At 46.9% G+C, this 72089-nt stretch overlaps 1 protein-coding gene across 3 annotated transcripts; it reads right to left on the reverse strand.

Annotated features, from left to right (window-relative positions):
- Positions 1-4849: 4849 nt before the first annotated feature.
- On the reverse strand, positions 4850-40668 carry LOC142258799 (uncharacterized). Of its 3 annotated transcripts, none has more exons than XM_075331394.1 (4): positions 40343-40668; positions 40138-40261; positions 8791-8904; positions 4850-7037 (listed from the first exon to the last, which is right to left on the reverse strand). In XM_075331394.1, exons 1-4 carry the CDS (start codon positions 40595-40597, stop codon positions 5785-5787), a joined length of 1746 nt encoding a protein of 581 aa, XP_075187509.1. In that variant the 5' UTR covers positions 40598-40668; the 3' UTR covers positions 4850-5784. The 3 variants fall into 3 exon arrangements, with proteins under 3 accessions (XP_075187509.1, XP_075187508.1, XP_075187510.1); XM_075331393.1 differs by having other exon boundaries at positions 4850-7040; XM_075331395.1 differs by lacking the exons at positions 40138-40261; positions 40343-40668 and adding exons at positions 8988-9372; positions 9502-9649 and having other exon boundaries at positions 4850-7040.
- Between the last annotated feature and the right edge of the window lie 31421 nt (positions 40669-72089).

The raw sequence follows: 72089 nt of genomic DNA on the forward strand, positions 1-72089 counted from the left end.
CATATTAGCTCTGGTCCTGTTCGCAACAATAGAAGAGGCCCTATTCAGGGTACGGTCGGGGTATCCTCTCCTACTAAGTCTCTCTCTAATGCGGTTAGCTTCACCACGATAAGAAGCCTCAGATGAACATAAACGTTTCGCTCGCAAGAGTTCACCCACAGGTAGATTCTGTAGGGTGTGGGGCATGTGACAGCTACTCGCATGGAGAGAGGTATTGCCACAAATGGGCTTTCTATACAAAACAGAATGAATCAAGCCAGTCAAGGGGTCTCCAGAGAGCAGAATATCCAAAAAGGGGGCTGAGTTCATATATAAATTCAACGTGAACTTCAAATTAAGAGAGTTGCTATTAAAATATGCATTAACGGCTTCCATGGCCTCCTGGGAGGTCCCAAAATCTCCTGTCTGACATATCAAAACTTGATCATCAATATATCTTGCATACCATATAATGGTATGCAACAATGGATTATCACTTATGTGGATGTACTGCTCCTCCCAGTAGGCCATGTAAATATTAGCCAATGCACATGAAAAACTCGCCCCCATGGGACAACCGGCTATCTGGAGATAAAATGTACCATTAAACTGAAAACAATTGTGGGTCAGCAAAAACCCCGTTGTCATCAAAATGAATTCCTTGAGGACGTCATCAAATAAGCTATATTTGTTCAGGTGGAAATATAAAGCTTGCAAGGCTTCCTTATGCGGTATGCTAGGGTATGAGACAACATCACTCATTATCCAGAAGGAACCGCTTGTCCAAGACATCTTTTCCAAGTCCTGTAATAGACTCTTCGTATCCCTAATGTGACCAACAGTACGCTTCATAAGGGGTTGAATATAATGATCCAGCCAGTCACTCAAATTGCTGGTCAAAGACCCTGTGCTAGCTACTATGGGCCTCAATGGGGGAGGAAAAGTGCCTTTATGGACCTTGGGAAGGCCTTGAAAAATGGGACATACAGGGGAGTCAACAAAGAGATATTCATGAACCTTTGCATTAAACACTCCCCATTGGAAACCTTGCAACAAGAGAACCCGCAGTTTAGAGGAAACATCCGACGTAGGATCACCAGGTAGTTTTCTATAAGTGGAGTTATCACTCAAAATGGTATTAATTTCCCTTTCATACAATTTGCTGTCTAGCACAACCACTGACCCCCCTTTGTCAGCACCCCGGACAACAATATGATTATTGTTTTTCAGGTCCTTAAGTGCTTTTCTCTCGGAAGGTGACAAATTATCCTGAGTCCGGGGTTTCTCCAGAAGTATTTTCCTGACCTCCGATTCAATAAGGTCCTGGAACGTGTCCATCACAGGAACCCTGGAAGCAACAGGATAAAAACTCGGGTTCTTGGTGACAAAAGGGGAAGGTTCAGATATACTTGTACAGGTGTTGCTCAATTCCTGTAAGGGTACCTTCACACTTAGCGATGCAGCAGCGATCCGACCAGCGATCTGACCTGGTCAGGATCGCTGCTGCATCGCTACATGGTCGCTGGTGAGCTGTCAAACAGGCAGATCTCACCAGCGACCAGTGAACAGCCCCCAGCCAGCAGCGACGTGCAAGCGACGCTGCGCTTGCACGGAGCCGCCGTCTGGAAGCTGCGGAGACTGGTAACTAAGGTAAACATCGGGTATGGTTACCCGATGTTTACATTAGTTACCAGTGTGAGCAGGGAGCAGGGAGCCGCGCACACTGAGCGCTGGCTCCTTGCTCTCCTAGCTACAGTACACATCGGGTTAATTAACCCGATGTGTAATGCAGCTACATGTGCAGAGAGCAGGGAGCCGCGCACACTGCTTAGCGCTGGCTCCTTGCTCTCCTAGCTGCTGTACACATCGGGTTAATTAACCCGATGTGTACAGCAGCTACATGTGCAGAGAGCCGGAGCCGGCACTAGCAGCGTGAGAGCTGCAGAGGCTGGAAACTAAGGTAAATATCGGGTAACCACCTTGGTTACCCGATGTTTATCTTGGATACAGCTTACCTCAGCTGTCAGACGCCGGCTCCTGCTCCCTGCTCGCTTCATTTGTCGCTCTCTTGCTGTCACACACAGCGATCTGTGTGTCACAGCAGGAGAGCGGCTTTGAAGAAAACGAACCAGGGCTGTGTGTAACGAGCAGCGATCTCGCAGCAGGGGCCAGATCGCTGCTCATTGTCACACACAGCGAGATCGCTAATGAGGTCACTGCTGCGTCACAAAAAGCGTGACTCAGCAGCGATCTCGGCAGCGAGCTCGCTGTGTGTGAAGCACCCCTTAGTGCGTGACAGCAATCTGTTCTCTAAAATCCCAGGACAATGGGACATGGGTAGAATCGATGGTCGGAGGATCAGATGGATTAGGACTGTCATTATTATCTGCATCAGTGTTAGAAAAATGTCTTTTTATTGTGAGATTCCTCACAAACCTATTTACATCCCTTAGAGTCTGGAAAAGGTCAGCCCTGTTATTAGGGGCAAAATTAAGGCCTTTCTGGAGGATATCAATCTGGGCTGGATTTAATATGCAGGCAGACAAATTAAGTACTGGGATCTCCAAAGAACCATGATGTGTTAGTTCCTCCAGTACCGGTGTTTCCTGGAGCGGAGAAAATATCTCCTTTCTCCCCCGCCTGTGTTTTCTGCCGCCCCTACGTGATCTATATTTCTTGTTGGTAAGTTTTTTGAGGGGTGTGGAGTGTGAATCCCCCTACTACCAGACTTATAAGAACTAGTGCTGCCATCAGCTGAGTCATTGTCAGAGGAAGTAAAATACACTGTCCTCCCACTTTGCGGTTGCTGGTCGCGTTTTTTGAGGATGGATTTCGCTTTGGTGGAGGCATGCCAGGTATATATTTGTTTTAGCTCATAGTCTTTAATGTCCCTGCGATATTTGTTTTGTTTAAGGTCCATAATATCTGACTCCACTTTTTCGATGGTGCTCTTGAGCCTCATATTAAGTTTGTCGAAATCAGATGGATCGTAATTCTCCACTAAATAAGTGTGTATTTTTTTGATTTCAGTATCCAATCCCTCAATGCGTTTTTGTTCCTCTGCGATAAACAGACCCATCAGCTTTAATGAGCAAGTAGAAAGCACCAAGTTCCAATCCTCCATAAACTGCTCAGAAAAAATATGGGTGGGGGATTTTTTGATCCTCAAACCCCTAGGGATCATATTTTTCTCGATATATTTATTAAGGGTCATCGAATCCCACCATGTTTTGAGTCGCTGAACAGACAGTTTCTCCAAATCCCAAAAGGTATATGTTTGTTCACCAAGTGGGTTATTAGCCTGCGTACGGCGTGATGCGGTTTGTTCAGAAAAAACGTCCTCAAGTCTTTTCTTTCGCTCCTCATTGTCAAGAAAACCCAAAGTGTCCTATTGGTGAATGAAAATATGTATATGGAATTTACTATAACGTTATGATAGATGAAAAAATTGCGTATCACTCAAAGGCCTCCACGAATAAATATTTGATGGAAGAATCGCTACAATATATATAGCTCCGCAATTCAGGAATGGTAAAAATCAACCTGTGTATGTATATTTTACCGCAGTCACTCTAAGGGCAACAGGGAGCACGAAAAAAGAGGGAGCCAGTAAACCAAATCAGATGAAGGAAAGAAAAATTCTTCAGCTCACCTGTTGCCCGGACTGCTGGACCTTGCGGGTGCCTAGGATCCGTCGGTGAGTCCCAACCGGTTAGTGGATGAAGGAAATAGGGAAAATGATCCGGCACTGATTCTCCTTTTAAGATAAAATCTCCAAAGTCTTTATTAGAAATATTAAAAACATCGTGAAGGCCGAGTATGAATCTTTACATGGAAACTTTACGCGTTTCGGGCTACACCATAAAAACAACTAGAGTCCTTAATCATAAGTATTCCATGTATAACAGAACGTTACTAAAATAGACTAGCCCCCGGAATGGGCGGAGGGGAGGGGCGGGAGGTTGTAATTGCATGAGAAAACAGGTGGACATCACCATGTATGCAGATAGAACAAGACAAAACAAAACAAATCAAATCAAACACCGCAATAAATGGTTATAATCCATGGTGAATGATAAATAATAAGTGATAGATGGTAACCCCCAAAGCATTCATTCTCCTATCAATGATAATAATAATTGAGTTTAAGGAGCTGGCTTAGGATTAGAGTGAAGCTGTAAACACAAGTCCATGTGTGTAGGAATAGCAGAGATGGGGAAAAAAAAATAATTCTTTTTTTGTATGTTTTTTTATATATATTCTGAAGTTGCCAACAGTACCTGTGTGTCACATTTATGGAGGTAACTCCTCCAAAAAATATGCTTGGTATAATCAATATGTGCCTTTTTTCTTGATGGCAAAAAAGACCATAAGGATGTATGTACACATTGATTATATGGGGGAAAAAAAAAAAAAAAGGGGGGGGGGAGAGGCACATATAAAAATCGAGTAAGGGAGCACATGCTGTATTAATCCCTGAATTATAACTTCTATGACAGGCACACATATATTATGTCAAATGATAATCAGTGAATCCACACACATGGGCATGAGAGCACCCTGCTAAATATCAGAAAATGGGATGGATGTTCTCCTATGTCTACCGATTTAAAAAATGAATCGCAAATCGGAGCGATAATTGAAGCCACCTGGGTATCTTGTATTCAGCTTCAAAATCCATTTAGCCTCCGTCAAAAGCAATATTTCTAATAAAGACTTTGGAGATTTTATCTTAAAAGGAGAATCAGTGCCGGATCATTTTCCCTATTTCCTTCATCCACTAACCGGTTGGGACTCACCGACGGATCCTAGGCACCCGCAAAGTCCAGCAGTCCGGGCAACAGGTGAGCTGAAGAATTTTTCATTCCCCTGTGCTACCTATGAACCCCTATGGATTGCACACATTCCCCTGTGCTACCTATGGCCCCCTGTGGATTGCATACGTTCCCCTGTGCTGCCTATGGCCCCCTATGGATTGCATACGTTCTCCTGTGCTGCCAATGGCCCCCTATGGATTGCACACAGTCCCCTGTGCTGCCTATGGCCCCCTATGGATTGCACACATTCCCCTTTGCTGCCTATGGCCCCCTATGGATTGCATACGTTCCCCTGTGCTGCCTATGGCCCCCTATGGATTGCACACGTTCCCCTGTGTTAGATATCGCCCCCATGCTGCTGCCCATAGTAAAATAAAACACTCTTTCCTTACCTCCTCCAGCGCTGATCTCCCTCCTGTCTCCCTCCGTGCTTCTGTTCCTCCACTTCCTGGTTCTTGATGCTGGTCATGTGATCGGCACAGCAGAGTGAGATCATCGCTGAGTGCCTGATCACAGTGGAAGCAGGGACATCGGGGAGAAACGCTGGAGGGGGTAAGTAAAGCTTTTTATTTTAGGATGAGCAGCAGCATGGGGGCCATATCTAACACAGGGGGTTGCAGGCTCATATAATATACACCGCTCCCCCAGCCCGTCACTGCGGTGCGGTTTCAGCATTACGGTGATGGACAGCGGCTGTGCATATTATATGAGCGGGAGCAGGAGATCTAACACTGCCGCCCGCAGCGTTCACCTGCCCCCAGCAGCGCTCCAGAGCGGACCCTGCAGTGTAATGTATATATATATATATATATATATATATATATATATATATATATATATATATATATATATATATATATATATACCCCCCGTATATTCGGCTCATAAGACGCACCCCCTACTTTCCCCCAAAATTTGGGGGAACAAAAGTGCGTCTTATAAAGCAAAAAATACGGTACATTTTTCACCTTCAGAACATAAAAATGCTTTATTTTGTGTGATTTTTTTGATGGTAAACAAGATGTGATTTCATATTAAAACATTTACCACATTCTGGGCATGAAAATGGCTTCTCCCGTGTGTGAATTTTTTGATGTGACACAAGATGTGATCTCTGAATAAAACATTTCCCACATTCGGAACATGAAAATGGCTTCTCCCCTGTGTGAATTTTTTTATGTGTCACAAGATGTGATATCTGAATAAAACATTTCCCACATTCGGAACATGAAAATGGCTTCTCCCCTGTGTGAGACCTTTGATGCCCAACAAGATGTGATTTCCGAATAAAACATTTCCCACACTCTGAACATGAATATGGCTTATCCCCAATGTGAGACCTTTGATGCCCAACAAGTTCTTGTTTTCGAATAAAACATTTCCCACACTCTGAACATGAAAATGACTTCTCCCCTGTGTGAATTTTCTGATGTGTAACAAGGACTGATTTCTGAATAAAACATTTCCCACACTCTGAACATGAAAATGGCTTCTCCCCTGTGTGAGATCTTTGATGCACAACAAGATGTGATCTATGATTAAAACATTTCCCACACTCTGAACATGAAAATGGCTTCTCCCCTGTGTGAGATCTTTGATGCCCAACAAATTCTGATTTCCAATTAAAACATTTCCCACACTCTGAACACAAAAATGGCTTCACCCCTGTGTGATTTGTCTGATGTCTAACAAGATTTGATTTATGATTAAAACATTTCCCACACTCTGAACATGAAAATGGCTTCTCCCCTGTGTGAGATCTTTGATGCCCAACAAATTCTGATTTCCAATTAAAACATTTCCCACACTCTGAACACAAAAATGGCTTCACCCCTGTGTGATTTGTCTGATGTCTAACAAGATTTGATTTATGATTAAAACATTTCCCACACTCTGAACATGAAAATGGCTTCTCCCCTGTGTGAGATCTTTGATGCTCAACAAAGTCTGATTTCCGAATAAAACATTTCCCACATTCTGAACATGAAAATGGTTTCTCCCTTGTGGGAGCTGTTTCATGTTCCACATCCCTTCTGTAACTTATATTTTGCTTACAATTCTGTGAAAAATCTGAATTTTGGACTTGTTTGAAAAGATCAGTTGTTAAAGCTTTCCGAGAAAGCACTGGAGGTATATCTGGAACAACAGCATGCTCTTCATATGTATCATGTGTGATACTTTCATCATCTGTTATAAATTCTGAAGATATCAGATTTCCATCTGAACTCCCAATAGAGTCATCTGCTAAAAATAAACACAATGTTATTATTTTATAATGATATTATCTTGAAAATACATTTATTTTTTTAAACCATAACATCAGAAATTAAATTAGGAACAAATGTGTTCTGAATCTGTTGTCTAATTTTGACATCTAAAGGAGGCTTTACACGCTACGATTTTACTACAGCGATCTCGTTGGGGTCACGGAATTTGTGATGCACATCCGGCCGCTGTAGCGATCTTGTTGTGTGTGACTTCTATGAGCGATTTTGAAACGTTGCAAAAACGTTCAAAATCGCTCATCGGTGACATTTCCCCCTATTCCCAATTATCGTTGCTGATACTTTGTCGATGTATTTCGTCGTTCATGCGGCAGTACACATCGCTACGTGTGACACCGCAGGAATGAGGAACCTCACCTTACCTGCGTCCCGCCAGCAATGAGGAAGGAAAGAGGTGGGCGGGATGTTCGTCCCGCTCATCTCCGCCCCTCCGCTTTGATTGGGCGGCCGCTTAGTGACGTTGCTGTGACGTCGAACGAACTGCCCCCTCAGAAAGGAGGCGGTACGCCGGTCACAGCGACGCCGCTATGCAGGTATGTGTGACGGGCGTGCGCTATTTTGTGCGCGAAGGGCAGCGATATGCCCGTGTCGCACAAGCGATGGGAGCGGGCACGCATGCTAGTGATCTCGCTAGCGAGATCGCAGCGTGCAAAGCCCGCTTAAGAGTTACATCTTCGTTAATTCGGATCTCCCATTCCTAGGGCACCCTAAGCTATTCCTAACCTCTGGATTACCCCTGAAGATGGAGATGCCGGAGTCCCATGCCTTACTATTTTCCTGATCAGATCTAATCTGTTATCCCCCGGGGAAGAAAGGGGCAGGAGTATGATGGAAATACAGATTAAGACAGATGGGATAAATTGCAAACTCACAGAAATAAACAGTGACAGACTAAGGAGAAAAGCAAGAGGAGGAACGTGGCAACAAAAAGACAACAAGAGTTAACACCACAACAGCTCACAGCAATAATGCACAACAACCACCCGTAAGTCTGGATAACAACACCTCACCAGACCAGTATAGGTAAACTATAGCTGGCATTAATGAAATAGTCCAGCCAGCATATACAGAAGGGGAGCGAACGATACTCTACAGCATGTGATCAAAGACATTGTCAAAAATGTCCATAAGCAGTCCTATAACTGGCATACAAATACTGGGGCCGCTAGGAGAATTGGGGCCCTATGAAACTGCTCAGTCTCCACATCCTTTCCCCTAATGCCAGTCTTGTATGCCAGCCTGTTGTCTGTTCAGTTCATTTAGACTTCTGTAATTAAGAGGCCTTTGGTTACATCATGTCAAATTACTTTGCAGTCATCAAAGGTCCTTAAACAATCAACCTTAGAATACAACATATGGGGTCCCTAAGAGACTGGGGTCCCTGAGAAACTGTGAATTTGACTCTTCCCAACGCTGGCCCTGACTGTAACTAGGGCTTATTTTTGGAGTAGGGTTTATATTTCAAACATTCTCCAAAAATCCCATAAAATCATACTATTTTCAGTGTAGGTCTTATTTTCAGGTAAACCGGGTATTCATGAACCCTCTGCAGGTCTTTAAGTTGCCTTCATAACAACATAGAGAAGGCACTAGAAGCAAACAGCAGAAGAAGCAGAAGCAAAGAAAATACAGCTGAAAAAACCCAGAGCAGAAAGTCTAAAAATGTAAACAAAATTAGTGCAGAAAGTACATGAGTAGATATCTCTTACTGGATAGAGCTGGAGGAAACACATCCTGAGGAACATCGGGATCTTCTTGTTTACAGTGCTGTGGGAGAAGAGGACGGGGACATCTCTCTGGTGTTGTCCTCTTACTGGATAGACCTGGAGGAGACACATACAGGGACTGAATTCATTCCTTACATACAGATAATTATAGGCCGTGTGTATTTAGTCCTGTCTATTACCTGGTGATGTGAGGGGCTGGGGATCCTCCATCATGACGTCCTTGTACAGATCTTTGTGTCCTTCTAAATACTCCCACTCCTCCATGGAGAAATAGACGGTGACGTCCTGACACCTTATAGGAACCTGACACATACAATGATACCGTCACCCCCGATCCCTTCATAGCGTTACTGTATAATGTCCCAGCATTCCCAGCAGTGTCACCTCTCCAGTCAGCAGCTCAATCATCTTGTAGGTGAGTTCTAAGATCTTCTGGTCATTGATGTCCTCATGTATCGGGGGGTGAGGTGGAGGCCCCGTGATTGGGCTCAGGCGTCTTCCCCATCCCTCAGACACAGGGGCCTGACAGCGCTCACTAGAGGTCTTCTTCACTACTGTGTAAGCCTGGTTATGGAGAGACACAGTAATAAACCTCACTCCAGACATTTCCAGAGTCCTCACCTCTCCAGTTCTGTCCATCTGTTATTCCCATAGATAAGAATGATGTAATGTGACGTCATCAGAATCTCTCACCTCTCCAGTAAGCCGGAAGAGGATCTCTAGGGTGAGGTGTAATATCCTCTCCGCCATCTTGTCCCTGGCCATATCCATCCTTGATGGGGCAATCAGGAGAATTCTCTTATATAGAAGATCTCCACTGAGAGGATCCGATATTGTAGGGATCTGAAAGAAGATGACAATGTAACATCATAAAGAATCCGGTGTAATAATACAATTACTGGAGATAACCGGTCACTAGATAGGGATGATTGCCGCGCTGCCATGAGTCGTCCAGAGTAATTCTGCTGCTTCATTACAGTGAATGGATCCTTTGGGGGTTTCATATGAATCATGTCATTTGAAGAATTACATGTAAGCCTGTCATGCTAATAGGTTGAGGAGAAGGGTGTAGCCTCACTGCGCCCTGAACCAGGCTTATCCGGAGGGGCATGATTAAGTGCCTACTCAGTCATCACCAGAGCCTCTGAGGTTGGACTTTGCTGACAGTAGGCACCAGTTACCAATACAGGGCAGTCCCTGGTTGTTGTGTTCCACCAAGAGGCTGAGCGGTGTATCATGAGAAAGATGGGGTGGGAACCACTGCCTCTAGGGAAGAACAGGAAGGATAAACCCTGTGACTTACCCTGAGCAACCCTGAGATCCCCGATGTCCCAAGACAGGTTTTTTCCTCTTGTGCTGCAATCACGTGTCTATCCCTGTCTTATCCTAATCGCAACCGTGTCTAGTGAGCAGGGCAGGAGGAACAATAGTCCTGCTTTATGATAATGACACAAAAGGAAAACGACAGACAAAGGAAAAAGAAACTGCATTCCCAAACAACAAGTGGTAAAAAAGGGGCATGGAAAAAGGAATGAATAAAAAAGGGAGATGATCAATAGGAAGATACTGTATACACTTTATCCTGGGTTATTCATGTGGTTGCTAAATGGGTAATATTCTATAAAATGATTTTGCTCCATGTATGAATCCTATTGATATTTAGGTGTATTTGACCTCTGTGTATTTAATGTAATGGCCGCTAATGTTCCATATTCTAGTTTCCAGCTGAGTTCTACGCCTGCATTAACCCTATGTTCCATTGTGAACTGCAGACATCATCTTTTTACGATCGTTAGGTGGAGTTTGTCTTTGATTTATTGCTGGTTTTGTGTATTCGTGGCTTGTAGCCCTATTGTTATATGTTCCTATGTGCTAGAATATGCGCATAAAGGCCACTTTATACACAGAGATAAATCTTTGGCAGATCTGTGGTTGCAGTGAAATTGTGGACAATCAGTGCCAGATTTGTGGCTGTGTACAAATGGAACAATATGTCCATGATTTCACTGCAACCACAGATCTGCCAAAGATTTCTCTCTGTGTGTAAAGTGGCTTTAGGCTGGGTTCACACATAGCGACAACGACGTCGCTGTTACGTCACCATTTTCTGTGACGTAACAGCGACCTTGTATGTCGCTGTTATGATCGCTGCTTAGCTGTCAAACACAGCGACGCAGCAGCGATCATAACGTCGCTACATGTGCAGAGAGCAGGGAGCCGCGCACACTGCTTAGCGCTGGCTCCCTGCTCTCCTAGCTACAGTACACATCGGGTTAATTAACCCGATGTGTCCTGCAGCTGCATGTGCAGAGAGCAGGAGCCGGCAGCACAGGCAGCGTGAGAGTGGCGGAGGCTGGTAACGAGGGTAAATATCGGGTAACCACCTTGGTTACCCGATGTTTACCATGGTTACAGCTTACCGCACCTGCCAGATGCCGGCTCCTGCTCCCTGCTCGCTTCATTTCGTCGCTCTCTCGCTGTCACACACAGCGATGTGTGCATCACAGCGGGAGAGCAACAATAAAAAAAAATCAACCAGGGCTGTGTGTAACGAGCAGCAATCTCACAGCAGGGGCCAGATCGCTGCTCAGTGTCACACACAACGAGATCGCTAATGAGGTCACTGCTTCGTCACAAAAACCGTGACTCAGCAGCAATCTCGCTATGTGAGAAGTACCCCTTAACTATTTGGGAATGGATATCAATATGGCTGCTGACAGAGAACTATCATATCACTGGTGGCTTTGGTACTTTATTTCTGAACCCTCTGCGCTAGCGCTGACTTCCGTGTTCCAGCATGAACCGCATGTTGCTGTATCACATGACCGCTATGAGTTTGTTCTATCTGCGGTGAACGTGAGGTCCGCACACCTCAGCCACCTAGTGTTGTATACGTTTTTTTTTTTCTTCTCTGCTTGGACACTATGCAACAATGGGGTTAATTAGATTATTACTTCACACGCTACAGCTGTGTTCAGGAACGGCGGGCTATTTAAGGCTGATCTGGGATGCACCTCCATTACACTCCTATAGACTGCTGTGGATCATACTACCAGGATTCTCTGCACCACCGCTGATCTTATATATGGGACTGTACTATGGATATGCATCTATCGAGCATCTTTAATTGGCAAGTACATATTATCACTGCTTTGTCAGTTGCTTTATGGTATATGGTCACAGTGTTTTGGGGAATTTTTGTATATACTATGTGCAGGGCCGTATTTACCATTAGGCACCCGTGGTCCCGTGCCTAGGGTGGCAGGATGCAGGGGGCGGCACCTTCTAGCAGTAAAAAAAAAAATTTTTTTTTTTACACATTCATTAAATCCGCTGTATTTTCGGAGGGGGGAGGGGGGAGAGGCGCACCTTTATTTATTTGTATCCGCGTCAATTAAGACGCAAATGCAGACAAACTGCGGCAGCCGGGCACAGAGAGCTGATTGACCCCGGAACTTCCGGGATCACAGGCACGCCAATCAGCTCCTTCCTCTGTGCTGCGTCCAATGCTGTGTGGATTTTACATGCAGAGCTCACAGCAGGACGCCGCAGAGGACGCCGCGATGGAAGCCGGTGTCAGAAGAGGATACTCACGTGAGCCAGGAAGATGATGGCGGGCCCTGGAGCAGGTAAGTGCTCGCAGAGCTGAAGATTCATAAGGAGCGTGGGGGTGTCTCTAATGCAGACTGGAGATCTGCGTATGGGGTGGGAGGAGAGAGGCTGATACTGGGGGAGACTTGGGGGAAGAGAAGCTGATACTGGGGGAGGCTGGGAGGAGAGAGTATGATGCTAGGGGAGGCTGGGAGGGGGGAGGCTGATGTTGTGGAAGGCTGGGATGGGGGGAGGCTGACGCTGGGGGAGGCTGGGAGGAGGGAGGCTGATGCTGAGGGAGGCTGATGCTGGGGGAGGCTGGGAGGAGAGAGGCTGATGCTGGGGGAGGCTGGGAGGAGAGAGGCTGATGCTTGGGGAGGCTGGGATGAGAGAGGCTGATGCTGGGGGAGGCTGATGCTGGGGGAGGCTGATGCTGGGGGAGGCTGGGAGGAGAGAGGCTGATGCTGAGGGAGGCTGATGCTGGGGGAGGCTGGGAGGAGAGAGGGGGAAGCTGGGAGGAGAGAGGCTGATGCTGGGGGAGGCTGATGCTGGGAGAGTTTGGGAGGAGAGAGGCTGATGCTGGGGGAGGCTGGGAGGAGAGAGGCTGGTGCTGGGGGAGGCTGGGAGGAGAGAGGCTGATGCTGGGGGAGGCTGGGAGGAGTGAAGCTGATGCTGAGGGAGGCTGATGCTGGGGGAGGCTGGGAGGAGAGAGGCTGATGCTGGGGGAGGCTGGGAGGGGGAGGCTGATGCTGGGGGAGGCTGGGAGGAGAGAGGCTGATGCTGGGGGACGCTGGGAGAAGAGAGGCTGATGCTGGGGGAGGCTGATGCTGGGGGAGGCTGGGAGGAAAGAGGCTGATGCTGGGGGAGGCTGATACTGGGAGAGGCTGTGAGGGGGGAGGCTGGGAGGGGGGAGGCTGATGCTGGGGGAGGCTGGGAGGGTGGAGGCTGATGCTGGGGGAGGCTGGGAGGAGAGAGGCTGATGCTGGGGGAGGCTGGGATGAGAGCGGCTGATGCTGGGGGAGGCTGGGAGGAGAGAGGCTGATGCTGGGGGAGGCTGATGCTGGGGGAGGCTGGGAGGAGAGAGGGGGAAGCTGGGAGGAGAGAGGCTGATGCTGGGGGAGGCTGATGCTGGGAGAGTTTGGGAGGAGAGAGGCTGGTGCTGGGGGAGGCTGGGAGGGGGAGGCTGGGAGGAGAGAGGCTGATGCTGGGGGAGGCTGGGAGGAGGGAGGCTGATGCTGAGGGAGGCTGATGCTGGGGGAGGCTGGGAGGAGAGAGGCTGATGCTGGGGGAGGCTGATGCTGGGGGAGGCTGATGCTGGGGGAGGCTGATGCTGGGGGAGGCTGGGAGGAGAGAGGCTGATGCTGGGGGAGGCTGATACTGGGAGAGGCTGTGAGGGGGGAGGCTGGGAGGGGGGAGGCTGGGAGGGGGGAGGCTGATGCTGGGGGAGGCTGGGAGGAGAGAGGCTGATGCTGGGGGAGGCTGGGATGAGAGAGGCTGATGCTGGGGGAGGCTGGGAGGAGAGAGGCTGATGCTGGGGGAGGCTGATGCTGGGGGAGGCTGATGGTGGGGGAGGCTGGGAGGAGAGAGGCTGATGCTGAGGGAGGCTGATGCTGGGGGAGGCTGGGAGGAGAGAGGGGGAAGCTGGGAGAAGAGAGGCTGATGCTGGGGGAGGCTGATGCTGGGAGAGTTTGGGAGGAGAGAGGCTGGTGCTGGGGGAGGCTGATGCTGGGGGAGGCTGGGAGGAGGGAGGCTGATGCTGAGGGAGGCTGGGAGGGGGGAGGCTGGGAGGAGAGAGGCTGGGAGAAGGGAGGCTGATGCTGAGGGAGGCTGATGCTGGGGGAGGCTGGGAGGAGAGAGGCTGATGCTGGGGGAGGCTGGGAGGGGGAGGCTGATGCTGGGGGAGGCTGGGAGGAGAGAGGCTGATGCTGAGGGAGGCTGATGCTGGGGGAGGCTGGGAGGAGAGAGGCTGATGCTGGGGGAGGCTGATGCTGGGGGAGGCTGGGAGGAGAGAGGCTGATGCTGGGGGAGGCTGGGAGAAGAGAGGCTGATGCTGGGGTAGGCTGATGCTGGGGGAGGCTGGGAGGAGAGAGGCTGATGCTGAGGGAGGCTGATGCTGGGGGAGGCTGGGAGGAGAGAGGCTGATGCTGGGGGAGGCTGGGAGGAGAGAGGCTGATGCTGGGGGAGGCTGGGAGGAGAGAGGCTGATGCTGGGGGAGGCTGGGAGGAGAGAGGCTGATGCTGGGGGAGGCTGATACTGGGAGAGGCTGTGAGGGGGGAGGCTGGGAGGGGGGAGGCTGATGCTGGGGGAGGCTGGGAGGGTGGAGGCTGATGCTGGGGGAGGCTGGGAGGGTGGAGGCTGATGCTGGGGGAGGCTGGGAGGAGTGAGGCTGATGCTGAGGGAGGCTGGGAGAAGAGAGGCTGATGCTGGGGGCAGAGAGGCTGATGCTGGGGGCAGAGAGGCTGATGCTGGGGGAAGCTGGGGGAGAGAGGCTGATGCTGGGGGAGAGAGGCTGATGCTGGGGGGAGAGAGGCTGAAGCTGGGGGACGCTGGGGGGAGAGAGGCTGAAGCTGGGGGACGCTGGGGGGAGAGAGGTTGATGCTGGGGGAGGCTGATACTGGGAGAGGCTGTAAGGGGGGAGGCTGGGAGGGGGGAGGCTGATGCTGGGGGAGGCTGGGAGGGTGGAGGCTGATGCTGGGGGGGCTGATGCTGGGGGAGGCTGGGAGGAGTGAGGCTGATGCTGGGGGCAGAGAGGCTGATGCTGGGGGCAGAGAGGCTGATGCTGGGGGCAGAGAGGCTGATGCTGGGGGCAGAGAGGCTGATGCTGGGGGAAGCTGGGGGAGAGAGGCTGATGCTGGGGGAAGCTGGGGGAGAGAGGCTGATGCTGAGGGAAGCTAGGGGAGAGAGGCTGATGCTGGGGGAGGCTGGGGGGAGAGGCTGAAGCTGGGGGACGCTGGGGGGGAGAGAGGTTGATGCTGGGGGGGCTGGGGGGAGAGAGGCTGATGCTGGGGGAGAGGCTGCTGGTGAAGGCGGGGGAGAGTGGCTGCTGCTGGGGGAATGGGAGAGAGGGGCCAATCCTAGAGACAGAGGACAAGGGTTGAGGGATAGTGCAATGACAAAATCGATGGCGGGGGAGTGTAAGGACTCAGAATGAGAGGGGGGCAGCATTGGGAGCTCATTATGGAGAAGGGGCAGCATGTGTGGGCTCAGTATGGAGTGGAGCAATGTAGGGGAGTCAATATCAAGAGTGGGGTAGTGTGTGTGTGTGTGTGTGGGGGAGGGGTGTCTCAGCATAAGCGTTAGTGTGGTGGTCTTAGTATGATGAATGGGGCAGCATGGAGGTGTCATTATGAAAAAGAGGAAGGCAGCATTAGGAGCTCATGGAGAGGGGCAGCATGCATGGGACATTGTGAGGAGGAAACAGCATGCATGGGAAACTGTGAGGAGGGAGCAGCATGCATGGGCCATTGGGAGGAGGGGCAACATGCATGGGCCATTGTGAGGGGGGACAGCATGCATGGGACATTGTGAGGAGGGAGCAGCATGCATGGGACATTGTGAGGAGGGAGCAGCATGCATGGGACACTGTGAGGAGGGGGCAGAATGCATGGGACATTGTGAGGAGGGGGCAGCATGCATGGGACACTGTGAGGAGGGGGCAGCATGCATGGGACACTGTGAGGAGGGGGCAGCATGCATGGGACACTGTGAGGAAGGGGCAGCATGCATGGGACATTGTGAGGAGGGGGCAGCATGCATGGGACATTGTGAGGAGGGGGCAGCATGCATGGGATATTGTGAGGAGGGGGCAGCATGCATGGGACATTGTGAGGAGGGGGAAGCAAGCATGGGACATTGTGAGGAGGGGGCAGTATGCATGGGACATTGTGAGGAGGGGGCAGCATGCATGGGACATTGTGAGGAGGGGGCAGCATGATGTGAGGACAATGTGCAGATCATATTTCATAATTGAGGAAGGTGTGGTGGGTATAATTTATAAGGGAGGGCAGTGTGTAGTTTATTAGGGGCAGTGTCACAGTCACAGTATATAAGTGGGGACGGTGTGGTGGGAATATTTTATACTCATGCTATGCTTTGATGTGCCCGTGGTGATCCCCATTGGGGGGGGGTTAGTGCCCTTCGTTTCTCATTGATACTTTTTCAAGTGTTTTACAGAGTAGATCTGCCTTAAACAGATGTCGTGTGCGAAAACTCAGTGTTACGTTGTCACTAAGGGGCGCGACCACTTAAAGTGCCTAGGGCAGCACGGAGGCAAAATACAGCCCTGACTATGTACATCATGCAATATGGCTGTATGGTCTCTGATAGACTGCACTTGTCTTTGTAGCCTCCTGATGAAGCATTCACTTGGGGAAACGCGTTGAGGCGGAGACATACCTCATTCATCTTAGATGGCCACTGTTTACAAACGGAATAACCTGGATACGTGACATCTGTAATATATGATCTTCGGAGGAACAATGGACTGTATATTTATTATACCTATTTATGCTGCTCTATACTCTGTATAAATTGTACTGCAATGGCTTCATCTTACAGTCAGCAAGTTAAGTCCTGCTCTGGGATATAGGATTGTCCTTTTCCTTGTATACGTTACAGTGCCTCTACTTTGCATTGTATCAGTTTGTTATATTTTGCACTATCTTACCTTGTCCCTGATATTCAGGGGCAAGGAATTGATATTCTAACCCATTTACTGGGACAAATTAATTTTCACTATTTGCATTTCTCTTACCATAGTGTGATTACCACTTATTGGTTTTATATTTAATAAATATTTGTTATGGGAAAGAAATATTTTTGTTATACTGAACAATATATATTTCCCTAGATCTTGAGTCATTTCTGACAATAGGAAGACACCAAAGAAAACTTCCAGGCAGCAATCTCCAGGATCAAATTCAAAGCAATTTCTCTTTCCATGGCTCTAACCTCCATGCCAGCACCATGGAAAAGCAAGTTATCCCTGGCAACTACTGAGGTAAAGTGGTGAGAACTTATACCAGGGGAGTACAAAAATCAGAACAGCTGAGACAACACAGGATGGTAAACCAAGAAAGACACAAGGGTCCGCTTAACCCTAGCACTAGTGCTGGCTTGCGTGGTGATCTTCTGACCCATGGGATAGGGGCCACCTCTCTCTGTCTGATAACCTGGTGTCAAAACCCTGATGTAAGTGTTCAGTGTAGAGAATGGGATAAATGTGATCCAAAAGTCACACACAGATGGAGATGTCACATCTATGATCAGCTCTAATCCTGCTGTGGCGCCTCTTCAGGTGCCACAGGGTACTGCACCTCAATTAGAGTGTAGTACTTATACCGGGTCCAAGCAGGGTCGGTATCGGTTCCACCAACACACACACACACAGTTACAGTGGGTTGCCCTACCCAATGGGGACCGGGCCAGAATCGGGTCACAGTAGGGGGTTACTACAGAGGTTGGGTTAACAGGATGCCACCGCACCAGAGGCTCCCCGATCCACTGGAGCTGGACCCAGGGTCAGGGAGAAGCAACCACCACAGGGAGTCAGGAGCACACAGTGGGAAGAGCAGGTTGACCTAGTGAGAGTAGTGAACCAGCCGGTGGCAGCGGCTGGGGGCAACAGCTTGGAACACACAACACAACTACAAAGGAGAGAACAGCTCTTGACACGGAGCTAAGCGGACGTGCCACGAGGCAGCGCTGTGGGCCAAGGCGTTTGAACACGGTCGATGGGGAGAAGCAGGCAGCTGCTTCCACAGGACCGGTGCTGTCAGGGTACAGAATCCTAGAGCAGATAGACAACGTGAAATATATCAACTCTGCAAGGGTTGCGGGAACGGCTAGAAGAGTCACCGGACCTACCCCATCGAGTCTTTAGCCAAACAGCATATAGGATCCGGGGCTGAGGTCTTGGACCAGCCCCACATCGGAACTGCGCTATCAGAATACAGAACGGGACACTTTACTGACACTGGGAGCCCCAAGTGCTTCACGCCAAGGCGATCCAATACTTAGTGCATCAAAGGAGAAAAGGATCATAGACTGACACACACCGGATCGGTATTGGCTGGAGTCCATGGCAGAGAACGGTACTCTGGGGCAGTGCCTGAACAACCAGTCAGTAAAAGACCTGGAACCGCAGCCCCTGTCTCTGCCCCTCCTTTAAAAAGGTGTGGCGCCAACGTGGACCACCACCACCCCTGTCCGTTCTCAGTCATACTCCCAGGGATAACCCCGCTCCGCCTGTTGGGAGTGACACTATCCCAGCTGCGACCTTCACCATCAGCCCCGGAGAGCAGCACCCGTAGCGACGGCCCATCCATGGTTGCTTACTACAGGTGGCATCACAATCTAAAAAGACTTTCCTCACCGTCTTTACCGCACTCTCACTCAGTCCTACCATCCCATCCATCGCCTTCCCTCCCTTCCTGTACGTCTCGGGGTCACAAAACTGGGCAAAGCTGGCCCGTGACGACGCAGAGGATCTGCACCCTCGACTTGGGCGACATGTCGGGCGAAAACCCCTCGACCCCGGGGTGTTACACTGCCATCTCCAACACTCTCATTACACAAGTATAAAACATAATACTGGTGGATAAAACAAGACTGAGCACAAGACCTTCACAGCCGTCTACACATCATAGGGAGATTTCATGGCACCTTCTCTCCATCTACCTGATGATCCTGAGGAACATCGGGATCTTCTTGTTTACAGTCCTGTGGGAGAAGAGGACGGGGACATCTCTCTGGTGTTGTCCTCTTACTGGATAGAACTGGAGGAGACACATACAGGGACTGAATTCATTCCTTACATACAGATAATTATAGGCCGTGTGGATTTAGTCCTGTCTATTACCTGGTGATGTGAGGGGCTGGGGAACCTCCATCATGACATCCTTGTACAGATTTTTGTGTCCTTCTAAATACTCCCACTCCTCCATGGAGAAATAGACGGTGACGTCCTGACACCTTATAGGAACCTGACACATATAATGATACCGTCACCCCCGATCCCTTCATAGCGTTACTGTATAATGTCCCAGCATTCCCAGCAGTGTCACCTCTCCAGTCAGCAGCTCAATCATCTTGTAGGTGAGTTCTAGGATCTTCTGGTCATTGATGTCCTCATGTATCGGGGGGTGAGGTGGAGGCCCTGTGATTGGGCTCAGGGGTCTTCCCCATCCCTCAGACACAGGGGCCTGACAGCGCTCACTAGAGGTCTTCTTCACTACTGTGTAATCCTGGTTATGGAGAGACACAGTAATAAATCTCACTCCAGACATTTCCAGAGTCCTCACCTCTCCAGTTCTGTCCATCTGTTATTCCCATAGATAAGAATGATGTAATGTGACGTCATCAGAATCTCTCACCTCTCCAGTAAGCCGGAAGAGGATCTCTAGGGTGAGGTGTAATATCCTCTCCGCCATCTTGTCCCTGTCCATATCCATCCTTCACGGGGCAATCAGGAGAATTCTCTTATATAGAATAAAACCACTGAGAGGATACAATAGTATAAGGACCTGAATGGGGAGAAGATGAGCCGATATGTAACATTAATCGAGATAATAATGAAGGGACGATATCATTTGGGCAGTAGAAAAAAATTTCAACATGAAATGAAGTTGCACCTAAAATGGTATCAATGAAAACGTCAGTTCATCAAGCAAAAAACAAGTCGTCACTCAACTCCAATGTTGGAAAATGGAGACAGAAACCGATTTTTTTATGTTTTGTTTTTTTTACAAAAGTCTGATTTTTATTTACTTCTAGAGATGAACAAACCTGAAGTTTGACGCGTCGTTCGGTACAAACTCAGACTTTCCAAAATAAAGTTCAGGTTTGGAGTTCGGGGGCTTTACGTATGGAAACCGCTCTCGTGTGATCAGATGTATTGTGCACCTAGAAATAAAACTGAAAAAACCCGCCCTCCCCCGGAAGTGATCTGTTTATGGCTTCATGTGGGCGGAGACCTGAACTGCCAATCAGTGACTTCAAATAAACTTCAGGTCAAGTCTAAAGGCCCTGTCACACACAGAGACAAATCTTTGGCAGATCTGTGGTTGCAGTGAAATCATGGACATATTGTTCCATTTGTACACAGCCACAAACCTGGCACTGATTGTCCACAATTTCACTGCAACCACAGATCTGCAGCAGATTTATCTCTGTGTGTGACAGGGCCTTAAGTCCAGAACCAATCTATACAAATGTTCAGCTGGACCAGCAGAAGCCGAACGTCCACGGGTCCACTCATCTCTAGTCACCACTTCCATAATAAGAAATGTAGATGGTTTATTACTGCCTCTGCCTTCTCTGTCACTGTATACACAGCTCTGCAGTGTAATGCAGCAGGAATGGTGAGGGACCTGACAGTGACACAGATCTCTGTGTGAGAGCCCATCCACCATCAGTACTTGCCAACTGTAATTGTTTGGGGTCTGGTAAGTGCGATTATTTTTTTGGGGGGGGATATTTGCTTTCTTTTGGTGGTGTCTGCTTTCTTTGATAAAGAATACAGCAGGAGTTTTAACTTTTTTTTAGATGTTTGGACAATTCATTATGAACCACAACCACGGTGTATTTTTGGAGTAGGGCTTATATTTTAAGTATACTCAAAAATCCTACGACTGCTTATTTTCAGGGTATGTCTTATTTTCAAGGAAACAGGGTAGAAAGAGCTGACGGTGCCTCCTCCCCCATATACAGAGGATATGGTCACCGCTGAGTCATTATATCAGCCCCAGTTACAAGGGAAGGAAGATGAAAATAAAAATACGGAACTGACCCCCCCCGCCCCCTTCCAAATGTGTGACATATAGGAAAATGCCACTGTCAATGCATATCTCTGTTATTAGCCCCGACCAGGTAAAAAACAGCCATATATACAAAATAAGAAGTGTTACTAAATAGCTATGAAATATGTAAATGTGATCATAGACATATATTGAGACGGCGTCCAGCTTTCAGTCATAGGGGTGGCACCGATGCGGTTTTAGTCACTGCTCAGTATACCGCACTCTCGGCACTGACTGACAGCAGGTTCCAATGCTCAGCGGCTGTCAGTCAGTGGGGGGGGCAGGGTATATATGTGGTAATAGCAGACATTTCCCTTATTTTCAAACTGGTATCGCTCGACATCAGACACAATGCTGAAGTTGGTTTCTTATTCATCCAGTTTCTTATTCGAGGCTGAAGTTGGTTTATTTATTTTTTTCTGTTTTTATTTTTTTGTTTTTTTTTTTTACAGGTTTAACAACAAACATAAAAATATCACAATAATAAAATACAATACAGTGCGGAGCCCTGATGTGAATACACTTAAAAGCAGCAAAAAAAAAGTATCAAACTGGCACAAAATGAGCATCAAAGTGATATCAAAGCTCTTTATCCACAAGGGTAACAGGAAAAAATGCAGCATACAATTTATTGTGCAGTTTTTCCTGAGTACACAGATACCTCATATGTGCTGGAAATCGAATGTTTGGGTGCACGGCAGGGCTCGGAAAGGAAGGAGCGCCATTTGACTGTAAAATTGGCTGGATTCATTAGCGAATGCCATGTCGCGTTTGGAGCTCCTGAGGTGCCTAAACAGTGGAGCTCCATCAAAAGTGATCACATTTTGGAAACTAGACCCCTCAAGGATTTTATCCAGGGATATAGTGAGCATTTTGAACCCACAAGTACCTTATAAAATTTAATAAACTTAGGTCGTCATATTGAAAATTTTCTTTTTTTTTCCACAAAAATGTTGCTTTAGCACCAAATTTCCACTTTTTCAAGCGGCAACACCAAAATGTGGACCCACAGTTTGTTATCCAATTTCTTATGAGCGCAGTGATACCCCACATGTGGCTAAAAACCTGTGTTTGGACAAACGGGAGGGCTCATAACAGAAGGAGCACCATGTGAATTTTGGAAAAATTAAAAAGAATTGCGGGCACTATGTCACATTTTCAGGACCCCTAAATTACCTATAAAGCAGAAACCCCCCCACAAGTGACCCCATTTTGAAAACTAGACCCTCAAGGATTTCATTCGGGGGTATAGTGAGCATTTTGAACCCACAGGTACTTCACAAAAATGTTGCTGTAGTGCCAAATTTCTCACTTTTAGGCTATGTGTCCACGACCAGGTGACACTGTGTCTAGACGCAATGTCAGCCTTCCTGCAGAGATGCGAGTATTGTCCACTGGAGAACGCAGCTGCCCGGGCCCACGATCCAGGTTCAGGCTGCTGAGGACTTTAGCTCTATTTTCCCTTTGGACGAAACTCTCGTCTCCACAGCATAAATTGACATCCTGAGGCTCAGGAAGCCGCGCTGCAGGTCAGTTTATGCTAAGGAATAAAACAAGCAAAGTGGGCAGGAGATTTCCAAAAATCCTTCCATTGCGCTTGTACTGCACAGCGCAGCATTTTGGAGGCAGCGAAAAGACTCTGTGCCCAAAACGCGGCAAACACTGATCGTGGACACATAGCCTAAAAAGCGAGGATGGATGGATAGACAAACACATATATAATGTCCCACCCCCAGCATAAGCTAAGCTGGCACCCTTTAGTGACTTTCATGTGGCAGTGAAGGGTGTTTACCTTATATTTAACCAAAAAAATAAATAATTAAAAAAAAACCTATGTGGGTTCCCCCATTTTTGATAGCCAGCTACGGTAAAGCAGATGGCTGAAGCCTGCAGATCACAGTTGGCAGCTTCACCTTGGCTGGTAATCCAAAACAGAGGGCACCCCACGCTGTTTTTTTTTTTAAATTATTAATAAATAATTAAACAAAAAACAAAAAAAACATGGGTTCCCCCCAAATTGGATCACCAGCCAAGGTGAAGCTGACAGTTGGCGTCTGGTATTCTCAGGGTGGGAAGGGCCATGGTTATTTGGCCCTTCCCAGCCTAAAAATAGTAGGCTGCAGCTGTCCCAGCGGTGGCACATCCATTAGATGTACCAATCCTGGCACTTCACTCTGGTTCATCCCGTTGCCCTGGTGCGGTGGCAAACAGGGTAATAAATGGGGTTGATACCAGCTATGTAATGTCACCAGGCATCAAGCCCTGGGGTTAGAACCGCTCTGCGCATGCGGACGATATTTTTTAGAGGATGAGTAGGGATCGCGAGGACAGAGCAGCAGCTGGTATCAGGAGACCGGGGGAGGAGCGGGGAGTGACAGGGGGTGACTTAGCTGGACCTGGAGAGGACGTTTCTGTCACATCTGACATGTCACATGTGACAGAAATCAGAGGAGGAGGATGAATGCAGCGTGCGGCCACCATCTTAGGTGATCAGTATGGGGAGGGGGTATGGGGGGCACTTTGGCCAGATGGGGGGGGGAAGCGGGGGAGGGGATTTATCTCCCATCTGACATGTCTGATCAAGCAGTGCTGGCTCCCCCCTTTCTAATATGAAAATGTGCCTGGTCAAGAACCGGAGTAAACTGGTCTGGAACTGGACATAAAGGGGTTAATGATAATGATGAGGACCCCAAAATAATAGAGACCCTGCACCTACCTCCACCTGCAGAGCCGCACACTAGATATATAATACCCTGCACCTACCTCCACCTGCAGAGCCGCACACTAGATATATAATAACCTGCACCTACCTCCACCTGCAGAGCCGCACACTAGATATATAATACCCTGCACCTACCTCCACCTGCAGAGCCGCACACTAGATATATAATACCCTGCACCTACCTCCACCTGCAGAGCCGCACACTAGATATATAATACCCTGCACCTACCTCCACCTGCAGAGCCGCACACTAGATATATAATACCCTGCACCTACCTCCACCTGCAGAGCCGCACACTAGATATATAATACCCTGCACCTACCTCCACCTGCAGAGCCGCACACTAGATATATAATACCCTGCACCTACCTCCACCTGCAGAGCCGCACACTAGATATATAATACCCTGCACCTACCTCCACCTGCAGAGCCGCACACTAGATATATAATACCCCGCACCTACCTCCACCTGCAGAGCCGCACACTAGATATATAATACCCCGCACCTACCTCCACCTGCAGAGCCGCACACTAGATATATAATACCCTGCACCTACCTCCTCCTGCAGAGCCGCACACTAGATATATAATACCCTGCACCTACCTCCACCTGCAGAGCCGCACACTAGATATATAATACCCTGCACCTACCTCCACCTGCAGAGCCGCACACTAGATATATAATACCCCGCACCTACCTCCACCTGCAGAGCCGCACACTAGATATATAATACCCTGCACCTACCTCCTCCTGCAGAGCCGCACACTAGATATATAATACCCTGCACCTACCTCCACCTGCAGAGCCGCACACTAGATATATAATACCCTGCACCTACCTCCTCCTGCAGAGCCGCACACTAGATATATGGCTGCTCTGTGCTTCCAGGACCTGTGATGATGTCACATGGAGGGGAGGAGTCAGGGTCACATGATCAGCTCCTCAGTGTATGCAGGACTCTGCTGTGCTGGTTGTCATGGTGCTGGATGAGGGGAAGTTTATGTGTGGGGTCAGGAGGGGTTTACAGTGTGGATGTAGCAGAGCCGTGTGTGTACGAGGTGTACGGAGCGGAGCCGCGTGTGTACGAGGTGTACGGAGCGGAGCCGCGTGTGTACGAGGTGTACGGAGCGGAGCCGTGTGTGTACGAGGTGTACGGAGCGGAGCAGTGTGTGTACGAGGTGTACGGAGCGGAGCCGTGTGTGTACGAGGTGTACGGAGCGGAGCCGTGTGTGTACGAGGTGCACGGAGCGGAGCCGTGCGTGTACGAGGTGTACGGAGCGGAGCCGTGCGTGTACGAGGTGTACGGAGCGGAGCCGTGCGTGTACGAGGTGTGCGGAGCGAAGCCGTGCGTGTACGAGGTGTGCGGAGCGGAGCCGTGCGTGTACGAGGTGTACGGAGCGGAGCCGTGCGTGTACGAGGTGTGCGGAGCGGAGCCGTGCGTGTACGAGGTGTACGGAGCGGAGCCGTGCGTGTACGAGGTGTACGGAGCGGAGCCGTGCGTGTACGAGGTGTACGGAGCGGAGCCGTGCGTGTACGAGGTGTACGGAGCGGAGCCGTGCGTGTACGAGGTGTACGGAGCGGAGCCGTGCGTGTACGAGGTGTACGGAGCGGAGCCGTGCGTGTACGAGGTGTACGGAGCGGAGCCGTGCGTGTACGAGGTGTACGGAGCGGAGCCGTGCGTGTACGAGGTGTACGGAGCAGAGCCGTGCGTGTACGAGGTGTACGGAGCAGAGCCGTGCGTGTACGAGGTGTACGGAGCAGAGCCGTGCGTGTACGAGGAGTACGGAGCAGAGCCGTGCGTGTACGAGGTGTACGGAGCAGAGCCGTGCGTGTACGAGGTGTACGGAGCAGAGCCGTACGTGTACGAGGTGTACGGAGCTGAGCCGTACGTGTACGAGGTGTACGGATCGGAGCCGCGCGTGCACGAGGTGTATGGAGCAGAGCCGTATGTGTATGGAGCAGAGCCGTGTGTGTAAGAGGTGTACGGAGCGCAGCCGTGTGTGTACAAGGTGTACGGAGCGGAGCCGTATGTGTACGAGGTGTACGGAGCAGAGCCGTGTGTGTACGAGGTGTACGGAGCGGAGTCCCGTGTGTACGAGGTGTACGGAGCAGAGCCGTGTGTGTACGTGGTGTACGGAGCGGAGCCGTGTGTGTACGAGGTGTACGGAGCGGAGCCGTGTGTGTACGGAGCGGAGCCGTGCGTGTACGAGGTGTACGGAGCGGAGCCGTGCGTGTACGTGGTGTACGGAGCGGAGCCGTGCGTGTACGGGGTGTACGGAGTGGAGCCGTGCGTGTACGAGGTGTACGGAGCGGAGCCGTGCGTGTACGAGGTGTACGGAGCAGAGCTGTGTGTGTATGAGGTGTACGGAGCGGAGCAGTGCGTGTACGAGATGTATGGAGCGGAGCCGTGCGTGTACGAGGTGTACGGAGTGGAGCTGCGTGTGTACGAGGTGTACGGAGCAGAGCCGTGTGTGTACGGAGCAGAGCCGTGTGTGTACGAGGTGTACGGAGCGGAGCCGTGTGTGTACGAGGTGTACGGAGTGGAGTCCCGTGTGTACGAGGTGTACGGAGTGGAGTCCCGTGTGTACGAGGTGTACGGATCGGAGCCGTGTGTGTACGATGTGTACGGAGCGGAGCCGCGTGTGTACGAGGTGTACGGAGCCGAGCCGTGTGTGTATGTGGTGTACGGAGCGGAGCCGTGTGTGTACGTGGTGTACGGAGCGGAGCCGTGTGTGTACGAGGTGTACGGAGCGGAGCCGTACGTGTACGAGGTGTACAGAGCTGAGCCGTGCGTGTACGAGGTGTACGGATCGGAGCCGCGCGTGCACGAGGTGTATGGAGCAGAGCCGTGTGTGTATGGAGCAGAGCCGTGTGTGTACGAGGTGTACGGAGCGGAGCCGAGTGTGTACGAGGTGTACGGAGCGGAGTCGCACGTGTACGAGGTGTACGGAGCGGAGCCACATGTACGAGGTGTACGGAGCGGAGCCGCGTGTGTACAAGGTGTACGGAGCGGAGCCGCGTGTGTACGAGGTGTACGGAGCGGAGCCGCGTGTACGAGGTGTACGGAGCAGAGCCGAATGTGTACAATGTCTGATGTGTTCCCAGTTTTATTTGCATCTATACAGTGCCTACAAGTAGTATTCAACCCCCTGCAGATTTAGCAGGTTTGATAAGATGCAAATAAGTTAGAGCCTGCAAACTTCAAACAAGAGCAGGATTTATTAACAGATGCATGAATCTTACAAACCAACAAGTTATGTTGCTCAGTTAAATTTTAATACATTTTCAACATAAAAGTGTGGGTCAATTATTATTCAACCCCTAGGTTTAATATTTTGTGGAATAACCCTTGTTTGCAATTACAGCTAATAATCGTCTTTTATAAGACCTGATCAGGCCGGCACAGGTCTCTGGAGTTATCTTGGCCCACTCCTCCATGCAGATCTTCTCCAAGTTATCTAGGTTCTTTGGGTGTCTCATGTGGACTTTAATCTTGAGCTCCTTCCACAAGTTTTCAATTGGGTTAAGGTCAGGAGACTGACTAGGCCACTGCAACACCTTGATTTTTTCCCTCTTGAACCAGGCCTTGGTTTTCTTGGCTGTGTGCTTTGGGTCGTTGTCTTGTTGGAAGATGAAATGACGACCCATCTTAAGATCCTTGATGGAGGAGCGGAGGTTCTTGGCCAAAATCTCCAGGTAGGTCGTGCTATCCATCTTCCCATGGATGCGGACCAGATGGCCAGGCCCCTTGGCTGAGAAACAGCCCCACAGCATGATGCTGCCACCACCATGCTTGACTGTAGGGATGGTATCCTTGGGGTCGTATGCAGTGCCATCCAGTCTCCAAACGTCACGTATGTGGTTGGCACCAAAGATCTCGATCTTGGTCTCATCAGACCAGAGAACCTTGAACCAGTCTGTCTCAGAGTCCTCCAAGTGATCATGAGCAAACTGTAGACGAGCCTTGACATGACGCTTTGAAAGTAAAGGTACCTCACGGGCTCGTCTGGAACGGAGACCATTGCGGTGGAGTACGTTACTTATGGTATTGACTGAAACCAATGTCCCCACTGCCATGAGATCTTCCCGGAGCTCCTTCCTTGTTGTCCTTGGGTTAGCCTTGACTCTTTGAACAAGCCTGGCCTCGGCACGGGTGGAAACTTTCAAAGGCTGTCCAGGCCGTGGAAATCTAACAGTAGTTCCATAAGTCTTCCACTTCCGGGTGATGCTCCCAACAGTGGAGACAGGTAGGCCCAACTCCTTGGAAAGGGTTTTGTACCCCTTGCCAGCCTTGTGACCCTGCACGATCTTGTCTCTGATGGCCTTGGAATGCTCCTTTGTCTTTCCCATGCTGACCAAGTATGAGTGCTGTTCACAAGTTTGGGGAGGGTCTTAATTAGTCAGAAAAGGCTGGAAAAAGAGATAATTAATCCAAACATGTGAAGCTCATTGTTCTTCGTGCCTGAAATACTTCTTAATACTTTAGGGGAACCAAACAGAATTCTTGTGGTTTGAGGGGTTGAATAATAAATGACCCTCTGAATAAACTTTTCACAATTTAAAAAAAAAAAATAAAAAAAGAAATAACATTCTTTTTTGCTGCAGTGCATTTCACACTTCCAGGCTGATCTACAGTCCAAATGTCACAATGCCAAGTTAATTCAGAATGTGTAAACCTGCTAAAACTGCAGGGGGTTGAATACTACTTGTAGGCTCTGTAAATATATAATAATAATAATAATTTTATTCATTTATATAGCGCTATTAATTCTATAGCGCTTGACATACATTGGCAACACTGTCCCCATTGGGGCTCACAATCTAAAGTCCCTATCTGTATGTCTTTGGAGTGTGGGAGGAAACCCACGCAAACACAGAGAGAACATACAAACTCCTTGCAGATGGTGTCCTTGGTGGGATTTGAACCCAAGACCCCAGCGCTGCAAGACTGCAGTGCTAACCACTGAGCCACCGTGCCGCCCTAAATATATAACAATGTGAAATGTTTGATGCACATGGAATATTGCTTTTTATTAGATTTTTAGAAAAGACGTCTATTAGTAATTATATATATATATATATATATATATATATATATATCTTTTGTGTTTACTTGTTCAATTTATCAAATATATATTTTCTCCCCATGGAATTTTTCTTAGTGGTCGATAAATTATAATTTGAGTAAAACATTTCTCACCTTCTAGGTATGATAATGGCTTCTACCCTGGTGAGTTTTGTGATGTTTAAAAAGATTGCATTTTTGTGCAAAAAATTTCCCACATTCTGAACATGAAAAAGGCTTCTCCCCTGTGTGAGTTCTCTGATGTTTAACCCCTTAAGGACGAAGCCAGTTTTGTCCTTAATGCCCAGGCCATTTTTTTGCAATTCTGACCAGTGTCACTTTATGAGGTCATAACTCTGGAACGCTTCAACGGATCCCGGTGATTCTGACATTGTTTTTTCGTGACATATTGTACTTCATGATAGTTATAAATTTAGAACGATATTTTTTGCTTTTATTTGTGAAAAAATCGGAAATTTGATGAAAATTTTGAAAATTTTGCAATTTTCAAACTTTTAATTTTTATGCCCTTAACCCAGAGAGTTATGTCACACAAAACAGTTAATAAATAACATTTCCCACATGTCTACTTTACATTAGCACAATTTCTGAAACAAAATGTTTTGGGGTTAGGAAGTTAGAAGGGGTCAAAGTTCATCTGCAATTTCCCATTTTTTCAACAAAATTCACAAAACCATTTTTTTAGGGACCACATCACATTTGAAGTGACTTTGAGAGGCCTAAGTGACAGAAAATACCTAAAAGTGACACCATTCTCAAAACAGCACCCATCAAAGTACTCAAAACCATATCCAAGAAGTTTATTAACCCTTCAGGTGCTTCACAGGAACTAAAGCAAAGTGGAATGAAAAAAGCAAAAAATAAAACTTTACCTAAAATGTTGCTCTACCCCAAATTTATTCACTTTTAGAAGAAATAACACAACAAAATGAACCCCAAAACTTGTTACCCACTTTCTTATGAACGCGCCAATACCCCACATGTGGTCAGAAACCTTTGTTTGGACAAATGGGAGGGCTCGGAACAGAAGGAGCAATATTTTAATTTTGGAAAGCAAATTTGGCTGAAATAGATTGCGGGCACCATGTTGCATTTACATGTCCGCTAAGGTACCTAAACAGCAGAAACCCCTCACAAGTGACACCATTTTGGAAACTAGACCCCTTAAGGCTTCTATCTAGGGGTATAGTGAGCATTTTGGATCCACAAGTATTTCACAGATTTTGATAACGTTACGTTGTCACATTGAAAATTTTCATTTTTTTCTCAAAAATGTTGCTTTAGCATCAATTTTTTCACTTTTTCAAGAGGTAATTCCAAAAATTTGACCCCAATGTTTGTTACCCACTTTTTTATGAGCGCGGTGATACCTCACTTGTGGTCTGAAACCTTTGTTTGGAGAAATGGGAGGGCTTGGAACGGAAGGAGCAATATTTGAATTTTGGAAAGGAAATTTGGCTGAAAAAGATTGCGGGCACCATGTCGCATTTGGAGGACCCCTAAGGTACGTAAACAGCAAAAAAACACCACAAGTGACCCCATATTGGAAACTAGGCCCCTCAAGGAATTTATCTTGATGTTTGGTGAGTACCCTGAACCTCCAGGTGCTTTACAGAAGTTTATAACGTTGAGCCATGAAAATAAAAAAATAAAATTTTACCACAAAATTGTTACTTCAACCAGGTAGCTTTTTTTTTCACAAGGGTAACAGGAAAAAAATCACCATGAAATTTATTGCGCAATTTCTCCTGAGTTTGTTGATATCTTGTATGTGGTGGAAATCAACTGTTTGGGCACACTACAGGGCTCAGAAGAGAAGGAGTGCAATTTGACTGCAAAATTGGCTGGAATCAATAGCGGACGCCATGTTGCATTAGGAGAGCCCCTGAGGTGCCTAAGCAGTGGAGGTCCCCCACAAGTGACCCCATTCTGGAAATAAGACCCCTCAAGGCTTTAATCTAGGTGTATATTGAGCATTTTGAATCCACGAATACTTCACAGAATTTGATAAGCTTAGGTTGCCATATTGAAATTTTCATTTTTTTCACAAAAATGTTGATTTAGCGACACATTTTTCACTTTTTCAAGAGGCAACAACAAAACGTGTACCCCACAGGTTGTTATCTAATTTCTTGTGAGCGCAGGGATACCCCACATATGGCCAAAAACCTTTGTTTGGATAAATGGGAGGGCTTGGAATGGAAGGAGCACCATTTGAATTTTGGAAAAGTTGAAGTAAATTGCGCGCACCATGTCAAATTAGCAGGGCCCCTTGGGTACCTATACATCAGAAACCCCCCACAAGTGACCACATTTTGGAAACTGGACCCCTCAAGTATTTTATTCAGGAGTATAGTAAACATTTTGAATCCACAGGTACTTCACAAAAATGTTGCTGTAGCAACAAATTTCTCACTGTTAAGGGGGCTTTACACGCTGCGACATCGCTAATGCGGAGTCGTTAGGGTCACGGAATTGGTGACGCACATCCGGCCACATTAGCGATGTTGCTGCATGTGACACCGATGAGCGATTTTGCATCGTTGCAAAAACATGCAAAATCGCTCATCGGTGACATGGGGGTCCATTCTCGATTATCGTTACTGCAGCAGTAACGATGTAGTTCGTCGCTCCTGCGGCCGCACACATCGCTATGTGTGACGCCGCAGGAACGAGGAAGCTCTCCTTACCTGCCTCCCGGCCGCTATGAGGAAGGAAGGAGGTGGGCGGGATGTTCCGGCCACTCATCTCCGCCCCTCCGCTTCTATTGGGCGGCCGCTCAGTGACGTCACTGTGACGCCACACGGACCGCCCCCTTAGAAAGGAGGCGGTTCGCCGGTCACAGCGACGTCGCCGGGCAGGTAAGTATGTGTGATGCGTCTGCGCGATGTTGTGCGGCACGGGCAGCGATTTGCCCGTGTCGCACAACAGATGGGGGCGGGTACCCACGCTAGCGATATCGGGACCGATATCGCAGCGTGTAAAGTAGCCTTTAGGCTATGTGGCCATGATCCAGCGACACGGCGTCTAGTACCCAGTGTCAGCCTCCTGCAGAAATGTGAGTGTTGTCCACGGGAGAACGCAGCTGCCCATGCCCACGATTTGGGTTCAGGCTGCTGTGGACTTTAGTTCTATTCTACCTGCAAAGAACACTCATCTCCGCAGCATAAATTGACATGCTGAGGCTCGGGAATCTGCGCCACAGGTCGATTTATGCTGCGGAGAAAAGAAACACAGTGGGCACGGGATTTCTAAAAATCCTGCCACTGTGCTTCTACTGCACAACGCAGCGTTATGGACGCAGGGAAAACACTCTGCACCCAAAACGTTGCAAACCCTGATTGTGGGCACACAGTGTAAAATGCTACAATGGATGAATGGATAGATGTCAAACATATATAACGTCCCACCCCCTGCATATTCTAAGCTGGCGCCCTTTAGTGCCTTTCATGTGACACTAAAGGATGCCTAGCCTTGTTTTTAGCCCAAAAAAAAAAATAATTAAAATAAATGACGTGGGGTCCCCCCTATTTTTGATAGCCAGCTAGGGTAAAGCAGACAGCTGTAGCCTGCAAACCACAGCTGACAGCTTCATCTTGTCTGGTGATCAATTTGGAGGGCTCCCCAAGCTGTTTTTTTTTTTTTAATTATTTATAAATAAATAATTAAAAAAAAAAAACAAACGTGGGGTCCCCCCAAATTAGATCACCAGCCAAGGTGAAGCTGACAGCTGGGGTCTGGTATTTTCAGGATGGGAAGAGCCATGGTTATTGGACTCTTCCCAGCCTAAAAATAGCAGGCCGCAGCCGCCCCAGAAGTGGCGCATCCATTAGATGCGCCAATTCTGGCGCTTCGCCCCAGCTCATCCCGCGCCCTGGTGCGTTGGCTAACGGGGTAATGAATGGGGTTGATACAGGTGTGTAATGTCACCTGGCATCAAGCCCAGCAATTAGTTATGTCACGGCGTCTATCAGATACCTGACATAACTAATTGACAGTAATAAGAAAAAAAATTGACAACAAAAAAAATTTATTTGAAAAAACACTCCCCAAAACATTCCCTGATTGACCAATTTATTGAAAAGAAAAAAAAAAAATCCACTATAATCCATTTGGATGTCCCACGTCGACTCTGGACCTTCTAGAATATGGGGGACACGTTCAGGGAACGTATCCCCCATTTTCTAGGAGGGCAGACCCTCCATTTGAGAAGAGTGGGTGCAAAGAATCTGCACCCACCCTCCCTGGGTCACAGCTGCACAGTGCCGAGCAGCAGCCAGCGTCCTGAACACAGGAAGCTGTCAGCCGCGCGCTGCACATATGACCGGAGTCTGCTGAGAAGGAGCCGGAGGAGGGGGCCGCGGGGGATCAGCGCTCCGGTATGTATGACACCGGGGAACACCAGGGGGGGGTAGGGGGGGACCCGGCAGGGCCTAGGGAGCAGGTTTCTGTCGTATGTGTTATGGCACATACGACAGAAACCATAGGAACACTGTAAATGCGGCCGGCGCGCTGCTGTGCTCTCCGATGCGCGCGGCCATCTTGGATTTTTGGGAGGGGGTTGGGGGTCGGGGGGGGCAGTTTGGGGATACCGAGGGGACCGGAGGGAACCGGGAAAAAGATTTATCTCCCATCTGGCATGTTTGATCATGCCAGATGGGAGATAAATCATTTTTTACCGGAGCGGTCATTTACTATAACTTGATGATCGGTATACGGTGTATACCGGTCATCACGTGACTGGGGACCGGAAAAACCGGCCCGAATCATGATCTCCAGGGTCTCAGCTACCCCCGGCAGCTGAGACCCCGGAAATTTTCTGACTCTGGGGGGCGCTAGACCCTTTTTTCCGACCGCCGTTTTAAAACAGCAGAAAGGAATAAGTACCCTTTTTTAGTGCCGTTTTAAAACGTAACGCGGTCGTAATGGGGTTAACAAGACACGATCTTTGTCTAAAACATTTCCCACATTCTGAACATGAATATGGCTTCTGTCCTGTGTGAGATCTTTGATGTGTAACCAGATGTGATTTATGTGCAAAACATATCCCACATTCTGAACATGAAAAAGGCTTCTGCCCTGTGTGAGTTCTATAATGTATAACAAGATTTGATTTAAGTGCAAAACATCTTCCACATTCTGAACAAGAAAAATGCTTCTCCCCTGTGTGAGTTCTCTGATGTGCAACAAGATTGGATTTAAGAGCAAAATATCTTCCACATTCTGAACATGAAAAAGGCTTCTCCCCTGTGTGAGTTCTCTGATGTTCAAAACATGTTGATTTACGTGTAAAACATTTCCTACATTCTGAACATGAAAAAGGCTTCTCCTTTGTATGAGTTTTCTGGTAACTAACAAACTCTGAAGAAAATCTTCTCTCCCCTGTGTTAAATTTTTTAGGGATAGGGATTTTTTGATATTCTGAAGTTGAAAACTGCTTCTTTGCTGTAAGAACATTTTGATTTTTAATGCCTCTTTTGTGACATTTAATTTTCTTAATAGTCTGTGATGAATCAGAAGGTAGGACTTGTTTAAAAGAAACTGATGATAGATCTTTGCTGTGAAGGGATGATGGTATATCTGGAATAGTGGCATTCACTTCAGTTATATCTTGTGTGATATCAAGGTCATGTGATTGAAAAATTGAAGATGTCAGTTGTGCCTCTATTCTCCTGGTACACTCATCTGCCAAGAATAAAAAATATTTGTAATATATACAAATTTAAGGATATCATTGATAAAATAGCTTGTAACACATTTACCGGCGTCCCCCACACGGTCCTGCACCCTTTCCCTGCTGGGGACTCCAGCACACTTACCCTCCTGGTCACTCAGTGGTGACTTCTTTGACCCTGGTCACTGCTGCCATCTCCCAGGGCCTGCACACACCATGCAGAACTCTTGGGAGAGTGCTTAGGGCGCGAGCACCTATTCTTATAAGGCTAACGTGCCCTAACCAGGCAGTGTCTCTCAACCTATGGCTGAGAGGAACTGGGTATTAAAGGCATCCTCCCCCTATGGGAGGTGCCAGGGCAACATGGTCTATCCTTAGAGACGTGTTGCTAGTTCTCAGGTCTGTTTCCTGAGTGTTATATTGTGGGTGTGAATATGTGTCTGTATCCTAGTATCTGATGTGCTTAGCAGACCTGCTGCATCTGTCTATACCAGTTGTGCTTGCCAGACCTGCAGTGCCTGTCAGTATATCCTAACCCCGACTCCTGAGGACAGCTGTCGCCGTCCCGTGACTCCCTGGAGTAGCACCAAGTGGCTACCTTCCAGCACAAGCCTAGCCTCGCCATCAGAGGCTCTAATAAAGATGAGGTAGTTCCTTAGCTACGCCCCTCCTGGTTAAGCCAGTGCTGCGGCCTAGTGGGTCCACTCCCGCAAGTGTGACATAGCTAAAAAAACCCTGCAAGTTATGTAAATCGTAAACAAAAACTGTTTACAATCTAACAGTAGACCTCAGAGCAGGAACCAGTAGACCATGATGTTCAACCCTCTTTGTTCATTTTGCCTCCCGTATATTTTATTAAGCCATCAAATAATGTTTTGTAGGCCAGGTTATACCAAACTGCTACTCCGACAGTGGAAAAATGGAGGGTTTCCACAATGGTTGTAGCTGAAAGACTCTTGATTATAAAGAGATATGGCTTCTGTCATTTAGACTAAAGCAGAATACGGTAAATGCTATTTAATGATTATATTTTATGGCATTACTATTTGTTTTAGGAGCATTGAAATGCAATGTTTGATCACTTCTAATTCTTTTATATTTTTGGCGAATTTCAGGTTTGTTTGTTGTTTTTTTAATAAATGCAAAACAAATTATTCTAACAGTACAAGTAAGATAAAGTACAAATATCAGAAACACTGAGGTCAGATTAAAAATAACCCGTCACCAGATTTGGCCCCTATAAGCTGCAGCCACTACCAAAAGGCTCCTAAATTCAGCATTCTAGAATACTGTATACAGTTAGGTCCAGAAATATTTGGACAGTGACACAAGTTTTGTTATTTTAGCTGTTTACAAAAACATGTTCAGAAATACAATTATATATATAATATGGGCTGAAAGTGCACACTCCCAGCTGCAATATGAGAGTTTTCACATCCAAATCGGAGAAAGGGTTTAGGAATCATAGCTCTGTAATGCATAGCCTCCTCTTTTTCAAGGGACCAAAAGTAATTGGACAAGGGACTCTAAGGGCTGCAATTAACTCTGAAGGCGTCTCCCTCGTTAACCTGTAATCAATGAAGTAGTTAAAAGGTCTGGGGTTGATTACAGGTGTGTGGTTTTGCATTTGAAAGCTGTTGCTGTGACCAGACAACATGCGGTCTAAGGAACTCTCAATTGAGGTGAAGCAGAACATCCTGAGGCTGAAAAAAAGAAAAAATCCATCAGAGAGATAGCAGACATGCTTGGAGTAGCAAAATCAACAGTCGGGTACATTCTGAGAATAAACGAATTGACTGGTGAGCTTGGGAACTCAAAAAGGCCTGGGCGTCCACGGATGACAACAGTGGTGGATGATCGCCGCATACCTTCTTTGGTGAAGAAGAACCCGTTCACAACATCATCTGAAGTCCAGAACACTCTCAGTGAAGTAGGTGTATCTGTCTCTAAGTCAACAGTAAAGAGAAGACTCCATGAAAGTAAATACAAAGGGTTCACATCTAGATGCAAACCATTCATCAATTCCAAAAATAGACAGGCCAGAGTTAAATTTGCTAAAAAACACCTCATGAAGCCGGCTCAGTTCTGGAAAAGTATTCTATGGACAGATGAGACAAAGATCAACCTGTACCAGAATGATGGGAAGAAAAAAGTTTGGAGAAGAAAGGGAACGGCACATGATCCAAGGCACACCACATCCTCTGTAAAACATGGTGGAGGCAACGTGATGGCATGGGCATGCATGGCTTTCAATGGCACTGGGTCACTTGTGTTTATTGATGACATAACAGCAGACAAGAGTAGCCGGATGAATTCTGAAGTGTACCGGGATATACTTTCAGCCCAGGTTCAGCCAAATGCCGCAAAGTTGATCGGACGGCACTTCATAGTACAGATGGACAATGACCCCAAGCATACAGCCAAAGCTACCCAGGAGTTCATGAGTGCAAAAAAGTGGAACATTCTGCAATGGCCAAGTCAATCACCAGATCTTAACCCAATTGAGCATGCATTTCACTTGCTCAAATCCAGACTTAAGACGGAAAGACCCACAAACAAGCAAGACCTGAAGGCTGCGGCTGTAAAGGCCTGGCAAAGCATTAAGAAGGAGGAAACCTAGCGTTTGGTGATGTCCATGGGTTCCAGACTTAAGGCATTGATTGCCTCCAAAGGATTCGCAACAAAATATTGAAAATAAAAATATTTTGTTTGGGTTTGGTTTATTTGTCCAATTACTTTTGACCTCCTAAAATGTGGTGTTTGTAAAGAAATGTGACAATTCCTACAATTTCTATCAGATATTTTTGTTCAAACCTTCAAATTAAACGTTACAATCTGCACTTGAATTCTGTTTTAGAGGTTTCATTTCAAATCCAATGTGGTGGCATGCAGAGCCCAACTCGCGAAAATTGTGTCACTGTCCAAATATTTCTGGACCTAACTGTATAAGAGTCTAGGCTGCTCTGTATAACATAAAAAAACAGAGTCCTCAATGGTTGATACCTTTTAATGGCTAACTGAAAAGATGGTTATACTGAGCCTGATGAAGACACCTGAGTAGTCTCAAAAGCTTGCTATTATTACCATCTTTTCAGTTAGCCATTAAAAGGTATCAACCACTGAGGACTCTCAGTTCTTTTAAAACAATTTATTTACGTCTACTGGCTAACACGGTACAAAGATATATTTTACCTGTAACATAAAAAAAAGCACTTTTATAATACTCACCTAGGGGCGGTTCGGTCTAATGGGTGTCGCTGGTCTCCGGTCCAGCACCTTCTGCCCAGCTTGATGTGGACAACGCGTCCTACATCATCCACACAGGCCGGTATTGCAGTCCTTGCGGATGGCAGATCAAAGTATTGTAGTGCGCATGCACGGGCAGTCTTAAACCTTTCCTTTCGCCTGCGCATGCCATTACTTTGACCTGCCATTAGCAGGGCAGATCAAACTGCACCTGCACAGGACTGAAATGCCGGCCTGTGTGGATGACGCAGGACACATCATCCCTACGGGCCTGCAAACAAAGAGAACGCTCATCTTAGTAGAGAGGAGGCACCGGACTGCAGAGCAGCAACACCCATCGGACCAGACCACCCCGTAGGTGAGTATAATAAGTGTTTTTTACGTTATACAGAATGGCCTGGGCTCTTATATACAATATTCTAGAATCATGTATATAAGGCTCACTGGTGGTGGCCGCAGCTTATAGTGACCAAATCTGGTGACAGGTTCCCTTTAAGTATTACAAAGTTGTTATCATGTAAAGTGACAGATGTCAGATTGGAGAAATGGGGCCTGGATAGGAGCAGAAAACTGGCTGCAGTGGAAAGCCATGAAATAAGAGCGGCATTGGTACTAAGTACTATAGAGAACTATAGAACTGTGACTATAGATAATAACACATCAACTAAAATGACCGCCCTCCACCCGACAGCCTTCACCGTCAGTGATTTAGTAACTAGAGGTGACACATCTGGAGTAATTATAGTATGTGGCTCGGGGGCTCTCGGCAATCCAAACTATTGTAGGGGCCAATATCTTATGTCAGGTGAGTTTCTTGAAGAAATATTAGACATTTACTTTCTGCCTCTCGGACTCCACAATGGACGGCTCCAGTACAAGGTCTTATATAATGGACATTTGTACAATTCAGAGAAAATATCTTTCAGGATCTTGAAGGTAAAAATATCAGAACTTTTTGTGTTAATTACTTTCCTTTTTTTCTAATTACATTTTGGAATTGATGTAGGTGGGCTGCCCGGCCTCCATGTACCCACTGTGGGGTAATTCTAACCTCCCTCATATGTTACAGTTACCCTGTGCCCAACTTTGGATATAAACGCCCCTATCAGCACATTCATCAGAAGGGAGAGAAGGAAAATCTATCAATAAGAGGCCGAGATTCTAGGAAGATGGAGTCATTGCTCTCAGTGGTAGAAACAATAAGAATCTTGTAGTTATGATACTTATTAATGGAGAGAGGTCTACTGAGGTCTCATCAACTACAAGATTATTATTTTGTTTCTCCCACTGAGAGCAATCAATCTTTATTCACCTGGAGAACACGGCACCAAACTAAGAATCTAGGAGGTCACCAGCATCATTACCCTCCGCTTTCTCTTAGGGGTCCACCATACAGATTAGATATTTCTTCCCATGATTTTCTAAGTTGTCTGCGCATTCTACGTATGCTATAATTTGGCTTTACAGATTAGAGATCTGGGCAGCTAAGGCTCAATGTCTTCTAATTTCAGAGGATAGGAAAGATCCTACCTGTAAAATCTGGCTGATACAGATCTCAATGCAACAGAAGGGCGTCCAATGCCCAAAATAAAGGGAACAGTTTTGGGTGGAGGAGCATGTGGGGGTCTAGCATCAGAATGGTGACCATTTGATATGGCCGGACTACAACCCTGATAAAGCAGCCACAGCCGGTGACTGAGAAGAATCTGTGACTTCTCTGCATTTAGTGGTCACTACTCACCTGGGCGGTTATCTGTAGGAATCTCCTCTTTACTCCGCTCATCACCCCTCACATATGTCTCTGTAGTATTAATATGGGGCAGATCTTCCCCCTGAAACAAATATTGTAAAAGTCACAGACAGATGGAGAAGTCACATCTATGATCAGCTCTAATCCTGCCATCTCCACCGCTCTCATTACACAAGTATAACACATATAATACTGGAGGATAAAACAAGACTGAGCACAAGACCTTCACAGCCGTCTACACATCATAGGGAGATTTCATGGCACCTTCTCTCCATCTACCTGATGATCCTGAGGAACATCGGGGGCTTCTTGCTTACAGTCCTGTGGAAGAAGAGGACGGGGACATCTCTCTGGTGTTGTCCTCTTACTGGATAGAGCTGGAGGAGACACATACAGGGACTGAATTCATTCCTTACATACAGATAATTATAGGCAGTGTGTATGTAGTCCTGTCTATTACCTGGTGATGTGAGGGGCTGGGGAACCTCCATCATGACGTCCTTGTACAGATCTTTGTGTCCTTTTAAATACTCCCACTCCTCCATGGAGAAATAGACGGTGACGTCCTGACACCTTATAGGAACCTGACACATACAATGATACCGTCACCCCCGATTCCTTCATAGCGTTACTGTATAATGTCCCAGCATTCCCAGCAGTGTCACCTCTCCAGTCAGCAGCTCAATCATCTTGTAGGTGAGTTCTAGGATCTTCTGGTCATTGATGTCCTCATGTATCGGGGGGTGAGGTGGAGGCCCCGTGATTGGGCTCAGGGGTCTTCCCCATCCCTCAGACACAGGGGCCTGACAGCGCTCACTAGAGGTCTTCTTCACTACTGTGTAATCCTGGTTATGGAGAGACACAGTAATAAATCTCACTCCAGACATTTCCAGAGTCCTCACCTCTCCAGTTCTGTCCATCTGTTATTCCCATAGATAAGAATGATGTAATGTGACGTCATCAGAATCTCTCACCTCTCCAGTAAGCCGGAAGAGGATCTCTAGGGTGAGGTGTAATATCCTCTCCGCCATCTTGTCCCTGTCCATATCCATCCTTCACGGGGAAATCAGAAGAATTCTCTTCTATAGAAAATCTCCACTGAGAGGATCCGATATTGTAGGGACCTGAATGGGGAGAAGATGACGATGTAACATCACAAAGAATCCGCTGTAATAATACAATTACTGGAGAGAATAAGGGGAAACATATGAGAACATTCTGGGGGAACATTATACTGTGTGAGGCAGAAAGGGGCCGAGGACTGAGGGCAGAAAGGGGCCGAGGACCGAGGGCAGAAAGGGGCCGAGGACTGAGGGAAGAAACTGGCCGGGGACTGAGGGCAGAAAGGGGCCGGGGACTGAGGGCAGAAAGGGGCCGAGGACTGAGGGAAGAAAGGGGCCGAGGACTGAGGGCAGAAAGGGGCCGAGGACTGAGGGCAGACGGGTTTCCTCACTTCCGGCCTCTCATAGTTGGGGCGTTTGTATCTATCAGAGGAAAAGGAACATAAACCTCATGATTCATAGAAATCAACAAGAGAAAAACACCAAGAAAGTCTCAAAGCTGAAGGGGTTAATGACCATGCCCCAATAATGGGGAATCTCCACACACCTCCACCTGCAGAGCCGCTGTCACGGATGTGTCACAGGTAACAGACAATCATGTGGTTTCTGGCCATAGAAGGTCGCAGCATTTGCCTGCCAGAACGCTCCCTGACTTTCTATTGTTCCTGCTGTCAGTAGTCATTGGTATAGGAGCTTTTCTGCTGGATTCATCGCTCTTCCTTTTGGACTCAGCAGGATCTCGCCTTCTACCCAGCTACTGATCATCTGCATTCTCTAGGTGGTGAAATATCCCTCCCTTCCTTGGACTGGCCTGGTGCTGGTGATATTTTTAGTTCATGCAAGCCCTGGATACAAGCAGGTGGCTTCTACTCCTCTGAGGTAATGTTGCTGAAAACTTTGCTGAACTTCTATCTGTGTCACCTGTAGATAAGTAGTTCATGCATTTTCCTGTGTATCCTTCTTGTGTCTTTAGTGGGGTTGATGAAGAGCTCATCCCATCCGTTCCCTATTTATAGCCCAGCACTAGGGATACCTAGGGTCAGGTATCCGGCTCGGCGCAGAGGTGAGGAACCTATCTATGGCGCTGAGGGACCCCAGGGACCAGCAGTAGGTTTGGTCAGGAGTCGCCATCTTCGCTTTCCCTAGACACAGGGTTTCCCTTCCCTTATGTCATTTGCTTGGTAATTACCTGTACTTAACGTGACAGCCGCACACTAGATATATGGTAGAGTCTAGATCCCAGTGGGCAGAAGGACCTCTGCTGACGTCACACCCATGTGACCGGCCTCTTGTGTGGGAGGAGCCTGTAGTTCCCGGCAGTCAGTGCGCAGTTGCTGTACAAGCAGCAGGATGTTTCCCATGTTCCCTGTTGCTGCTGTTTTTCTACCCTGAGGTGACGATGCTGAAGTTGGTTTCTTATTCGTCCAGTTTCTTATTCGGGGCTGAAGTTGGTTTCTTATTCGTCAGTTTCTTATTCGGCAATTTAGTTTTTTCAGTTTTTTATGCATTTATCAACAAAAATGACACATGACAATAATAAAATACAATGCACTGATGAGCCCTAATATACATACACTCAAAACCAGCTGCGAAAATTAAAAAACTGGCAAAAAAATGGGCATCAAAGTGGGCACCGAAGTATGTTAGTGAAAGGGTTAAATGGCTTTGGGCCACTGATCTAACACCAAAATTGCATATCTAGTGATGCCTCTAATCAAACTCAAGTGTCTGCAGCCTGGCCCAAAGGGGTTCTGGGCATCAAAACTGGCATCAAAGTGGGCACACAGCCAATTTTCACAGATTTGAATAAGTAACTGGTGTTTTTGAGGGGTTAAATGGCTTTGGGCCACTGATCTCACACCACATTTACATATCTAGTGATGCCACACATCAAATTCAGATCACTACAGCCTGGCCCAAACAGGTTATGGGCATCAGAACTGGCATCAAAGTGGGCAAAACCCACTTTTCACAGATTTGAATAAGTAACCAGTGTTTTTGAGGGGTTAAATGGCTTTGGGCCACTGACCTGACACCACATTTACATACCTAGTGATGCCACACATCAAATTCAGATCACTCCAGCCTGGCCCAAACAGGTTCTGGGCATCAGAACTGGCATCAAAATGGCAAAACCCCAGTTTTCACAGATTTGAATAAGTAACCAGTGTTTTTGAGGGGTTAAATGGCTTTGGGCCACTGACCTCACACCACATTTACATACCTAGTGATGCCACACATAAAATTCAGATCACTCCAGCCTGGCCCAAACAGGATCTGGGCATCAGAACTGGCATCAAAGTGGTAAAAATCCCAGTTTTCACAGATTTGAATAAGTAACTGGTGTTTTTGAAGGGTTAAATGGCTTTGGGCCACTGATCTCACACCACATTTACATACCTAGTGATGCCACACATCAAATTCAGATCACTTCAGCCTGGCCCAAACAGGTTCTGGGCATCAGAACTGGCATCAAAGTGGGCAAAAACCCAGTTTTCACAGATTTGAATAAGTAACCAGTGTTTTTGAGGGGTTAAATGGCTTTGGGCCACTGATCTCACACCACATTTACATACCTAGTGATGCCACACATCAAATTCAGATCACTTTAGCCTGGCCCAAACAGGTTCTGGGCATCAGAACTGGCATCAAAGTGGGCAAAACCCCAGTTTTCACAGATTTGAATAAGTAACCAGTGTTTTTGAGGGGTTAAATGGCTTTGGGCCACTGATCTCACACCACATTTACATACCTAGTGATGCCACACATCAAATTCAGATCACTTTAGCCTGGCCCAAACAGGTTCTGGGCATCAGAACTGGCATCAAAGTGGGCAAAACCCCAGTTTTCACAGATTTGAATAAGTAACTGGTGTTTTTGAGGGGTTAAATGGCTTTGGGCCACTGATCTCACACCACATTTACATACCTAGTGATGCCACACATCAAATTCAGATCACTTCAGCCTGGCTCAAACAGGTTCTGGGCAACAGAACTGGCATCAAAGTGGGCAAAAACCCAGTTTTCACAGATTTGAATAAGTAACCAGTGTTTTTGAGGGGTTAAATGGCTTTGGCCCACTGATCTCACACCACATTTACATACCTAGTGATGCCACACATCAAATTCAGATCACTTTAGCCTGGCCCAAACAGGTTCTGGGCATCAGAACTGGCATCAAAGTGGGCAAAACCCCAGTTTTCACAGATTTGAATAAGTAACCAGTGTTTTTGAGGAGTTAAATGGCTTTGGGCCACTGATCTCACACCACATTTACATACCTAGTGATGCCACACATCAAATTCAGATCACTTTAGCCTGGCCCAAACAGGTTCTGGGCATCAGAACTGGCATCAAAGTGGGCAAAACCCCAGTTTTCACAGATTTGAATAAGTAACCAGTGTTTTTGAGGAGTTAAATGGCTTTGGGCCACTGACCTCACACCACATTTACATACCTAGTGATGCCACACATCAAATTCAGATCACTCCAGCCTTGCCCAAACAGGTTCTGGGCATCAGAACTGGCATCAAAGTGGGCAAAACCCACTTTTCACAGATTTGAATAAGTAACCAGTGTTTTTGAGGGGTTAAATGGCTTTGGGCCACTGACCTCACACCACATTTACATACCTAGTGATGCCACACATCAAATTCAGATCACTCCAGCCTGGCCCAAACAGGTTCTGGGCATCAGAACTGGCATCAAAGTGGGCAAAACCCACTTTTCACAGATTTGAATAAGTAACCAGTGTTTTTGAGGGGTTAAATGGCTTTGGGCCACTGATCTGACACCACATTTACATACCTAGTGATGCCACACATCAAATTCAGATCACTCCAGCCTGGCCCAAACAGGTTCTGGGCATCAGAACTGGCATCAAAATGGGCAAAACCCCAGTTTTCACAGATTTGAATAAGTAACCAGTGTTTTTGAGGGGTTAAATGGCTTTGGGCCACTGACCTCACACCACATTTACATACCTAGTGATGCCACACATAAAATTCAGATCACTCCAGCCTGGCCCAAACAGGATCTGGGCATCAGAACTGGCATCAAAGTGGTAAAAATCCCAGTTTTCACAGATTTGAATAAGTAACTGGTGTTTTTGAAGGGTTAAATGGCTTTGGGCCACTGATCTCACACCACATTTACATACCTAGTGATGCCACACATCAAATTCAGATCACTTCAGCCTGGCCCAAACAGGTTCTGGGCATCAGAACTGGCATCAAAGTGGGCAAAAACCCAGTTTTCACAGATTTGAATAAGTAACCAGTGTTTTTGAGGGGTTAAATGGCTTTGGGCCACTGATCTCACACCACATTTACATACCTAGTGATGCCACACATCAAATTCAGATCACTTTAGCCTGGCCCAAACAGGTTCTGGGCATCAGAACTGGCATCAAAGTGGGCAAAACCCCAGTTTTCACAGATTTGAATAAGTAACCAGTGTTTTTGAGGGGTTAAATGGCTTTGGGCCACTGATCTCACACCACATTTACATACCTAGTGATGCCACACATAAAATTCAGATCACTCCAGCCTGGCCCAAACAGGATCTGGGCATCAGAACTGGCATCAAAGTGGTAAAAATCCCAGTTTTCACAGATTTGAATAAGTAACTGGTGTTTTTGAAGGGTTAAATGGCTTTGGGCCACTGATCTCACACCACATTTACATACCTAGTGATGCCACACATCAAATTCAGATCACTTTAGCCTGGCCCAAACAGGTTCTGGGCATCAGAACTGGCATCAAAGTGGGCAAAACCCCAGTTTTCACAGATTTGAATAAGTAACTGGTGTTTTTGAGGGGTTAAATGGCTTTGGGCCACTGACCTCACACCACATTTACATACCTAGTGATGCCACACATAAAATTCAGATCACTCCAGCCTGGCCCAAACAGGATCTGGGCATCAGAACTGGCATCAAAGTGGTAAAAATCCCAGTTTTCACAGATTTGAATAAGTAACTGGTGTTTTTGAAGGGTTAAATGACTTTGGGCCACTGATCTCACACCACATTTACATACCTAGTGATGCCACACAACAAATTCAGATCACTACAGCCTGGCCCAAACAGGTTCTGGGCATCAGAACTGGTATCAAGATGGGCAAAACCCCAGTTTTCACAGATTTGAATAAGTAACCAGTGTTTTTGAGGAGTTAAATGGCTTTGGGCCACTGATCTGACACCACATTTACATACCTAGTGATGCCACACATAAAATTCAGATCACTTTAGCCTGGCCCAAACAGGTTCTGGGCATCAGAACTGGCATCAAAGTGGGCAAAACCCCAATTTTTACAGATTTGAATAAGTAACCAGTGTTTTTGAGGGGTTAAATGGCTTTGGGCCACTGATCTCACACCACATTTAAATACCTAGTAATGCCACACATCAAATTCAGATCACTTCAGCCTGGCCCAAACAGGTTCTGGGCATCAGAACTGGCATCAAAGTGGGCAAAAACCCAGTTTTCACAGATTTGAATAAGTAACCAGTGTTTTTGAGGGGTAAAATGGCTTTGGGCCACTGATCTGACACCACATTTACATACCTAGTGATGCCACACATCAAATTCAGATCACTCCAGCCTGGCCCAAACAGGTTCTGGGCATCAGAACTGGCATCAAAATGGGCAAAACCCCAGTTTTCACAGATTTGAATAAGTAACCAGTGTTTTTGAGGGGTTAAATGGCTTTGGGCCACTGACCTCACACCACATTTACATACCTAGTGATGCCACACATAAAATTCAGATCACTCCAGTCTGGCCCAAACAGGATCTGGGCATCAGAACTGGCATCAAAGTGGTAAAAATCCCAGTTTTCACAGATTTGAATAAGTAACTGGTGTTTTTGAAGGGTTAAATGGCTTTGGGCCACTGATCTCACACCACATTTACATACCTAGTGATGCCACACATCAAATTCAGATCACTTCAGCCTGGCCCAAACAGGTTCTGGGCATCAGAACTGGCATCAAAGTGGGCAAAAACCCAGTTTTCACAGATTTGAATAAGTAACCAGTGTTTTTGAGGGGTTAAATGGCTTTGGGCCACTGATCTCACACCACATTTACATACCTAGTGATGCCACACATCAAATTCAGATCACTTTAGCCTGGGCCAAACAGGTTCTGGGCATCAGAACTGGCATCAAAGTGGGCAAAACCCCAGTTTTCACAGATTTGAATAAGTAACCAGTGTTTTTGAGGGGTTAAATGGCTTTGGGCCACTGATCTCACACCACATTTACATACCTAGTGATGCCACACATCAAATTCAGATCACTCCAGCCTGGCCCAAACAGGCTGGAGTGATCTGAATTTGATGTGTGGCATCACTAGGTATGTAAATGTGGTGTGAGGTCAGTGGCCCAAAGCCATTTAACCCCTCAAAAACACTGGTTACTTATTCAAATCTGTGAAAACTGGGGTTTTGCCCACTTTGATGCCAGTTCTGATGCCCAGAACCTGTTTGGGCCAGGCTGGAGTGATCTGAATTTGATGTGTGGCATCACTAGGTATGTAAATGTGGTGTGAGGTCAGTGGCCCAAAGCCATTTAACCCTCAAAAACACTGGTTACTTATTCAAATCTGTGAAAACTGGCCATTTGCCCACTTTGATGCCAGTTCTGATGCCCAGAACCTGTTTGGGCCAGGCTGGAGGGATCTGAATTTGATATGGGGCATCACTAGGTATGTAAATGTGGTGTCAGATCAGTGGCCCAAAGCCATTTAACCCCTCAAAAACACTGGTTACTTTTTCAAATCTGTGAAAACTGGGGTTTTGCCCACTTTGATGCCAGTTCTGATGCCCAGAACCTGTTTGGGCCAGGCTAAAGTGATCTGAATTTGATGTGTGGCATCACTAGGTATGTAATTGTGGTGTCAAATCAGTGGCCCAAAGCCATTTAACCCCTCAAAAACACTGGTTACTTATTCAAATCTGTGAAAAGTGGGTTTTGCCCACTTTGATGCCAGTTCTGATGCCCAGAACCTGTTTGGGCCAGGCTAAAGTGATCTGAATTTGATGTGTGGCATCACTAGGTATGTAAATGTGGTGTCAGATCAGTGGCCCAAAGCCATTTAACCCTTCAAAAACACCAGTTACTTATTCAAATCTGTGAAAACTGGGATTTTTACCACGTTGATGCCAGTTCTGATGCCCAGAACCTGTTTGGGCCAGGCTGGAGTGATCTGAATTTGATGTGTGGCATCACTAGGTATGTAAATGTGGTGTGAGATCAGTGGCCCAAAGCCATTTAACCCCTCAATAACACTGGTTACTTATTCAAATCTGTGAAAAGTGGGTTTTGCCCACTTTGATGCCAGTTCTGATGCCCAGAACCTGTTTGGGCCAGGCTGGAGTGATCTGAATTTGATGTGTGGCATCACTAGGTATGTAAATGTGGTGTGAGATCAGTGGCCCAAAGCCATTTAACCCTTCAAAAACACCAGTTACTTATTCAAATCTGTCAAAACTGGGATTTTTACCACGTTGATGCCAGTTCTGATGCCCAGAACCTGTTTGGGCCAGGCTGAAGTGATCTGAATTTGATGTGTGGCATCACTAGGTATGTAAATGTGGTGTGAGATCAGTGGCCCAAAGCCATTTAACCCCTCAAAAACACTGGTTACTTATTCAAATCTGTGAAAAGTGGGTTTTGCCCACTTTGATGCCAGTTCTGATGCCCAGAACCTGTTTGGGCCAGGCTGGAGTGATCTGAATTTGATGTGAGGCATCACTAGGTATGTAAATGTGGTGTGAGATCAGTGGCCCAAAGCCATTTAACCCCTCAAAAACACTGGTTACTTATTCAAATCTGTGAAAAGTGGGTTTTGCCCACTTTGATGCCAGTTTTGATGCCCAGAACCTGTTTGAGCCAGGCTGGAGTGATCTGAATTTTATGTGTGTCATCACTAGGTATGTAAATGTGGTGTGAGGTCAGTGGCCCAAAGCCATTTAACCCTCAAAAACACTGGTTACTTATTCAAATCTGTGAAAACTGGCCATTTGCCCACTTTGATGCCAGTTCTGATGCCCAGAACCTGTTTGGGCCAGGCTGGAGGGATCTGAATTTGATATGGGGCATCACTTGGTATGTAAATGTGGTGTCAGATCAGTGGCCCAAAGCCATTTAACCCCTCAAAAACACTGGTTACTTTTTCAAACCTGTGAAAACTGGGGTTTTGCCCACTTTGATGCCAGTTCTGATGCCCAGAACCTGTTTGGGCCAGGCTAAAATGATCTGAATTTGATGTGTGGCATCACTAGGTATGTAATTGTGGTGTCAAATCAGTGGCCCAAAGCCATTTAACCCCTCAAAAACACTGGTTACTTATTCAAATCTGTGAAAAGTGGGTTTTGCCCACTTTGATGCCAGTTCTGATGCCCAGAACCTGTTTGGGCCAGGCTGGAGTGATCTGAATTTGATGTGTGGCATCACTAGGTATGTAAATGTGGTGTCAGATCAGTGGCCCAAAGCCATTTGACCCCTCAAAAACACTGGTTACTTATTCAAATCTGTGAAAAGTGGGTTTTGCCCACTTTGATGCCAGTTCTGATGCCCAGAACCTGTTTGGGCCAGGCTGGAGTGATCTGAATTTGATGTGTGGCATCACTAGGTATGTAAATGTGGTGTGAGATCAGTGGCCCAAAGCCATTTAACCCCTCAAAAACACTGGTTACTTATTCAAATCTGTGAAAATTGGCTGTGTGCCCACTTTGATGCCAGTTCTGATGCCCAGAACCTGTTTGGGCCAGGCTGGAGTGATCTGAATTTGATGTGTGGCATCACTAGGTATGTAAATGTGGTGTGAGGTCAGTGGCCCAAAGCCATTTAACCCCTCAAAAACACTGGTTACTTATTGAAATCTGTGAAAAGTGGGTTTTGCCCACTTTGATGCCAGTTCTGATGCCCAGAACCTGTTTGGGCCAGGCTAAAGTGATCTGAATTTGATGTGTGGCATCACTAGGTATGTAAATGTGGTGTCAGATCAGTGGCCCAAAGCCATTTAACCCCTCAAAAACACTGGTTACTTATTCAAATCTGTGAAAAGTGGGTTTTGCCCACTTTGATGCCAGTTCTGATGCCCAGAACCTGTTTGGGCCAGGCTGGAGTGATCTGAATTTGATGTGTGGCATCACTAGGTATGTAAATGTGGTGTCAGATCAGTGGCCCAAAGCCATTTAACCCCTCAAAAACACTGGTTACTTATTCAAATCTGTGAAAAGTGGGTTTTGCCCACTTTGATGCCAGTTCTGATGCCCAGAACCTGTTTGGGCCAGGCTGGAGTGATCTGAATTTGATGTGTGGCATCACTAGGTATGTAAATGTGGTGTCAGATCAGTGGCCCAAAGCCATTTAACCCCTCAATAACACTGGTTACTTATTCAAATCTGTGAAAAGTGGGTTTTGCCCACTTTGATGCCAGTTCTGATGCCCAGAACCTGTTTGGGCCAGGCTGGAGTGATCTGAATTTGATGTGTGGCATCACTAGGTATGTAAATGTGGTGTGAGATCAGTGGCCCAAAGCCATTTAACCCCTCAAAAACACTGGTTACTTATTCAAATCTGTGAAAACTGGCCATTTGCCCACTTTGATGCCAGTTCTGATGCCCAGAACCTGTTTGGGCCAGGCTGGAGTGATCTGAGTTTGATGTGGGGCATCCCTAGGTATGTAAATGTGGTGTGAGATCAGTGGCCCAAAGCCATTTAACCCCTCAAAAACACTGGTTACTTATTCAAATCTGTGAAAATTGGCTGTGTGCCCACTTTGATGCCAGTTTTGATGCCCAGAACCTTTTTGGGCCAGGCTGGTGACACTTGAGTTTGATTAGGGGCATCACTAGATAGGTAATTGTGGTGTTAGATCAGTGGCCCAAAGCCATTTAACCCTTTCACTAACATACTTTGGTGCCCACTTTGATGCCCATTTTTTTGCCAGTTTTATAATTTTCGCAGCTGGTTTTGAGTGTATGTATATTAGGGCTCATCAGTGCATTGTATTTTATTATTGTCATGTGTCATTTTTGTTGATAAATGCATAAAAAACTGAAAAAACTAAATTGCCGAATAAGAAACTGACGAATAAGAAACCAACTTCAGCCCCGAATAAGAAACTGGACGAATAAGAAACCAACTTCAGCATCGTCCCTGAGGTGTGTGATATAACAGGAGGTAATATCTGATGGAGCTTATCATGTATGAGCTTCAGGGGGAAATAAAAAGGGATTGTAGGTCACCGCCTCTGGGTGCAATAGTGTGCAGCAGTAGGTGTAATGCTCTATCTGTGGGGGGTGCGATGCTCTGACCAGAGGAAGAGAGGGTGCGATGCTCTGACCGGGGGGGGGGGGGAAGAGAGGGTGCGATGCTCTGACCGTGAGGGGGGGGGGGGAAGAGAGGGTGCGATGCTCTGACCGTGAAGGGGGGAAGAGAGGGTGCGATGCTCTGACTGTGGGGGGGGGGGGGAAGAGAGGGTGCGATGCTCTGACCGTGAGGGGGGGGGAAGAGAGGGTGCGATGCTCTGACCGTGAGGGGGGGGGGGGAGAGAGGGTGCGATGCTCTGACCGTGAAGGGGGGAAGAGAGGGTGCGATGCTCTGACTGTGGGGGGGGGGGAGAGAGGGTGCGATGCTCTGACTGTGGGGGGGGGGAGAGAGGGTGCGATGCTCTGACTGTGAGGGGGGGGAAGAGAGGGTGCGATGCTCTGACTGTGAGGGGGGGAAGAGAGGGTGCGATGCTCTGACTGTGAGGGGGGGAAGAGAGGGTGCGATGCTCTGACTGAGGGGGGAGAAGAGAGGGTGCGATGCTCTGACTGTGAGGGGGGAGAGAGGGTGCGATGCTCTGACTGTGAGGGGGGGAAGAGAGGGTGCGATGCTCTGACTGTGAGGGGGGGAGAGAGGGTGCGATGCTCTGACTGTGAGGGGGGGGAGAGAGGGTGCGATGCTCTGACTGTGAGGAGGGGGAGAGAGGGTGCGATGCTATGACTGTGAGGGGGGGAGAGAGGGTGGCGATGCTCTGACTGAGAGGGTGGAAGAGAGGGTGCGATGCTCTGACTGAGGGGGGGGAAGAGATGGTGGCGATGCTCTGACCGTGAGGGGGGGGGAGAGGGTGCGATGCTCTGACTGTAAGGGGGGGGGGGGAGAGAGGGTGGCGATGCTCTGACTGAGGGGGGGGAAGAGAGGGTGCGATGCTCTGACTGAGGGGGGGGAAGAGAGGGTGCGATGCTCTGACTGTGAGGGGGGGGGGGGAAGAGAGGGTGCGATGCTCTGACTGTGAGGGGGGGGGAAGAGAGGGTGCGATGCTCTGACTGTGAGGGGGGGGGAAGAGAGGGTGCGATGCTCTGACGGGGAGAGAGGGTGCGATCCTCTGACTGTAAGGGGGGGGGAGAGAGGGTGGCGATGCTCTGACTGTGAGGGGGTGGAAGAGAGGATGCGATGCTCTGACTGTGAGGGGGGAAGAGAGGGTGCGATGCTCTGACCGTGAGGGGGGGAAGAGAGGGTGCGATGCTCTGACCGTGAGGGGGTGGAAGAGAGGGTGCGATGCTCTGACCGTGAGGGGGTGGAAGAGAGGGTGCGATGCTCTGACCGTGAGGGGGTGGAAGAGAGGGTGCGATGCTCTGACCGTGAGGGGGGGGGGAGAGAGGGTGCGATGCTCTGACTGTGGGGGGAGAGAGGGTGCGATGCTCTGACCGTGAGGGGGGGGGAAGAGAGGGTGCGATGCTCTGACCGTGAGGGAGGGAAGAGAGGGTGCGATGCTCTGACCGTGAGGGAGTGGAAGAGAGGGTGCGATGCTCTGACCGTGAGGGGGGGGAGAGAGGGTGCGATGCTCTGACTGTGGGGGGGGGAACAGAGGGTGCGATGCTCTGACTGTGAGGGGGGGGGAACAGAGGGTGCGTTGCACTGACTGTGAGGGGGGGAAGAGAGGGTGCGATGCTCTGACTGTGAGGGGGGGAAGAGAGGGTGCGATGCTCTGACTGTGAGGGGGGGAAGAGAGGGTGCGATGCTCTGACTGTGAGGGGGGGAAGAGAGGGTGCGATGCTCTGACTGTGAGGGGGGGAAGAGAGGGTGCGATGCTCTGACTGTGAGGGGGGGAAGAGAGGGTGCGATGCTCTGACCGTGAGGGGGTGGAAGAGAGGGTGCGATGCTCTGACCGTGGGGGGGGGGGGGGAGAGAGGGTGCGATGCTCTGACCGTGAGGGGGTGGAAGAGAGGGTGCGATGCTCTGACCGTGAGGGGGTGGAAGAGAGGGTGCGATGCTCGCAATGCAGTTTCCTTTTATATCTTGTGTCAAAATTTTAATTATATTCAAAATCCAATTACATTCTTTTTCCCACCCAATGGTTTATAATTTGTGACACGTCTGTGGTGTCAGTGCGATCGCTGCACCCATAGGTGAGTTTATTGAGGTGGTGCGCTTTGTCATGACTCAGTGACTGGCCATTTGTGGGTGGTGAAATGTTTTTAATCAGACTTAGGCTCTGTGCGCACTAGAAAAATGATTTTTCTCAAGAAAATTTCTTGAGAAACTTCTGGGAGTTGAAGATTACTGCACCTGCGGTAAAAAACCACGGCAAAACCGCGGGATAAACACATGCGTTTTTGCCGCGGTTTTGCCGCGGGTTGGTCCCTGCGTTTTTTTTATGCTGAACTGCAATAAATAATAGATAATCGATAGACAGATAATGGATAGAGGGAAAGATGGATAGATGAATAGATAGATACCGTATTTTTCGGACCATAAGACGCACTTTTTCCCCCCCAAATGTTGGGGGAAAGTGGGGTGTGTGTCTTATGGTCTGAATATAGGGCTGCGGGGAATCAGGGTGCTGCGGTGGAGCGGGTCATTGGGGGCACGAGCAGGCTGTAGCAGCCTGCCGTGACCACGGGGACCCGTTCATTTAATATGCACGCCCGTCATCCCGCCCATCATCCCTCAGCGCTGAAGCCGGCACTGACAGGTGGGCGGGATGCTGGGCAAGGGATAAACAGCCGGCCCGCATGATCACCCCTGGCAACTGCAGCCTGGAGTGATCATGTGCGGCTGTATTCACTGCCCCCGAACATCATCATCATTGCGGGGGGCAGTGAATCAGTACACATTACTCACTGTTCCCCTGCAGCGCCGCGATCTCCTCCGGTCTGTGCCGGTCAGGTGACTTGCGGTGGAGACTAGCGGCGCGTACAGCTATGACGTCATCGCTGTGCGCACGTGTCCACATGCAGCCGTCAGCACAGACCGGAGGAGATCGCTATGCTGCAGGGGAACGGGGAAGGCTCCACTCAGCGGCGCTGACACAGACGGGAGGAGGAGCGGGGCTGCAGGGAATGAGGTGAGTTAAGGTGAGTATGAACGTTTTTTTTTTTTAATGTGCCACAGCATCCAGCCATACACAGGATGATAGGAGTATATTATGAGCAGCATGGGGAGTACATGAGGAGGCTGGGGAGTACATGAGGAGGCTGGGGCTGGGGAGTACATGAGGAGGCTGGGGAGTACATGAGGAGGCTGGGGAGTACATGATCAGGCTGGGGAGAACATGATCAGGCTGGGGAGTACATGAGCAGCATGGGGAGTATATGAGCAGGACATTACCCCATAACAGTGTCAGCAGCAGATCCTCGCCCCATAACAGTGTGTCATGACCACATTTTTTGCTTAAAATTTTATTTTCCTATTTTTCTCCTCTAAAACCAGGGTGCGTCTTATGGTCAAGTGCGTCTTATAGTCCGAAAAATATGGTAGATAGATAGAGAGATGAGAAAGACCTATATAATGTCCCACTCCCCTGCATATTCTAAGCTGGCACCCTTTAGTGACTTTCATGTGGCACTAAAGGGTGCCTAGCCTTGTATTTAGCCAAAAAATAAATAAATAATTAAAAAAAAATGACATGAGGTCCCCCTATCTTTTGTAACCAGCTAGGGTAAAGCAGACGGCTGCAGCCTGCAGACCACAGCTGGCAGCTTCACCTTGGCTGGTGATCCAAAACAGAGGGCACACCACGCTGTTATTTTACATTAAATAAATAATTTAAAACAAAAAACGTGGGGTCCCTCCATATTGGATCACCAGCCAAGGTAAAGCGGACAGCTGGGGTCTGATATTCTCAGACTAGGGAGGTCCACTGTTATTGGACACTCCCCAGCCTAAAAATAGCAGGCCGAAGCCGCCCCAGAAGTGGCGCATCCATTAGACGTGCCAATCCTGGCGCTTCGCCCCAACTCATCCCGTTGCCCTGGTGCGGTGACAAACGGGGTAATATATGGGGTTGATGCCAGATGTGTAATGTCACCTGACATCAGGCCTTGGGGTTAGTGATGTCACGCATCTATCAGATACCTGACATCACTAACCAGTCAGTAAGAAATAAAAATAGACAACAAAAAGAGTTTTATTTGAAAAAACACTCCCCACATTCCCTCTTTCACCAATTTATTGACAAGAACAATCAAATCCGGGTCCGGCGTAATCCAATAAGGGGGGGGGGGGGTCCCACGATGATCCATACCATAGTCACTGTCCCAGTAAGTGAAGAACAGAAGGTTCCCCATTGGCTGGGAGAGTAATGCAGTGACCTGAGCTAACATCAATAGGTCAGCCCAGGTCACTGCAGTGGATGACCAGCGCTGATGTCAGGAGGATAGATGAGATCATTACCTGCTGTGATAATCTCCTGTAGTCCTGCCATCAGCGCTGTCACAGACTTCTATGCCCGCCGCGTTGTCAGCAGTATCGCGAGAGCCCGTGACGTCACCACTAGTGACAGTCTCGGGCCGCGGGCATAGACCGCAGTGACAGCGGTGACATCAGGAGGCAGGAGATCGTCACAGCAGGTAATGATCTCATCTCACCTCCTGACAGCAGCGCTCGGCATCCCCACGGCTGCACGCACTGCTGTGTGTCAGTGTCTGCCTGCGCTGAAGGGTCACAAGCTGCTGACACTGCCGGCAGACACTGACACTGCAGGGCAGGCAGCTGTGGGGCCGGAGCGGGACACAGACTGCACAGGCACCCGCCGGACGTCACACGGAAGTGCTTCTGTGCGGCGTCCAGGGAGTGTGATGTGTGTGTTTACTCTCTGCTCCGCTTCCTCTTCTGTCATAATGACATCACTCCCCTGCAAAACCGCAGGCAGCGATGAGCATTACCGCAGGTAAATCGCGGCTATACCGGGGGTATACCGCACATCATTTGCTACCTGCGGTATACCCCCGGAATTTCGCAATTACATTACAGTGAATGGAGTGAAATTCCGGGGGTATACCGCAGCTACCTGCGGAAAATAATGGACATGCTCATTTTCTCAAGAAATTTTCTTGAGAAAAATCCGCAGTGTGCGCACAGCTATTTTTTGTTCCCATAGGTTTTGCTGGGAAATGTCTGCAGAAAGATTTCAAACCTTTCTCAAGAAATTTCCGCAGCAAATCCGCGGGTAAATCCGCGGGTAAAACGGCCTAGTGCGCACTTAGCCTTATTGTTCTTTTGTTTGTTAAACCAAGAGCGGTTAGCCATTGTCTCTTGTCAGACTGATTGGAGAGTCCTATTGTCTGTAAATGTGGATTCCTTCAGCCCCTCTGACTGCATAATTGAGAGGAAAATGTATGCAGTTGGATTGAAGTAGCGACCAATGAGAGAGCAACCATCTCCACCAATCCTGTAAGGGAACTGGGGGTATAAAAGAGCATTGCTGTTGTCACGAAGAGTGGGTGAAGCCTAATTTAAAGATTGTTTCTCATCAATATCTATGTCCACTTTATTTATTTAGTCATGAACTCCGAGTCGACTAGAACGAGAAGTGAAATTGCTTCTGCCATAGACCATCGCAATGAAGGCAATGGCAAAGAAGAGGAGGTAAGGAATCAATATATACAAACCAATGTATTTGTGTTAAAGAGGTTTGGTTTCCAAATAATATTTTAAATTCTCTGTACTTTAGTGCAGATGTGATAATGTTCATGTTGTCACGTTTTCCCTGTGTTTCCTGTTCAATTGTGCGATTTACAGTCACACGCTCACTAGTCTCATGCAGCTTCTCTATTTTTCTTTTAATGGAAGCCAGATGAGACTAGTTGTCACATGACTGCAATTTTGTAAATCACATGCATTCATGTAATCATGACATTAGGTGGATCAAATATCATTTAGAAAAATGCTGGGCCTCAAAGTCACCACTGGAGTCCGCTCCAGGCCCTGTGTCGCGCTCCAGGCCCTGTGTCGCGCTCCAGGCCCTGTGTCGCGCTCCAGGCCCCGTGTCCCGCTCCAGGCCATCTGTTATGTTGATGCAGCAGGCAATAAGGAAAAAATACATACTTGTGTCATCTGTATCCTCTAAGGGCTATGACGTATTCATGAGTCTCCCATATATTTAATGGCCTCTTCTACTCACAAGACTAGATCTTATTGTTGTTGACATTACTTTATATATTTTACTTTTCCAGCCAAACAATGCTTTATCCAATAATAAAAGACTTGTCATAAACTACGAGACATATGAAGAAATGACGGCCTCAATCAGTGCATCTGAAGACAATACAAAGTGGAGCTTTGTTATATTTGAGCACACAATGCGCTGTGGGACGCGAGGTCGGATCATCTTTACCTGATCTTGCCGTTTATTTGTGATGGCGTTCTACTCTCACATACAGATGGTGACAGAAGAAAGTACGGCTGGAAGGTTTGAACAGTGCTATGAAGATTTTGGAAAAGGTTGTCCAGCGTCACTAAAAACTTTACACCTGGTATAGATGCTACAAAATCCTAACACCATGCGACTCGCCTGCTGTCACTTCTGTAAATACATTCTGATCTGCAGATGGCCATGAAGCCGGGAGTAATACCTCATCACACAGCTCATATACACAAGTCTCCAAGAAGCTATATACTGCATTATTATGGGCAGGTGCCTAAATTAGTCACCTGACCATCAGCACCAACTCCGTCAGTATATACACGGGAGAACAAGAGTTATCTGTGCAATGAATTTATTAAGTGCAGAAGCTCGAGGCACACACAAAGTTCAATATACATTAACGCTAGCCAGGTAACCTGCAATAGCTATGAGGTGCTAGTATAGTGACAGAACCATGCACTGGCCACTTTAATAGCACCTGGCACTTTATCATCTTGGCGGTTTAGCTTTCTATGGAGGTTTGAACTCCATAGCTATCATTGCAGGTTACCTGGCTAGCGTTAATGTATATTGCCCTTTGTATGTGCCACTAGCTTCTGCACTTAATAAATTCATTGCACAGATGAATAAACTCTTGTTCTCCCGTGAATATATCATCACACAGGTCACCTGGCCATAGCAGCCAATTGCTGTCCATTTTATGAAGCATAAAAGGTTTTGTTTTCACATTTTATTACACTAATTTGGAGTTGGAAAGTCCAAAAGAACCAATTCTGATGTTCACTATTCTGTTGAAATGACATCAACCACTTTATTTTGGTTGATAAAATAGTGCGTGCGTGAGCGTGTATGTATAATAATATTGAGCGTGAGACGACCTTTATTTTATAGACAATCATCTCAGCTATCTCATACATAAATGTGACTTCAAACTATTTAGAATATGATTATACAGATTCTCGTCGTGTCGCTGCATTGTTACTGTTTTGCTCCTTTATTTCCCGTATACTACAAATTACACCCTATTCTCACATTCCCGAATAGCTCAGTATGTTAAAATTTTGATTCCAAGTGAAAGGTCACTGGTTCAAATAAAGGAGCCGCCATGAAGAATATTTCCCAAGAAAAGATGAACAGCCTCATCCAGCTCATCAATTATGCTGCAGACATGAGCAATAACGTGTACCCCTCTATTAAAAAAAGTGGATAGTCATTGCTTCCTGCTCACATCATGCCAGGTGTGGGAGGAGTGACTATCCTGGCAGCTGACGGCATGTGGGGGGGCACAACGCACAGCAGTGGCATCATGCGGTGTGCACTTACACACAATGAAGCTACCGGCAGAAGAGCATGTTGTGCTGCTGGTAAGCAATAACCGGTGAGTATAATCGTGGTTTGTTTTTTTTACGCTGTGTGTGGTGTGATGGGGAGACTTTGCTACAATTTTTTTTTACGCTGTGTGTGGTGTGATGGGGAGACTTTGCTACAATTTTTTTTTTCCCCCAATTCCACTTCTCTACAACCTGGGTGCATGTTATAGACTGAAAAATACAGTAATTGTTTTCTGAGAGTACTAACGTTTTTATCTTTACAGAGCTCTATGCTGTAGTATTTCTTATTGTTTTTTGTGAGGCAGGCTAAATAAAAAAACATGTTTTTTGTTTTTTCTTCAAATTAGAATTCTTGCCAAATTCAAACTTGCGAATACATTGGCAAAGTCTTTTTGCCAAAGATGAGCCGGAGTGTGAATTTTCAGGTGTTCCTTATGTGATAGTTGGCTGAAGAGTCCTCAGCTGTCATCTTGGAAAAGATTTGTCTACTTTAAAGAAATGTAAACGCAATTTACTGGACTAGAGGGCTTTTCTTAATTTTACATTTGAAATAGTTTTCCCTTTTTGCCAATTCTTGCCTCCTCTGCTCTTGTCCTCCGAGTGTTCTCTACCTTCTGGTGTTTCTGTTTATGTAGCCATTGATTGGCTGAGCCTAGATTTCCTGCATGTCAAGGAACAGTTTATAATAGAAGCCATCATTTCTGGTTGTCACACAGTTCAGAGGCCGCTATATGGAGATAAGGTATGCACACCAGTGACTATGCAAGGGGAATACATGGAATAGCAGAAACTGCTGTGTGAATACTGTCATGAAAAATCCAACAGCCACATGCAAGGATGAAAATGTGAAAATGGAATCTGCATTACTGCCATGAACATACGAACAAGAGAAACTTAGCCATTGAATTGATCAAAGCAATAGAGCCCCAACACTGCGCCAAAGTATTTCTCTACGTTGGGGTCCCTAGCTACTGTGTGTCCTCTCATGCAGTTAAATTCCTACCGTGTATGGGAAGCTGAGACCCAGGCTATATATACGTATAATGTGGACTGGCAATAGGTGTGAGTGGGGAGGGTTCACAAATGTTCGTATGTTCATGGCGGTAATGCAGGTTCCATTTTCACATTTTCATCCTTGCATGTGGCTGTTGGATTTTTCATGTCAGTATTTACACAGCAGTTTCTGCTATTACATGTATTCCCCTTGCATAGTCACTGGTGTGCATACCTTATCTCCATATAGTGATTTTTTTGGGGTTTTTTTGCACCCAGTTCAGACTTAGAATGGAGTTCCAAACGTTATTCCTTATTTGTTAGTAGTTTTTTCGTTTGTGAACCCTCCCCAACCACACCTATTGCCAATCCACATGATACGCATATATAGCCTGGGTCTCAGCTTCCCATACACGGTAAGTTTTTTTTAACTGCATGAGAGGACACACACAAGCTAGGGACCCCAACGTAGAGAAATACTTTGGCGTAGTGTTGGAGCTCTATTGTTTTAATCAATTCAATAGCTAAATTTCTCTTGATTCATATGTTCATAGCAGTAATGCAGGTTCCATTTTCACATTTTCATTCTTACATATAGCTATTGGATTTTTCATGTCAGTATTCACACAGCAATTTCTGCTATTACATGTATTCCCCTTGCATAGTCACTGGTGTGCATGCCTTATCTCCATATAGTGATGTTTTTTTTGTTTTGTTTGCACCCAGTTCAGACTTAGAACAGTTCAGAGGCCGTCAGCCCAGCAGGAGGAGGCGGTGCTCAGTGGGGAATAGAGCTGGAGTGACGGAGGCTTCACATCAACATATATCGCTTCAGCCACGTTTTGCCTTTAAACTGATGTGTTGTTAACACAGGAAGGGTCTGTCTAGTTAAAGGTATTGCTCAGTTTTTCTTAAAAACTTCTACATGTGCATATATAATGATTTTTTGGGGGAAAATCCTTCTGATAAAGTCTAACGTTAATATCTGTTTAGTTATTACAAGCGCTATATTGTTTTTCTGCTGCTCTTTAATAGTAGATTAGTGTCTAATTACTGCTGCATGTTTCTGTATGATATTTAATATGAGTCTACTGTATTCACACTTTGTTTTTTTTTCTGTGACAACATTCTGAAGTATTTTCATGAAATGGATGAAGTTTTTAAAGAAAATAGAAGAGAAAATTTGTTGCATCACCTCCACTTTTCAAAGCTGGGTGCTGTGGACGGCATGCTGAGATTGCAGATATTAACCTAGATTTCCATGGCCTTAATGTAAAGCACATATGTTAAAAAAACAAAAAAAAAAACTAAATAAAGACAAATCACAGTTATTTATATTACAACAACATGACACATGCAAAGGTATAGTTAAGGTGGTTGGATCACAAACACGTCATTTTGGGATTCCAAGACATGAAATAAGATGCCCCTTAACATTGAAACAAATTGGGTGTGTATCTGCAAGTCCAGCGAATGTCGGCCATCTTCACCGGATGAATACCAACATGATGATTCAACCAAAAGGGACGTTGCATCTCCTGGAAAAGTTTCCATCGTGTAAAAAAAAAAAAAATCACTTGATGGAAGTTCTGGTTATTTCCAGTCGCAGGTAATTTCAGATACTACCATCTTTGCCATTTCACACTAACCATAATTCCATGACAAAACAAATGATTTAAATCTAATCCTTTGGCTGTACTGGATTTTATTACCCAATCAGAGTGGGTACGAACTAGATGGTGGCTTGGGCAGAACCTTGATTTGTATGTAAGCTGTAACAGGCCTAGAAAACAACCTCCCAAGAGAAGATTTCCATTACTGACCTCTCCAGCTGCTCACTGTCCATTCCTTTTCTTTCTGCTGGACCACGCTGCATCTGTGACCCCCCTTTTCCTATAGGTCTCTAGACTCCGGAAGTCACTTTGTATCATAAGGTAGTGATGTTCCTGACCTAATAATGCACAGTGACATCAAGATCCTGGCCACAACTAGAAGTCCTGGTGAGTAGGAAATATGCTAGAGAAGCAGCACGCCAAGGTATTAAAGAAAAGGGCTGGATAGAAAAAAGCATGGTAGTCCAAGAGGTGAGATTTATTTATTTCATTCAATCCTCGCCTCCTCTCTTACCTCTTCTGCCACCCTGGTGCCTGCTGGACAACCTGCTTTTTTTTTGCCATTGCATGCTGTAAGCCAAGGATTCCTGTTTGTTTCCAATCCTCAGAGCACTGCATGTTAGAAGGGCACGGAGCACATCTATTGCTTCACCTGACTACAAGTAGTGACCTCTGAGCCCTGGATGTGGTGTGAAGTCAATGCCTATAGTGAGTAGTCCGGAAAAGCTGCATGAAATAGCTTAAAGAAGAGGAATGGAGAGGTGAGCAGTGTGTAGAGAACTATCAACAATTTATAATTATCATATAGATAGAGCTATATCTATATATGTGTGTGTGGACATAGAATGTGTGTATGTACACACACATTATATACACTTGTGCATATAATGTGTGAGTGTGTATAATATCTGTGTGTGTATATATATTATATTGTTATGTATGTGTGTGTGTGTGTGTGTGTGTGTGTGTATGTGTGTAGAATTTTAACTCCTTTTATAACATATATAGATCTATATAACATTCAATATACCTGCAAGTTTCTATATGTAAGTTGAAATATTCAATAATAGTAAGTAATAAGTAATTTTGGTTCCATTTGAAGGGATTGAAATAATTGTTCTTCATACCTTTTTTTTTTTTATAAGGCTGAGAATCATTGCTTTCTTAAACAAAGGACTATCATCCAGACCACAAAGAAAATGGACTGCCCAGCCAAGCTATACATTTATCATATAGCAATTTTTCCAGACTTTAGGGTAAATAAAAATGTTGGTTTTAAATGTCGTAAATAGCATACCAAAAATTAAGATTATAATTAATTTTGTCAACCTTAGTACTATGTTCCAGCTGTATTTGGAAGCCAATAAGTACAATCTACACCAATGTCGCTTCATCTATTACTGGTGTAAAACTTGTCATTTGAACATTTCTGTGCAAGTCGCTCAGTTCTGCCGATAAGTCATAAAGTTTGAAAGTAAATATTTAAGTATCATAAACTGAGAAATCCTTTATTTCAAGTGAAGAAAATGTTAAAATGTTTTTATTTTCCAACTTGAAAATTTTTTTTGGTGTTATTATATTAAAATATTGAATATTGGTGTTTGGTGACTGCTCATCTGTCAGTTCAACCTTCCAACCTTCCAACTTTATAAATAATTATTAACAACACATGTAAAAGGTTCTAAATGTTTCATGTTTTACAGATCTGTTTGTAGGAAAAGTCTTTGATTATTTTCAAACTAATTTTTGAAACGATTTGTTTTAAGATTGCTCATAACACAGAAAAAAGACGAAAGATGGTGTCTAAGAAAATAAAGAATTCCCTGGATAAACTTGCTCCTATCCACAACTATACAGTTAAGTTCCCAAATGTAACCGATCATCAAAATCCTGCTACAACTGGAGAGGTAGAGAACGGTCTGTGTTACTGTGCTGTGTACATGTGATATTCTACATGATGCAAGAGTCTTATTCTAATTATGTTCCAATTTCCTTGTTTTAAGATTGCAAACTTCCGAGAAAAAGTGGATCAGAGAGTTCGCAAGAAAGTAAGAGAGCTTTACAGAGGGGGATTAAGAACAGTCAGTGACATAATGATCCCGCTAGGGGCCTTTGTAGCAGAAGAGTGTTTTGTGATGAAGTCCCTGAGCGATCACGCAGAAGGTTCTATCCAACCAGAAAAGACATCGCAAATATTATTGTAACGTTGAGGCAAGAGAATAGAAATTCTTTATTGGATCAAGAAAGTATTAGAAAGTTTGTTGTTCAGTATGAAAAGCAAATGCCTGAAGACAACATTTTTTTCCGTGAAAACCCCATCACCGATGAGAAACGTGAGAAGCAAAAGTTTTTATTCTGCTACCAAGCACAATGGCAGAGAACAATATTGACTATGTATGGAAGCATAGTGCTTTTGGATGCCATGTACAGGACGACTCGATATGCGTTGCCTTTATACTTTCTATGTGTAAGGACAAACGTGTGTTACCTGATAGTCGGAGCCTTTGTAACACAAGAGGAGACATCAGAAAGCTCCGAGAAGCATGGCTTCTATTCAAGTCATGGAATCCTGATTGGGAGTCAGAGCTTCATGGTGGATGTTTGCTTAGAGGAAATCAATGCATTGACAAACATATTTCCAGGTATGTAATAATTGTATAAAAATTTGAAGTTGGTGGAATCTATATCATTGTTTTTTGGATCTAGGGTTTGTTTGTTTTTTTACAGGCTTTGGATATTTATAAGGCGAATACACGGTCATCATAGCCTAGTTCTCTGCACCCTATGTAACTAGCTAATTAGAATGGGTTTGCATTGTTTTGGCCTCTTTATTGAATATCGTACCAACCTCTGCTTTTGTGGATTTGCAGCTAGTTGTGTGACAAATGTGACTCTTCCATGGCCTATGAATATCCTGCAGCACGCTCCTGATCCACATAACAATTCCACTAAAATGGTGTGGGACCAACAGTTGGGCACCTGACAATATAATAGTGATCACCCATTATAATGATTCATGTACATCCATGTGTAATGAGAAAAAAAAACTTTGAGAAAGCAATTGGGAATGGTGTTATGTTTTCATTGCAATAACAGGTTCTATAAACATTGCAAGTATCCAGAAATGGTATCAGTAAAAACATCAGCTCATGACACAGAAAATATGCCCCACACAGCCCCAGATCCATAAAATGTAAAAGCTTACAGGACTCTGAATATAATGGTCCAGGTGAAAAAAAAAAAACAGTTATATATCTCTTTATTTATTTGTTTGGTTTAAGACTTAAAGGGAATCTGTCACCACTTTATGAATGGTTAATGTGGACATACAGGTTACAGAATGCTGACAGACCTGGATTTCTCAGGTCAGACGCCTTGTTGTGGATAATTCTTCTTTTATCACTTTATGTAAATGAGCTCTTCCAGGCTATGGGGCAGATGCTGCCTGGAAGATAACTCCGCCTCCAGAGATTATTATATTGAGAAGGATGTGTTACCAGTGTGAGACAAGTAACTGACACAGAACAGGAGACATGAAATTTGTCTTCTTGCAAACACATATTTTTGCAGATACCTGATCTCTGCTTCATTGCAACCCTGTTTGCCTGTGAGATGGACGATGAAGCTGAGGAGCCTGCAGAAGTGTCCGTTATAATCACACCCAGCTCTGCAGTGAGAGCGGCGAGCGGCCATCATACAGAGGAGCCTGCAGAAGTGTCCGTTATAATCACACCCAGCTCTGCAGTGAGAGCGGCGAGCGGCCATCATACAGAGGAGCCTGCAGAAGTGTCCGTTATAATCACACCCAGCTCTGCAGTGAGAGCGGCGAGCGGCCATCACACATCACATAGAGGAGCCTGCAGAAGTGTCTGTTATACTCACACCCAGCTCTGCAGTGAGAGCAGGAAGCGGCCATTTCACTGGTAACGCCTATTTTAGATAATAATCTCTGGAGGCGGAGTTACCTTCCAGGCAGCATCTGCCCCATAGCCTGGAAAATTTACATGAAGTGATAAAAGATGGTTTAGCCACAACAATACATGTGATATGAGGCAGACAGGTAGGATTATTTTCAGCATCCTATTACTTGTATGCCCATATGAATAGTTTATAAAGGCCCAAGTGGTGACAGATTCCCTTTAAATAGCAAAAAATATGTCTGTTATCTAGGAAGTCATACTGAGCTGGAGAATCATATTGCCAGGTCCAATAAAAAAACCTTAAAACAGTTGTGGTTTGCAGTATTTGGGCAATTTCAACACACTTAGATTTTTTTTCCCACTTTCCAGTGGATTACATGATTTAAATAGATAATGTAATTGAAAACAACAGTTTGTGCCACCCAAAAAAAGCCCAAAACCATGTGGATGGGGAAAAATGAAAAAATATGGCTAGTAAGAAGGGGAGGAAAATACAAAATCCAAAAAGCTGAAATTGGCAGCAGCAAGAAGGGGGTTAAAGAGCTTGTCCATTGAAGATAAGATGTAACTTCTCCGTAGTATGGCTGATAAATATATTGTTGGGGGTCCCACTGCTGGGAAAACAATTAGTAGAATGTGTTACTTTTCTGCTTATAGCCCCCGAGAGGGACAAGTAAAATAAAAAATAAAAAAAAAATAAAACCTAAAATTTCAAATCGCCCTATTGAAAATTAAAGGGTTAAAAAAATATACACGTATTTGGTATCACCATGTTCAGAAACGCACGATCTAACAAAATCTAAAATCAATTAGTCTGAACGGTAAACTGCGTTGCAGCCAAAATATCCAACCGCCAAAATTAAGTTTTTTGGTTGCCTCATATATGGTGTAAGATGCGATAACAGGAGATCAAAACAGCGACTCTGCGCATAAACGGTACTGTTAAAAACGTCAGCTCGAGACGCAAAATATAAGCCGTCACTGAGCCATAGATCCCAAAAAAGGAGAACGCTACAGATCACGGAATATGACATAAAAAGTGCGTCTTTGTTTGGACAAACTTGTGAATTTTTTTAACCCTTTACATAAAAGCAAACCTATACATGTTTGCTATCTACGAACTCGCACCGATCTCAGGCATCACACTGTCGCATCAGTTTTACCATATAGTGAACACTGTGAATAAAATATCCCAAAAGCAATTATGCAGTCACACGTTTTTGCAAATTTGTGCACTTTGAATTTTTTCCCATTTTCCGGTATACTATATGGGAAAACTCCTGGCTTCATTCAAAACTACAACTTGTCTCACAAAAAAAAAATAAGCCCTCATATGGCGAGATTGACAGAAAACTAAAAAAAGTTACGGCTCTCGGAAGAAGGGGAGCAAAACAAACCAAAACTGAAAATTGTCCGGGGGTGAAGTGGTTAAATAATTCAATAGTACATGTGAATATAGACAACTCTGTAATTTTACAAGAGAAATCTGCTGGTTTCTTCTCTAGAATTGATCTGTCATTATCAAAATCCTGAGAAGGCAGATGGCGGCTGTTACTGATGATTCTGCAATACACATGACAATGACGGTTACACTTTACGGCTTTTCATCTGTAGCACAGTGAAATCATTCATTGTAAAGCGGCTTTCTCGCAAGCACAGAGGATGCAAATTCGATTTTTACTCTTATTTACATATTTCCTGTTACTCCGTAGATGCAAGCATTATGTTATCAGAGAAAAGGCATGGACCGAGTGGGTGAAAAAAAAGGATCACGATGTGTCACAGTATCAGAAGGAAATATTGAAGATGATGCGCAACCTCGCTTATGCAAATACAATCAAATGTTTCCAGAAGGATTTGCAAACTCTTAAAAAAAGTGAAATTTGGAAGAAAAAAAAAGCAGTTTCAGCAGTGGTTTTCAACTAAATGGCTGTCATCACAGAAGGTTATACTTGGTCTCAAATTTTTACTCATTGGTGACATGACGACATATTGACCTGACATTCGCTGCACACAATCTCATTGGTGACATGACGACATATTGACCTGACATTCGCTGCACACAATCTCATTGGTGACACGACGACATATTGACCTGACATTCGCTGCACACAATCTCATTGGTGACATGGCGACATATTGACCTGACATTCGCTGCACACAATCTCATTGGTGACATGACGACATATTGACCTGACATTCGCTGCACACAATCTCATTGGTGACATGACGACATATTGACCTGACATTCGCCGCACACAATCTCATTGGTGACATGACGACATATTGACCTGACATTCGCTGCACACAATCTCATTGGTGACATGACGACATATTGACCTGACATTCCCTGCACACAATCTCATTGGTGACATGATGACATATTGACCTGACATTCGCTGCACACAATCTCATTGGTGACATGACGACATATTGACCTGACATTTGCTGCACACAATCTCATTGGTGACATGACGACATATTGACCTGACATTCGCTGCACACAATCTCATTGGTGACATGGTGACATATTGACCTGACATTTGCTGCACACAATCTCATTGGTGACATGACGACATATTAACCTGACGTTTGCTGCACACAATCTCATTGGTGACATGACGACATATTGTCACGGCCAGGTGGACGGGCAGACCCAGGAGGTGGATCCACTGGGCCGAACTCCTAGATGGTAGTAAAGAGTCCGGTAGCTGGAACACTATAAACAGCAGAACAGTCCGTGCACACGAGTATAGCGGAGAAGTCCCTGGGACCACGGAGTCACTGGTGGTAGTCCGGGTGACGCAGCTCAGGTTCGGAAGCCGAGATGATGTCAGGCGGGGTCCGGAACCTTTGGAGCGAGATGACGGGTCACCGCAGGGATCCGAGATGGTGCGGACTGTCAGGATGGCAGATGGACAGCGTTCGGGGTTCAGGATACGGCAGGACTGGATGGCGAGGCAGGCACGGCTCTACAAGAGAGATAGGTGAGTATATGCACAGAGACACCAGGAGACCTGACTCCTAGCTTAGGAAACACGAAGATCAGGCCCCGCCCCTTTGGACAATAAACCCCTTTATACCCTGTACCTGTTTAGCCTCATTTCCTGTTAATGGACGCTGGCCCTTTAAGAAAGGGTCAGTGACCGCGCGCGCGCCCTAATGCGCATGCGCGCAGCCCGGGTGCCAGAAGCCAGGGAAGGAAGCTGAGAGGAGGACGCAGGGGAGCCGGCCAGGGCCTGGGAAGCCGTCGGGCGCCGAGATCGGAGACCAGGGGGCCTGGGAAGGACGGGCACCGGAGGCTGGAGAGCGGGGAGCGTGGCAGGTGAGCCGGGGAGCGGGGCTGAGGACCCGGGGAGCGGAGCAGAGGACCCGGGGAGGGGAGCCGAGGACCCGGGGAGCGTGACAGTACCCCCCCCCACGCCCCCCTCCCCGCAACCGGGACATGAAGGCACGGATCAGAGGAGTGCCCACGTTCTCCCTGGGCTCCCAGGACCTATCCTCAGGACCATACCCTTCCCAGTCCACCAGGAAGAACTGTCGACCTCGTACGGTCTTCATGGCCACGATATCCCTTACCGCATAGATGTCGTCATCGGCAATAGGTGGAGGAGCCGGACTGGCAGCAGCGGAGAAGGGACCAAGGACAACCGGCTTGAGCAGGGAGACGTGGAAGGAGTTGGGTATCCTCATCGTGGCCGGGAGCTGTAGCTTGTAAGAGACCTCATTGATCTTGTTGAGGACTTTAAACGGCCCAATGTAGCGAGGACCCAGCTTGTATGATGGTATCTTCAGGCGGACGTACTTGGAAGCAAGCCAGACGAGATCTCCAGGAGAGAAACACGGAGGGTCCAGACGTTTCTTGTCTGCGTGTCTTTTCATCCGCAGGGAAGCACGCCCAAGGGACGCTTTGACAGAGTCCCAAATGGTTGCAAAGTCACGGGCTACAGTATCTGCAGCAGGGACATCCGAAGAAGGGGATACAGGCAATGGGATGGAAGGCTGAAGTCCGTAAACGACATGGAAGGGAGAGCTGGAGGACGACTCACTGATGTGGCGGTTGTGGGAGAATTCAGCCCAAGGAAGAAGAGCGGACCAGTCGTCGTGATGGGCGTTAACATAGTGACGTAAGAAAGAGGTCAAGATTTGATTGACCCTCTCTACCTGGCCATTAGACTGAGGATGGTATGCAGATGAAAAGTCCAGAGTCACTCCCAGATGTTTACAGAGAGCCCTCCAGAAGCGGGAGGTGAACTGAGTTCCTCTGTCGGATACGATGTGTAATGGAAAGCCATGCAAGCGGAAGATGTGTTGTATATAGGCGTCCGCGAGTTCCTGAGCAGAGGGCAGTCCAGCCATAGGGACGAAATGAGCCATTTTAGAGAACCGGTCCACCACGACCCATATGACTGTGTCCGGAGGACAATGGCAAGTCCGTAATGAAGTCCATTGCTATGTGTTGCCACGGAACTGAGGGTATCGGCAGAGGCAGAAGACGGCCATATGGGAGGTGTTTGGGCGTCTTGTTCCTGGCACAAGAGGAGCAGGCGGATACAAAAGCAGTGACGTCCGTGCGAAGGGATGGCCACCAATAATGACGTACAATCGCACCCCATGTCTTTTTCTGACCAGCATGACCGGCTGTTTTCGAGGCATGACCCCAGTGTAACACTTTTCTCCTGTCTACCTCAGAGACATAGGTCTTCCCGGGCGGTATCTGGGCCAGGGTGACAGGAGCCACCGGAATGATTTTACTAGGACAAATGATGGGTTGGGTAGTCTCTTCCTCCTGCTCCATGGGCATGAAAGACCTGGACAAGGCATCAGCGCGTACATTCTTGTCCGCGGGTCGGAAGTGAAGCTGGAAATCAAACCTGGCAAAGAATAGGGACCACCTGGCTTGCCGTGGGTTCAGACGCTGAGCGGACCGTAGGTATTCCAAGTTCTTGTGGTCCGTGTAAATAATCACGGGGTACACTGCACCTTCCAGGAGGTAGCGCCATTCCTCCAAAGCCAGTTTGACTGCCAAGAGCTCTCGGTCACCGATGGTGTAGTTGCGTTCAGGCGCTGAGAAGCCCTTGGAGAAGAATCCGCAAGTCACCATCTTCCCGGAGGAGGACTTCTGCATGAGCACTGCTCCGGCTCCTGAGGAGGAGGCATCCACCTCCAAGGTGAACTGGCGGTTTAACTCCGGACGGTGGAGTACAGGAGAGGAAGCAAAAGCCCGCTTCAGAGAGCCAAACGCGGCGTCGGCCACAGGTGACCAGTCCTTTGGATTAGCCTCCTTCTTAGTCAAAGCGGAGAGAGGAGCAGTCAAGGCAGAGAAGTGAGGGATAAACTGGCGGTAGTAATTGGCGAATCCCAGGAAGCGTTGGATTGCCTTCAGTCCAGAAGGAGGAGGCCAGTTGAGAATGGCGGAGACCTTCTTGGGATCCATCTGCAGTCCAGTATCAGAGATGATGTACCCCAGAAATGGGAGAGAAGACCGCTCAAAGACACACTTCTCAAACTTTGCGTACAGACGATTTTCTCTCAGTCTTTGTAGAACCAGCTGTACGTTTTCTCTGTGGGTTTGGAGGTCCGGAGAGAAGACAAGGATGTCATCTAGATACACTACCACACAGATGTAGAGAAGGTCCCGGAACACGTCGTTCACCAGTTCTTGAAAGACGGCAGGAGCGTTACACAGGCCGAAGGGCATCACGCAGTATTCATAATGTCCATCGCGCGTATTGAACGCGGTCTTCCATTCGTCACCAGAGCGGATGCGTACCAGATTGTAAGCACCCCGAAGATCCAGCTTGGTGAACACACGAGCTCCTCTAAGCCGGTCAAACAATTCGGGGATGAGCGGCAGAGGGTACTTGTTTTTTACGGTGATTTGATTCAAACCCCGGTAGTCTATGCATGGGCGTAAGTCGCCCTCTTTCTTCTTGACAAAGAAGAAACCTGCTCCAGCAGGAGAGGAGGATCTCCGAATGAATCCCCTTGCCAGGCTCTCTGAGATGTAAGCAGACATGGCCCTTGTTTCGGCTGGAGATAAAGGATATATTCGTCCTCGTGGTGGTGTTGTTCCTGGGAGCAGGTCGATGGCACAATCGTATGGACGATGTGGCGGCAGTACCTCGGATTCCTTTTTATCAAAGACATCTGCAAAGGACCAATAGGCCGAGGGCAGCCCCGGTAGGTTCTCTGGAACCGGAGGTCGTCGGATGGGTTGTATGGACTTTAGGCACCTCTCATGACACGAAGAGCCCCATCGGGTGATTTCGCCAGTGCCCCAGCTGACTGATGGTTCGTGTGTCCGCAACCATGGAAGTCCCAGCAGGATCTGATGGGACATGTGTGGGAGGACGTAGAAAGCGATGTTCTCGGTGTGAAGGGCACCGATACGCAGTTCGACCGGCCTGGTGATCCAGGAGATGGTGTCAGAGAGGGGTCTCCCATCCACAGAGGCAATCACTAGGGGCTTGTCGAGTGGAATAACGGGCACCTGGTACTTGTCCACCGTGGCCTGCTGGATGAAATTGCCTGCTGCCCCGGAATCGAGGTAGGCATCAGCCGTGAACCGCGTCTCTCCCGTTGTCACTTGCACTGTCCATGTAACCGGGTCTGAGAGAGTCCCAGCACCTAGGGTGGCCTCTCCTACCAACCCTAGGCTTTGGAGTTTCCCGGCCTCTCTGGACAGGAGCGTAGCAGGTGTGTGCCCTCACCGCAGTAAAAGCAGAGACCCTTGGCGAGCCGCTCTGCTTGACGTTGTTCAGACTGCCGCACTCGGTCGATTTGCATGGGCTCGTGGACGGGGACCCCTGCTGTTGATGACTGAAGTACGGAGGGTTTCTGCGGAGGA

This window comes from Anomaloglossus baeobatrachus (genome assembly GCF_048569485.1).
Source record: "Anomaloglossus baeobatrachus isolate aAnoBae1 chromosome 5 unlocalized genomic scaffold, aAnoBae1.hap1 SUPER_5_unloc_11, whole genome shotgun sequence".
NCBI classification, from domain to species: Eukaryota; Metazoa; Chordata; class Amphibia; order Anura; family Aromobatidae; genus Anomaloglossus; species Anomaloglossus baeobatrachus.

Bases quoted from the DNA above. Each gene is read 5' to 3' on its own strand.
- LOC142258799 (XM_075331393.1), bottom strand. From the start codon at position 40,597: ATGGACAGAACTGGAGAGGTGAGGACTCTGGAAATGTCTGGAGTGAGA. The intron at 40,262-40,342 runs GTGACACTGCTG...TGTATGTGTCAG, and splicing joins TTGAGCTGCTGACTGGAGAG to GTTCCTATAAGGTGTCAGGA. The intron at 7,041-8,790 runs GTAAGAGATATC...GTTTATTTTTAG, and splicing joins GTTTCCTCCAGCTCTATCCA to CAGATGACTCTATTGGGAGT.